This window comes from Podarcis pityusensis, assembly GCF_964106645.2.
Source record: "Podarcis pityusensis genome assembly, chromosome: 6".
Classification (NCBI taxonomy): Eukaryota; Metazoa; Chordata; class Lepidosauria; order Squamata; family Lacertidae; genus Podarcis; species Podarcis pityusensis.
In genome coordinates, this window is record NC_138030.1 from 77,390,395 (window position 1) to 77,451,342 (window position 60,948).

The following is a 60,948-nucleotide window of genomic DNA, read 5'->3' on the forward strand; positions in this document are numbered from 1 at the left end:
AAACGGGGGCTTGGGAGATCTCCTGCTCATCCTGCTTGCTTTCTTGCCCACAGCAGAGAGACACAATGGCTTGTCCTGATTTATGACAGCCGAACGAGGCATCCAAAGAGGAAGCTCCCTTTTTATAGCTTGTTTAAGGGTCGCCTTCTCTAAAGTCAACGCATGTTCCCAAGCATGAAAAAGAGAATGTGGCGGTGGTGGTGAGGAGGAGGGGACGGAGTGGGGAATATGGGAGGGAAAAAAACAAATAAAAGAATTGTGCACCATTTTCCTTTTATTGTTTGTTGCTGGTCTCTACGATGTTCCCTCAGGGCACACAAAGCTTATTTCACTGTAAGATTAGAAGACTTGCTGAGTGCAAAGATGTCTGCCTGGCAGGAAGTTGCGAGGCAGGATTTCTTCAGTCGTTCCACAGTGCCACACCAGGGATTCCTTCCTTGCCTTTGTGCTGCTTCGCTTTGGCGGCTGTGGTCTCCTCTGATGTTTCGGCACAGCGCAGAGGTGATTCATTTGGCTAGGTGGTAACCCTCAAGCTCTTAGCTCTCGGCAGTTTCTCATTAGTGTGCCAAAGTTTGCGGAAGAACTTGTGTGCTTCCTTCCGCCTATTGCTCTCTTCTGAGGAACATACAATGCCATCTTTTCATGACGCACACAGATACTTGCAATGACAGACGCAGTTACCGTATTTTTCACTCGATAACACGCACCCGACTATAACATGCATGTAGTTTTTAGAGGAGGAAAACAAGAAAAAAAATATTCTACACCAAACAGTGGATGTATGATTTTTGTGGTTCATGCTGTGGCCACAGACATGTGATCTGATGGTGAGTTTGGGGTAGCCCAATGCAAAAATCCTGAGGATCCATGTGGATCCATGTTTGTAACCACGTTTTTGCACCACTGCGGCCCCAGGCAACAGTGGGTGCGTGTTTTTTTGGTGCAAACTGTAGCCATGGACATGCTATGTGATCTGATGGTGAATTTGGGGTGACTCAGTGCAAAAATCCTGAGGATCCATGTGGATCCGTGCTTTGTAACCACGTTTTTGCACCACTGCGGCCCCAGGCAACAGTGGGTGCGTGATTTTTTTGGTGCAAACTGTAGCCATGGACATGCTATGTGATCTGATGGTGAATTTGGGGTGACTCAGTGCAAAAATCCTGAGGATCCATGTGGATCTGTGCTTTGTAACCATGTTTTAAGTGGGGAGGGAAGGAAAAGCATTCAAGGGACAAGGCCCACGCGTGGAGCAAGCTCTGCTTCTCTCCCTCCTCCCCCCCCCCCTTAGCGAGCTGAAAAACTTTGCTGGAGGAACAGAGAGCCTGCTTGCTTTAAAGGAGCCAACCGGACAGGAGCCGCTTACACGAGTGTAAGCGGCTCCTCTCCCACTTTGCTCCTTTAAAGCAAGCAGGCTCTGCTTCTCTCCCTCCTCCTCCCCCCCCCCAGCGGGCTGAAAATCTTTCCTGCTATTTCCAGCAAAGCGGGACGAGAGAGATACAGAGAGCCTGCTTGCTTTAAAGGAGCCAACCAGACAGGAGCCTCTTACACTCGTGTAAGCGGCTCCTCTCCCCTCCTGCTTTGCTCCTTTAAAGAAGCAGGCACTCTGTCCTTCTCTCCTCCCCATTCAGCGGCTCTTCTCCCGCTGGAAACCACGGAGGAAGGAAGCATTTCCTCCGTAACACGCACAGACATTTTCCCTTACTTTCTAGGAGGAAAAAAATGCGTGTAATGGAGCGAAAACTACGGTAAGCACTTTAAAGTCTCCTTGATCTCAGTGGCATGTTCTTTACTCCCCGGTTGCTACGGATGGGATTTAACAGGGCTTAATTTGGGCTAGATTGGGCCCATTTCTGCACTTTTATGCAGTGTGGTGTAGTGGTTAAGAGCAGTGGACTCGTAATCTGGTGAACCGGGTTCGATTCCCCTCTCTTCCACATGCAGTTGCTGGATGACCTTGGGCTAGTCACACTTCTCTGAAGTCTCTCAGCCCCACTCACCTCACAGAGTGTTTGTTGTGGGGGAGGAAGGGAAAGGAGAATGTTAGCCGCTTTGAGACTCCTTAGGGTAGATAAAGCGGGATATCAAATCCAAAACTCTCTAAAAGCTCCCTGGTTCCATTCCCAGCATCTTCAGCTTGGACTTGGAGAGACCCCTGTAGCTCAGTGGTGTTGCGTCCTTTCCTGGTGCAGAAGGTCAACAGAACCCACCACACCAGCCCCGTTCTTGCTGCCAACGCCGCTGGAGTGTGGAGGGTTTATGGAGCTTGCCTGCCAGCTCAGTCCTGGCCACCGGAACCTTACTGCACCCCTGCCCACCGTGCAGCGAGCAACTTGGCTGGCCAATGCTGCCCTTTGTGGGCAAATCTCTCCCCTACCAATGCTGGCCAGGCGGCTATTCAGTGAGGGGGCTGGAGATGCGGCGGTGAGGCCAGGCCAGGCTTCGGGGCCCAGACCCCTGGTGGCAGAATGGGGATCCCTGCATGGGGATGGTTGGCTCGTGCCCCCTAAAATTTGTGTGTCCGAGGCTACGGCCCCCAGACTTTCTCCCACTTTGCTCCTGCTGTAGCTGCAACCCTTGGGAGCTACTTCCAGCCAGTGTTGACAAGCTTCCGTAGTTTGGAGTTGGCTTCTATGGATCTCTCTGCCTTAACTACACAATATGTTGTGCCTGCTTAAAACGTTTTTGTTTAGGCAAGCCAACCCAGACTTGCATAAGTTTTATGAGCTTTTAACTTGATTTTAATTAGTTTTTAAATGTGTGTGTTTTTTTAAAAAATAATAATACAGTGGGGATTATGGAATAGCTCACAAAATGCTGCTCCGCTTGCCATGTTGGCATTTCTCCGTGGGTCAGAGCACTGACCTGGCACACGGACCATAATGTCCACCCCAATTGCTTATTGGGTAGCCTTCTGGCCCACAGAACTGGCCTTTAACTATTTGCATGGGTAGATCTGGAAATTATTTTAAACACCACAGACTGTTGATAAGCTAATGGCTATTAGCAACGGCAAATAAATTGGCTAGGTGTTTCGTGTTGTTTTAACAGCTTCGCCAGACAGCTGCCTTGGATTGAGACAATATTCCGTAACTCTGTTTACCAGGTTACTCTTTCAGCTTGCCATTTACTTTATGTCTGTGTCAGGAGAGCAAATTTTTATTGACTCTGATCCACGGCTCAGGGACTCAATTCCCCATTGTTATTAGAAATGCAGAAGGCTGTTCCTTTAAAAACACACACCACTGAAAGACGTATTTGTTTGGCTTGGCTTATTAATATTTGATTCCAGTTATTTTCTACTGTGACTTTGTTCGGTGCCCTGGAATGTCTGCACAAAGGACACTTTATAATGCAAATGTTGATTTGATTGAAAGTTCTCAGGGAAACCAGATGCGGGCGTTTTTTTTTTTTGTGTGTGGAATTGATTGCAGTGCCATGCGTCCTTAAGGAAAGCTACAATAGGCAAAACAATGAGAAAGGTTGTTGTTCTGGAGATTCTATCGTTGCTTTTGTTTGGGAGTTCTATCATGCGAATAGAAGCTGATTCTCATTCATCCCCCATTTCTTCCCATTGTGTGGGCCTGTTGTACCCTTCATTTATCTACTTGCCTCAGAGATTAGCTACTTCATTTTACTACAGGTGCTTCCCAGTGTCATAGCGAGGAGCAACCATAGCAAGACAACCCTAAAACAATAGGTGCTCCATTAAAAAAAAAAAAGTACTTCCTATTGAAAGGGTTTTTGAACTACCGCTGCTGTGATCTATGCAAGAAATCTCCCCGCTGCGCAAATCTTAGTAGCCCAGGTAGATTTGCAATGGTTACAATTGCCTTTTCCCAATTCCACCAGATGAAAGTATTGTTGATAGAGTGATCGGTTCACAGAATCTGCACACCTGTCATCACACCTGGTGGAAGCAAACATTCGGAAGCAACAGAAAGCAGCACAGTCAATGTACTCTTACTGAAGAAACTTTCCTGAATAAATTAATTGGTGGAACTAAAAAGTAAATAAAAATCCATGTCTTAGTCTTGAAGTTGAGAATTAGGTCTCATCACTTCAGTGTTGTTGTTTAGTCGTTTAGTTGTGTCTGACTCTTCATGACCCCATGGACCAGAGCACGCCAGGCACTCCTGTCTTCCACTGCCTCCCGCAGTTTGGTCAGACTCATGCTGGTAGCTTCGAGAACACTGTCCAACCATCTTGTCCTCTGTCGTCCCCTTCTCCTTGTGCCCTCCATCTTTCCCAACATCAGGGTCTTTTCCAGGGAGTCTTCTCTTCTCAGGAGGTGGCCAAAGTATTGGAGCCTCAGCTTCACGATCTGTCCTTCCAGTGAGCACTCAGGGCTGATTTCCTTAAGAAGGGATGTGTTTGATCTTCTTGCAGTCCATGGGACTCTCAAGAGTCTCCTCCAGCACCATAATTCAAAAGCATCAATTCTTCGGCGATCAGCCAAACTCTCCACTATGACCTGTTCATCTTGGGTGCCCTACACGGCATAGTTCATAGCTTCTCTGAGTTATTCATGTCCCTTCGCCATGGCAAGGCAGTGATCCATGAAGGGGATCACTTCAATAATGGAAGCTTAATGGAAGTTTTTCCCAACTCAAGCTCAGGCAAGAGGTTCAGTACCTGGGCTTGGGTTTTGTTGGTATTAATATTACTTCTGCATTGAGTGATCGTCCTTTCTCAGGAATGGGAAGACAATGTTGGCTTATACATAGTTGGCTTACATCAAGGTGGATCACTGCTCCATCTAGCAATTGTGGTGCTCTCCAACTGTTTGTTGGATTCCAGCATTCATCATCCCTTGCCATCGGTCAAGCTGGCTGAGGCTGATGGCAGCAGAGTCCAGTGATATCTAGTGGGCACCACATTGGCCACCCCTTCCCTACACAGACTGGCAGTGGCTCTTCATGATTTCAGACAAGCGGCCTCTCTCGGCTCTACCGGGAGATGTCAGGATTGAAGCTGGGCCTCTGCACACAAACAGACTCTCCAAATGTCCCTATTTTCCAGGGATAGTCCCGGATTTACAGACGCTGTCCCAGTTTCCAATTTGATCCTGGAAATCTCCCACCTTTCCTTAGGACATCCCCATTTTCATTGCAGAAATGTTGGAGGGTATGGAGTTATGCGACCCCTGAGCCAAGAAGGTAAGTAATTATACAACTGTTAGAAGACATCTCAAGGCAGCCCTGTATAGGGAAGGTTTTTTTAAAAAAAGGTTTAATGTATTATTATGTGTTTATATATATTGGAAGCCACCCAGAGTGGGTGGGACAATCCAGTCAGATGGGTGGGGTATAAATAATGAAATTACTATTGCTATTGCTATTACTATTGAATAAAAGGTACCCCTGCCTGTACGGGCCAGTCGTGTCCGACTCTGGGGTTGCGTGCTCATCTCGCTCTAGAGGCCGTGAGCCAGCTCCGTCTGAAGACACTTCCGGGTCACGTGGCCAGCGTGACGAAGCTGCAGCTTGGCGAGCCAGCACCAGCGCAGCACACGGAAACGCCGTTTACCTTCCCGCTATAAAGCGGTACCTATTTATCTACTTGCACTTAAGAGTGCTTTCGAACTGCTAGGTGGGCAGGAGCTGGGACCGAACGACGGGAGCTCACCCTGCCGTTGGGATTTGAACCGCCGACCATACGATCGGCAAGTCCTAGGCACTGAGGTTTTACCCACAGCGCCACCCGCGTCCCTACTATTGAATAGAATGCCCCTATTTTCATAGGATAAATGTTGGAGGGTATGTGTAAAGCAAATGCTCTACCTGCTCTAATACTGAGCTATGGCCCTTTCTGTTAAGGATTCCAGGTTAGATCTCTCCTAGATAGCTCAGTTGGTTGGAGTGTGGTGCTGATAATGCCAACGTTGTGGGTTCAATCCCCCTGCATATTCCTGCATTGCAGGGGGTTGGACTAGATGATCCTCAGGGTCCCTTCCAACTCTACAATTCTATGATTCTATATCAGACAGGTAACATCTCAGCAGAATATTAACCAGGTGTTCCATGCTTTCCTTGCACAATAGCTGAAAGCTGCCGGTTCTTGTCTCTGTCAAATTCGATGTAAACTCTATTTCTCTTCCACCTCAAAATGCAGCAATTCTCACACTGAACGGTGACAGTTACAGAAACTGTCTCGACTCCTTTTAACACAGCAATCTGAGGAGGTAAGTTTTTTCCTAGGTCAGGCTACTTTGGAATGAGTTTCTTCTCTAGGCCTGCAATGGGTCTTGTGATGTTTCTTCCCATTAGCAACTCTGCCAGGCTATGTAACTAGTAGCTATCAGCAGTGTTGACCTGTAACTTAAAAGGGCAACTATGCAGGTCACTCTTCCTCAAGATTTCCTTTGCTGTCTGTCTCCACTCTGCCTGCATGCTTGCTGAGGGTAGTGAGGGCTAGTGGTAATCTGGTGGAAATAGAGGTCCGGGACAACTGCTGTAAAATTGAGTTGCATTGTCTGTCTTTGAGTTCATCTGTTGCTCTTTAAAAGGCCACCCAACACGAAACTTCGTTCACAGTAATATCTTCTTTGAGCAAGCTGAGCGCCAGTGTCATAGGGAATGGGTAGAGGGGAAAAATGCCTTGGGGAATGATTGCTTTACTGCCTTTTTTTTTTTACTAATAGGATTAGAAACAGTTTATGGCCTGAAAATGAAATGATAAAGCATCACCAAGTTGAGAAGAAGAAGAAGAAAAAGCCCTAACTACTTACCAAATGCCCAGGTTTTACAAGCGATTTCCTGTTGAAGGTTTTTGTTAAGTTTGCCATGGTAACATGTTGTGTCATAAATAAGTGTTAATCTTTAAAGCTACTTAAGGAGGACAGGAGAGCCGCTGTAATCCTTTCCTTGCCACCACATTTCTCAATTTCCCTAACTCCTCAGGAGAGTCTTAACTTGAAGGAGGTAATGGCTGTGCTGTTAGATTCCCCAGGCAGAGCCTGCTTGCAAAGCTTCTGCAACCATTATATTACGTGGATCTGCATTAATGCCATTATGCCACAAATTGTGAGCCGCATCACCCGTAAGAAATACTATTCTTTATAAGGGAAGGGCCACGGAACCCTGCTAGAGCATCTGCTTTGCAATGCAGGAGGTTCCAGGTTAACCCCCAGCAACTGGGAGCAGAGGTGCTGAATTGTGTCCAACAGTGTGGGGGGGTGTTTCCTGCCGTGTGTGTGTCTGTGAGATGTTACACACACGCCGCCCCCCTGAGGCTGTCTCCTCCCCCTCCAAAAGGCCTGCTGAGGCACTTTGGCAGTTTCCTTTGAGATCGCCTTCCTGGAAGGTGCCCTGGCAATCGTGAAAAAGACGCTTCGCCCCATCGTGTCTCTGCCAGAGGATGTACCGTATTTTTTGCTCTATAAGACTCACTTTTTCACTCCTAAAAAGTAAGGGGAAATGAGTGTGCGTCTTAAGGAGTGAATGCAGGCTGCGCAGCTATCCCAGAAGCCAGAACAGCAAGAGGGATTGCTGCTTTCGCTGCGCAGCGATCCCTCTTGCTGTTCTGGCTTCTGGGATTCAGAATATTTCTTTTCTTGTTTTCCTCCTCCAAAAACTAGGTGTGTCTTATGGTCTGGTGCGTCTTATAGAGCAAAAAATACGGTATTAAGGCACCTTCAGTGTGCATGGTTGTCACAGAATTTTGAGGGGGCCCAGTACTCTCCTAGAAAATTGTGGGTGCTCCTTTTCTCCCCCCCCCCCAGATGGTACCCCTGACTGGGATGCCATCTGACTATGCCATCCCTCTGTTTCCCTTTCCCTCCAGTGAAATCCCCAATGGAGAATGAATCACGAGCGACAGGTTGCAAGCAAACTTTATTATAACAGATGTAAACAAGGAGATTTGGTTCTTCTTCTTCCACAGAAATGTAACAAATAGTTAGGTTATCCACGGCGCAGTGCTGTTGCTTTTTACTAAAACGTATACTGTTTCAAGTTATAGGCTGTATGCTGTTCAGGCTTCAGGTTTCTTTCTTTTACACATCTTTCATATATCAGACTTCTCCACACAAACGTCAGGAACTTAGGATTTCAACTGGGCTGTTTCCTTACAGACCCCCAAATCCTCCTTGGCCTGGGAATCACCCCTGCCCTTTCCTGTCAGAGTATTCCCTCTGAGGACCCCTTTTTCCTGTAAACACCGTGTGGGACTGAGTCCTTTCTATTTTAACAGTGTTCTGCGATCCAGAACCTTAGAGCATATGCTGAGAGTTCTCAGCTCTCCTCAGCTCTACCACCTGTCAGAAGGAACTCTCCTGACAGAATCCAACTCATAGACCAAATGAATCTCTCACACAGTCTCTCACTCCACCCCAAGTGCCTCCCTTTGAACTCTGGCCAATCAGGAGTTATTGCTAGATAACTGTAACACCCACACTTTCCAAAATGAAATTTAGAACTGTATAACAAAACTCATTAACTGTTTTATCAGAAATGAGGATTGAGTTGACTTTTTTGTGAGTTTTGATTTGTTTCTTTCTTGGGAACAAGCTCAAGAGAGTTTTTTTGGGGGAAAGCTCCCGTCGATCTAGGACTTGAACAAAAAACCCAGCATTTTTCTTCTGGGACATTCTGCAAGCACATTTAAAAAGGTATTTTTTAATAACAATGAAACCAAAAATATAATAATAATTATGGCTCACCTTAATTTGGAGTGACTGTGGCAGACTTTTCAACATCATGCCCATGTAGTACCAGCAGTGAGTTACATTGTTCATTTCAGTGGAGGGAGCCAATCTGAGCATGCTGAGGAGCATGGTATCTCCAAATATTCCCACAGTAATCAGTGTTCAACCATGCATGTGCAAATTACAACTCATCCAGTTCCCAGCTGTCCATTTTTACATTCGTCTCTTCCTCATTGCACGGTTTCACTCAGATTGCAAAAGCTGGTGTGTGGGTTAAGAACAAGTTTTAACGTGCTTTGCATTAAGTTTTCTTTTTTTTATATAATAATATTTATTGAGAATTTTAAGATTACAAAGAAACAAAGGGAAAAAAAGAAGGAAAAAACAAGTAACATTTAAACAATACGAATCAATAAAAAAAACAAGAGAAAAAAGCAAAACACATAATACATCAAAATCAAAAAACAAAAATAGACAAAAAATTTAAAAACAAATCCAATATTCCCAAATCATTAACTGTCATTACCTTGTTTCATCGACCTCCTCATACCTCCCTTTTTTGTATTCTAGTTGTTAATTATCTCAGCAAATCCTTTCCATCTTTCATAATATTCTGTCATTAAATTACCTTAATCTATTTTAACCTTATCTTACCATAAAAGGCCCTAAAACTTAAAACTTAAATGTTATTTATACCAAATTCTCTTAACCATGACATATTCTTACATAATTCTTTTTAACATTTCTGCAAAAGCCAAATAGTTTCATTCCAACATTTTTCTAATACTCTTTACTTTTACAAAATTTTCCTAAATAAATTGTTTAAAACTTTCTTCCAATCTTCATCCAACGTTTCTTTCTCCTGGTCTCGGGTTTTGTCAGTCCTTTCTATCCCATCCATCTAGTCCATCAACCTGGTAACCTTATATCTGAGGCCCTTGGATCTCTTCCATGTCCCATCCGCAGATCTTCTTCATATTTATACCTGTGCTTTACTTTGTCTACTGTTCCTTTCACTCGGGGAGACTCCAGCTTGACAATGTTTTTGTCCCTTCTCAACAGATCAGCCCCTTTTCCAAAGTCAACACTGAACTCCATATGGTATTTAAAAACATGTTTCAAAGTCCCTCCAAAGTTAAGGGCCCGCACAACCCCGGACGCCTCCCAGCCCAAAGCCAGACTTGAAAGGTCAAAACATCCCTGCATAGGGGGGGTCTATCCAACTCCCCATCTCCAAACCAAACAGAACTCTGTCTCTCCAAATCTGGCTTTCTCCAGGTTCATTCATCAAGTCCAACAACTCATGTTCCTGCTGGGCCGCAGTTCCCTCCATCTCTGCCTCACTAGGTCCAGCAACAGCCTCCTCCCTCATCTGATCTGTCAAAGCACACTCCTGAGTTAACTCCTGAGTGGGTTTTATATAAGTACCCACTGCCTGTCCAAACTTTCCGATCCCAACAGTCATCAAATCCATCTTCTCATGTAACTGTTCCAATAAAGCACTTGTCTTACAAAAGGCCAACACCAAATCCTCCGAATACATTGTTGTTGAAGGTCAGAGTCTGTTCCCACGATCTTAATCTATTGCAGCTGCAAAGCTCCCCAGTTCAAATTTAATAACAGTTTCACAAGCTCCCTCTAGGGGAAAAAACTTCTATTTGTATCCATCTCTCTCCTTTTTTTTTTTTAAAGCAGATCTAACAACAAAGTTTCCTTTTTCAGATATTTTGTCAATATTTTGTTCCTTTTAGATGCGAAGGGGAACAATGGAAGCAATATGTTTCTCTTCTTTTAACTATCTGTCAAAAACGTTTGTCTATAGTCAATGAACTTCCCGAAGACGTCTGTCCTGACACCCCACTCCCAGGTTCAGGACGGTGGAGAATTGCTTTTCTTTACTTGTCTTCTACAAGTTTAATCAGTCCAGAAAAAGTTCCCCCCTCTTCTCCTGCTTCCAAGGGGGGTTCAGTAATTTTAAATGATGAAAATTGATCCTTTACAACGATTTTCTAAGCTCTAGCTTGCCGTGTCTTTGCTTCAATCTATTTACAAAAAGCGGAAGGCAGACTTCCTGTTTAGACCTTCCCGCTTCAGTGCCAAATTAAAAGAAATTTCTTATTCCAATTTTCCGTTCTACTCACGGACAGTTATTTAAGCTCCAATTGTCCACAGGAAAAAGTCAGTGCTCTCCGGCAACAGCAATGAGGCTTCACTCCGTGAAAGAAGCGGTCGGTTCAAGGCACCGCGCCACTCACCCCACGTCGCTCCGGAACCCCGAAATCGGGTTTCCCCGCGAGTAGGGGGGGCGCAAAGGTGCCGGCCGATTCCCACGTCCACAGGCTTCTCCCGCCTGTGGTTTTTGATGGGTCTCCGCCTCGCCGTGGCGGTTCAGACCCTGTTTTCCACGGAGCGGATTCCTCCCGATCGGAGGAAATCCGCCATTGCCAGAGGCGCCAACCCGGAAGTCTTGCATTAAGTTTTCATCCATGTGTCATGTCTTATATTTTTACAGAGATAAGTAATCCCCCTACAACACACGATGACAAACATTTAAAGCCATAGCGTTGTTTCTGATTGGTATAGGCAGGGGCGACATGCCATGTTTTGCTGCTTGAGGTGCAGTGGAAATGTGTCGTGGAGCTGTACTACTGTCTCTCCTACCTGGGCTGTGTGGTGGCTGCCTCACATTGCCTCAAATGTGGGCTGGCTCTGGGATAGGGGTAGTGAATGTGCAGGCTTTCAGGTGTTGTTGAACTACAACTCTCATCTGCCCTGACAACTGACCATTGTGCTGAAGCTGATTGGAGGTAGATTCCAGCAATAGCTGAAAGGCACCATGTGGTCTACCCCTGAGTAAAGGAACGTCCTATGGATCACACCGATTCAGAACAGAAGAAGAGAATTGCAATGTTTACTGCCGTTATTCTGAGAAAACAAGTGTGAGCCTGTCCATCTCAGTTCTCAGAATGAGCACGGACATTATCTGGAAGCAATTAATTCCTGTGGTATGAAAAGCATTTGCAAAAGACAAGAAGATGAGGCTGCCATTACACATTATGTTCTTGAGAGGTGAAGCTAATTTGAGGTAAACTATGAATAGATTGTCTTTTCTATCTCTGGCGAGCCCACTCTAGAAGACAACAAAAGAAGTGGGTCACTCTGAGAATCTAAAAATATTGCACAGGGAAAGCATGGGTTTTGCAGTCAGAGCTTTTTGTTGTACTGAATTGCTTTTCATATTAGGAGGGGTTAAGAAAGTACGTTCAGGTGTAACATTAGCGTGCTAAAATAAGTAAAGGGTACGAATGGTGGAGTCCCCCAAGTACCCTTGTGGCAGTTATATGCTGAAGATGTAGTAGTTCTTTGTAGTGAAAATTAACATCTTATCAAATTTAACTGATTCAAACTACTGGGGCTGTATGCACACCATACATTTAAAGCACCCCTTCTAAAAGAATCCTAGAAACTGTAGTTCATTCTTCACAGATGTATAATTCCTAGCACCCTTAACAAACTATAGTTATCAGGGTTCTTTGTGTGGTGTGGGTGCTGTAAATTTGTGGCGTTGTATGCAGCCTAAGGGACACGGGTGGCTCTGTGGTCTAAACCACTGAGCCTAGGGCTTGCCAATCAGAAGGTTGGTGGTGAGCTCCATTGCTCGGTCCCATCTCCTGCCAACCTAGCAGTTCGAAAGCACGTCAAAGTGCAAGGAGATAAATAGATACTGCTCCAGTGGGAAGGTAAATGGCGTTTCCGTGCACTGCTCTGGTTTTACCAGAAGTGGCTTAGTCATGCTGGCCACATGACCTGGAAAAACTGTCTGCGGACAAACATCGTCTCCCTCGGCCAGTAAAGCGAGATGAGTGCCGCAACCCCAGAGTCATCCACGACTGGACTTAACTGTCAGGGGTCCTTTACCTTTACCTTTTTATGCAGCCTAAGACTGTTTAATTTTGTCTCGACTGAAAAGCTATGTGTGAGAGGGCTCAACCTGACCCTCTGAAAACTAAGGGGGCAATTTCCCTGGCACTCTGAAGCACTCCAAACCCTCTGAATGCATATAGTTGTCCTGGTCATCTGTGTTGTCCTGCTAAGTCAGATTTGGAGAACCTGTGTGACTTCCAGATGTTGTTAATCTCCAACTCCCATTGGCCCCAGTCAATGTTGGCTAATGTTATGGGATGATTACTTGGAAATGTGTACTGCTCTTACCTCTAAACCAGTGTTTCCCTAACTTAGGCCTCCGGCTGTTTTTGGACTACAACTCCCATCATCCCTAGTTAGCAGGACCAGTGGTGTCAGGCTTCAGGGAATCCTATCCCTCCAATGGTGGGATGCTAAGAAGCAGATAAACAAGAAGAGTTCTTACCAAGTAGTTTATTCAATATTCACAGAGAGCCTCTCTTAGATAATGGCATTGCTCTAAGTAAAGTCCCACCTGCTCAGTCCCTCCTATTCTATGTCATCCCTTCATTGGCTGATCTGTGCTTTCTACCTCTAAGCTTTCTGTTCTACTACTCTCAATGCACACCTGGTCCTGGGGTGGGGTCAGGAATGCTTTCTAGAGACACTGAGTCTGTCAGCTGTCTCTCCCCTGGTGCTTCTTCTTTCTGCTGTTCCTCTCCCAATATTTCCCAGCTTCTCCCCTCTGCAACCTCTGAACTATGACCTTCTGCAAACCACTGTTCTAAATCTATACTGTCTTCCTCTTCTCAGGAATGTGCAGGAAGGGGGGGGGGAGGTCCCCACCATCCCTCCTCAGTCCAGCCCCTGACAAGTGGTCAGGGACGATGGGAATTGTAATCCAAAAACAGCTGGAGACACAAGTTTGGGAAACGCTGCTCTAAACAGAGCCTATCAGAAGCTGAGCTGGGGAGGGCAGCCATTTGTATGTATCTTCCTTTCCTGCTTCTTTCCTGCTGCTTCTTGCTAAGCTGTACAACCTGGGGAATAATCCCAATTGTTTGGACATGCAGTATGCACAGATGACGGCAGTTGCCAGGGACAAACAGCAGAGAAGGTCTATTTCCTTCATGTCCAGCTTGTGAGCTTACAGAGTCAGGATTCTGGATGATGAGCCTTTGGTCTGATGCCGAAAGTCTCTTCTTATGATTCCCATCACTCTCTCCTGGGTTAAGACTGGAGGACGTCAAACCAGTGGGGATTCAGAGATGAGAAGGAGTGGCAAACCCACAGGAATGAGGGATGGATTAGCAGTCCATATTTCCTGGCAGGGGTGCTGTTAGGGACTGGGCAGAGGAGGGGGAGGAATGGTGGATACCGCCTCCTCAGCCTGAACTTTCCAGAGAAGAGGGAGACAGTATAGATTTACAACAGTGGTTTGTGGAAGGTCACAGTTCAGAGGCTGCAGAGGGGAGAAGATGGGAAATATTGGGAGAGGAGCAGGAACAAGAAGAAACACCAGGGGAGAGACAGCTGATAGACTCAGTGTCTTTAGAAAGCATCCCAGACCCTCCCTCTCCCAGAACCTGGTGAGCATTGAAAGTAGGAGAACAGAAAGCTCAGAGGCAGAAAGCACAGATCAGCCAATGAAGGGATGCTGTATAATAGGAGAGGCGGAGGGGGTGGGGCTTTACTTGGAACAACACCATTACTGGTATGCCCCATGGAGAGCCTCAAGGTCCATAAATAACAACACCCTAGTGGTCCCAGGCCCTAAGGAAGTTAGATTGGCTTCAACCAGAGCCAGGGCCTTTTCAACACTGGCTCCGGCCTGGTGGAACGCTCTGCCTCATGAGACCAGGGCCCTGCACGATCTGATTTCTTTCCGCAGGGCCTGTAAGACAGAGTTGTTCCGCCTGGCCTTTGGCTTGGAGCCAACTTGATTCCCTCCCTCCCTCTCTTTCCTTTTTCTTTTCCTTCTCCTCCTGCGACGAGGCTACATTTTAATATTTTAATGTTCCATTATTTCAATGTTGTATTTTATTTTTGTTTTTAAGTTGTAATCATTCATCTTGTTTTTATTATTGCTTGTAAGCCGCTCTGAGCCCGGCCTTGGCTGGGGAGGGCGGGGTATAAATAAAAAATTATTATTATTATTATTACTGCAAGAGAGGACCTTTTCTAAGCCTCTGTGAATATTGAATAAAAGACTTGGTAAGAACTCTTCTTGTTTATCTAATTCTTGGCTGCCCACTGTGGGAGGGATCAGATTCCCTGAAGCCTGACACGTGCCAACTTGAATAAAATATTTGAGGGGCCAGATAAGGCCTTCCCCTTGTAATTAATCACAAGATGCAGCACGCACACATACACACCATTTGAATGCCAATGCCCATTACCTTTGGGGCCTCCACCCCCTCAAATATTTTATAGGGAGGTCCCACAGCGACCTCAGCCCCAAGGAGTTGGCTCCTATGTTTCCTGCTGTCTTCTAGGCTCAATGCTGCACACCACCTGACTGAGGCAGCGGCTTGTCTTGCATGATCAGAGGATTCCCCCCCCCCCATTATTTCTAACTTTGAATCCAGGCATATAAATTAGCATATGTAGACATCTATGCAAATGAATGTCCTCTTTTGGAGTGATGCTTTCCTTCTCCTTTTCAATGATGTGTAAGTGGCTTCCTTTGTTAGGAGGGAAGGGTCCAGGTATGTTAGGCTGGATGGAAATAGTTGTCCTGTTGCCCATTCCCTGCCATGTTAACAACAGGTGATGGCAAAGGGAGGGGCACCATTTTTTGTCTCCATCTGACTTGCTGCCAGGTTTAGCGCTTCTCCCACACAAGACACAGAACGCTGGCAGTTTAAGTAAGGTAAAGGTAAAGGGACTGCTGACCGTTAGGTCCGGTCGTGACCGACTCTGGGGTTGCAGCGCTCATCTCGCTTTATTGGCCAAGGGAGCCGGCGTACAGCTTCCGGGTCATGTGGCCAGCATGACTAAGCCACTTCTGGCGAACCAGAGCAGCGCACGGAAACGCCGTTTACCTTCCCGCCGGAGTGGTACCTATTTATCTACTTGCACTTTGAGGTGCTTTCGAACTGCTAGGTTGGCAGGAGCTGGGACTGAACAACGGGAGCTCACCCCGTTGCTGGGATTCGAACTGCCAACCTTCCAATCGGCAAGCCCTAGGCTCAGTAGTTTAGACCACAGCACCACCAGTGTCCCCTTTAGGTAGTTTAAGTGTCCAGTTTAACTAGCTGAGGTTTATTTCTCAACAACAGGCTTACAGCAGTCTAAGCTTCCACAACTCATCCTTCACTGTTGGAGTCAGTTGACTTGACTGGGTTCTGACCCCTCCCAAGACCAGATATACACCACGCCCTCCCCTGCCTCCTGCTGGCCTGCCTCTGCTCTAATCGCTTGCTCTGCCTCCTACTTCTTGGCGACTCAGCCAATTGCAGCCAATTCCGCCTCCTCTGAAGGTGGAGACTCAGGTGCAGCCAATTCCTCTGTCTCTGAAGATTCCTCTCTGCTGGGCTTGTCTCTGACACTTTCATTTCTCACCCATCTCAAAATAAGCATGGCTCCCCACTTCTTAAGTTTCTCAATTGACAATGAACTTCCCTTTCATCTGAATCCAGGCTAGTGGCCTGACATTTGACAGTACAAAGTCAAGGACACAACTCCCCTCCTGTTTTTGCCTTCTTTCCTGTTTGAATTTTGCCGTTATTCAACTTCGCTGCTGCTTTTCTCAATCGAAAGCAGTTCTTTGTAGTTTACACGGCACATTCTTAAGACGTTTGCTTCTTTCAGAAAGGGAATGGTTTCCGAGGCTGGGGAAAAAGCTCTCCCGTGAGTTTGTTAAATATAACATATTAAATGACTTCACCGTGGTTAATAAAAGGAAACATGAGTGTTTTGCTTCTTAAAAAGGAATTAATGCCTCATCAATGGACACTTACAGATGATCTGTCAAAAGTGCTGCTGGTGCTGAGGTCTAAGAGTATATTCTGGCCCATAATGTGTATAGGAGGCACTTAGCTCCCTGCGATGCTGCATATTCCTGATCTAAGTGGATTAATTCCTGGAGGAATCCTAAACGCTGGATAAATGATCTCAGTGTGTGCATATTAAGTGACTTTGTTAAAATGCCATTGAGGGACTGATCTTGCTGTTTTTTATAATGCAATTGGGCATAACATGGCCAGAAACAGCAATGAAGCAATGACAGCTTATTGTCTGGCCCTATTAAACCAACATTGATTGAACAGTAATCAGAGCTAAGGCAAAACAGGGCAGGGAGGGGGTGGTACTCCTGCAATTTAATCTGAAGCTGTCAAGCAAGGAATGTTTTGAAGGTCTTGTGCATTCCACAGTTCTATGTCCTCTTTCCCCCCTGCAGGGGGAGCCCTAGAGCTGAGGAAGGGATGGAAGCTGGACGGTATTGGTCCCCCAATATGAGTCTGTGAGCGGGTAGCTCACTGGAGTTGTATCATGGTCCTTTCTCCCTACCTCTAAAGGTTATGGTCATGGGATTTCCAGCCAGAATCACAAATGCATGATTGCCAGACAGGCACATGAGGGGTTGACACTCATAGAGTTCCCGAATCAATATGGAAGGGACTGGATGAGGTCACTTCCTTAATGCCTTGACGGGACTTTCCAACATCCCAATTGCGTTTGGTGCCCATGATGATGGTTGAATTTGCAGTGGGAGTAGGCAGAAATTTAGTTCTCATTAAAAGGCAAACCTACAATTCACACTTTCCCAAACAATATGTGAACAAAAACACAGCCATCCATCGAAATCCACACTTTGTAGATACAGAGGTGGTTTTAGGGTAGTGCGATTGGTTCAGGTGCACTGGGCACTGGGCTGCAGGGGGTACCGCAACAGTGCTCTAGAACCAAATGCGAGAGGTGAGGGGGTGCATTGAAAAGGGGGCCACTGAAATTTGAGAGCCCCACATCTGTCACTGGTAGATAGATCAGTCTTAGCATGTTTTTGAAGAAAGCCCTGCCTCTTTCACCGTAAGGCTTTACTGTTGCAGGATCAGCAAGCACGTGTTTTTTTTTAAAATAAAAACCTCCTAATATCCTCATCCGTAAAAGAAACACCGCATAAATAAAAAAATAAATAAGTTTATTTTACAAACAAGAGACTCACAGTGTGTCCAGTAGTGGTCCTTCGCACAAAAAGGCAATGGGCATGAAGCAAACAACAGGGAACAATCCTGCTCTTGGGACCTGTCTGTGCAGGTGTGGCCTTCAAGGAAACAGATCCAAGCATGCTCAGAACAGATGTCCAGTGGTACCTCGGGTTAATTCGTTCCGGAGGTCCGTTCTTAACCTAAAACTGTTCTTAACCTGAAGCACCACTTTAGCTAATGGGGCCTCCTGCTGCCGCCGCGCCGCCGGAGCACGATTTCTGTTCTCATCCTGAAGCAAAGTTCTTAACCCGAGTACTATTTCTGGGTTAGCGGAGTCTGTAACCTGAAGCGTCTGTAACCCGAGGTACCACTGTATTGGCTCTTGGGTCTCCCCTACCAGTAGACCTGGTAAAGTTAGATTTAATGGCTAGATTGCCAACATGACGACAGGAGGGAAAACTTTACAACCGCAACTAAGAGTCAGTAGCTCTAAAAAGATTTTTTTAAAAAAACCAAAACAATCATATACTTTTTCTGCTTGGTGGGGACCTTCTGGCCATAGCATCACTTTTGGACGGGGATTGGCTAAGCAGTGCTGAAAACTAATGGGAGATTGGCAGAAAGGGCCTCTCTCAGTTAACTGGATGTGTGGGACAGAAAAGGAATATGACATTGAGATTTTGGAGAAAACATTAGAAAAACTTGTTGGCGTTTCGCTTGCCCTAGCAGGCCAGTCTCCACTGATCAGCTTCCACCCCAAACTTGTAAGAAGGGCATGAGCTGGCTCTGGTGACACCTGGCTTGAGAGCAGTACATGTGAAAAGGATCTAGGAGTCTTGGTTGACCACAAACTTGACATGAGCCAACAGTGTGACGTGGCAGCTAAAAAAGCCAATGCAATTCTGGGCTGCATCAATAGGAGTATAGCATCTAGATCAAGGGAAGTAATAGTGCCACTGTATTCTGCTCTGGTCAGACCTCACCTGGAGTACTGTGTCCAGTTCTGGGCACCACAGTTCAAGAAGGACACTGACAAACTGGAACGTGTCCAGAGGAGGACAACCAAAATGGTCAAAGGCCTGGAAATGATGCCTTATGAGGAACAGCTAAGGGAGCTGGGCATGTTTAGCCCGGAGAAGAGGAGGTTAAGGGGTGATATGATAGCCATGTTCAAATATATAAAAGGATGTCACATAGAGGAGGGAGAAAGGTTGTTTTCTGCTGCTCCAGAGAAGCGGACACGGAGCAATGGATCCAAACTACAAGAAGATTCCATCTAAACATTAGAAAGAACTTCCTGACAGTAAGAGCTGTTCGACAGTGGAATTTGCTGCCAAGGAGTGTGGTGGAGTCTCCTTCTTTGGAGGTCTTTAAGCAGAGGCTTGACAACCATATGTCAGGAGTGCTCTGATGGTGTTTCCTGCTTGGCAGGGGGTTGGACTCGATGGCCCTTGTGGTCTCTTCCAACTCTATGATTCTATGATTCTATGGTAACTTTAACAGAGACTGCAGGAGATTCCTTCCTCCTGTGCCGTTTCTCCCTAAACTCTCCATGGGGAAAAAATAGCTACAGCTTGTATAGACAATTTATCATATTTAACAAACAGATTTATTTATTTTTTAAAAATGATGTCAGGCAGACTGCGCTTGTGAAAAGGATATTGATAACAGGTTGTTATGTTCTTTAATAAGGTCACCCCACAAGATTTTGTCGATCACTGAAGCAGTGCAAGCCTTGATTATGATTGCCTAGGCTAACCTATGGCTACCTCTAATTTCATTTTAATTAAAGTTTACAAAGATCCACCATTTGGTATTCCCACAAGAAGTCCATGTTTCTTAAATTACCCCATGATGATAAATGTAATCAATCAATGGAGAACGTGCCCCTAGGAATTAATTGTTGTCAGCCAACGTGCTTAATGGGATATCACACTTCATTAGCTCAGCTAACTCATTAAGATAGTAAAGGGGGGGGGGGTAAGTTACTGAACAAAGTTAAAAAGACTAAAATGTCAAATTCCTCCATTTCCACAAGAGGCCTTGCTCCTGGCACTGCCGGACTGATTTTTATATGGATCTAAGAATCCCACTGACGTCGCTGGAGCCACGCCAGAATCCATGACTGCCACAGACTGCAGAATCAGGACCGCAAATTAGCATTTACACAGCATTGATTTAGGGCATTATTTATAGCAAGAGACAGAAGGCTACAGTTTTCTGCTCTTTACACTTGTGCCAAGCCACGAAACTCTCATGGGGCTGTATTGGCCATAAATCAGATAAAGTAAAAATTGCCTGTAGAGTCTTGTGCAAAGGGAGAAAATATTAGATCTCTCCAGAGCAAAGAGCAAGTACAATATTTCACAGAAAGAAAGCAATATGTTTTGTGGGCGTTATGAGCCAACGCAATCAGTAAATTGCTGAAGTAAATGGCAAAATACTATATAATTCCAGCATGAGCAGAAGAAGGTTGCATTCTCATAACGTATTTCCGAAACTATAGGATAATCCCGGTTTTGGTCTCGGAGCTGCCATTTCAGATTTCAGAAGGCAGGTAGAGTGGAAAAAGATTTCAGCAAGGGAAGGGAGAAGGCTCAGCAAGTTGAGACAAAAGTTTGAAAGAAAATTCATTGTGGTTACTTTGTTGTTAACCTAGTTTGTAGGTTACTAGGTTTGGATATTGTTTAGGGGGGTTGTTGGGGGTTCTGTTGCTGTTATTATCAGGGCTTTTTTTTCCAGAAAAGGAGGTGTTGGAACCAAAGCTGTTGAGTTCTTAAGGTGCTGTGAGTTCTGGCTGAACCCCCCCCCCCGGGTTAGTATTGCCCTAATTGTTTAAACTGTTTGAAATTCTTTTAGCTGCTTTTTAAGTTTCTAAATATCATGCGAAAGGCTGGGCTAGATGAATCCCAAACTGGAATTAAGATCGCCGGAAGAAATATCAACAACCTCAGATATGCAGATGACACAACCATAATGGCAGAAAATGAGGAGGAATTAAAGAATCTTTTAATGAGGGTGAAAGAGGAGAGCGCAAAATATGATCTGAAGCTCAACATCAAAAAAACGAAGATCATGGCCACTGGTCCCATCACCTCCTGGCAAATAGAAGGGGAATAAATGGAGACAGTGAGAGATTTTACTTTCTTGGGCTCCATGATAACTGCAGATGGTGACAGCAGTCACAAAATTAAAAGACGCCTGCTTCTTGGGAGAAAAGCAATGACAAACCTAGACAGCATCTTAAAAAGCAGAGACATCACCTTGCCAACAAAGATCCATATAGTTAAAGCCATGGTTTTCCCAGTAGTGATGTATGGAAGTGAGAGCTGGACCATAAAGAAGGCTGATTGCCGAAGAATTGATGCTTTTGAATTATGGTGCTGGAGGAGACTCTTGAGAGTCCCATGGACTGCAAGAAGATCAAACCTATCCATTCTGATGGAAATCAGCCCTGAGTGCTCACTGGAAGGACAGATCCTGAAGCTGAGGCTCCAATACTTTGGCCACCTCATGAGAAGAGAAGACTCCCTGGAAAAGACCCTGATGTTGGGAAAGATGGAGGGCACAAGGAGAAGGGGACGACAGAGGACAAGATGGTTGGACAGTGTTCTCGAAGCTACCAGCATGAGTTTGACAAAACTGCGGGAGGCAGCGGAAGACAGGAGTGCCTGGCGTGCTCTGGTCCATGGGGTCACGAAGAGTCGGACACGACTAAACGACTAAACAACAACAACAACATATGTGACTTCAGAAGCTGTAGGACAATTTCAAACAAGATGTGCTCTCCCAAGCCCACATTCCCAGCATGTTCACACTCCTGTCTCAGTGACATCTATGCAGGCTTGGTCATGTTCACAGAATGGAACATGGCAGGATCCCCAAGGCCGTGATCCAGAATTGCGTGCTGCAGAGACCTGGCTACTATCTCCGTCTTAAGGATGATGGGAGTTGTAGTCCAACAACGTTTGCATATCACTACATTGGCTATCTCTGAATGGGGGGGGGGGATATTCTTTCAGCTTCAACTTCCCAGCTCACAGTCTTAGGCAGCACTTGAGCCTATGCTATAAATATATGATTATTTTGTATCGTGGGCATCTGCGCATCACAAACGATAACACTATTATGTGAAATGAGTTATGTTATGGCACTGGTGTGGCTGCTGTGGCTGAATGTCTGGTCACCCGTGAGTAAGACTTCCCTCATCCATGATCTGATTAGGGATGATGCTGATCTGACCTGCATCACTGAGACCTGGGTGGGTGAGCATGGTGGAGTTGGTCTCACACAGTTGTGACCTCCTGGGTATTCGGTGCAGCATCAAGGCAGACTTGAAGGTGAGGAAGGGGGATTTGCTGTCATCTATAGAGATTTCATCTCTCTTTCTCCATGCACTCAGTTGGAGGGAAATCTAGAGTGTGTGTTCCTGGTGTTGGGCAATCAGGACAGATTAGGGATTCTGCTGGTTTACCACCCGCCTCACTGCCCAGTTGTCTCCTTGTCTGAGCTGACACAGCTGGTCTCGAGAACTCCCAGAAGGTTGGTTTTGGGAGAACTTGACATCCCTGCTGAGACCACTGGCTCTGGGGCAGCTTAGGACTTCATGGCTGCCATGATGACCATGGGGCTGTCCCAACATCTCACCAGCCCAAGACATGTGACAGGCTACACTCTGGACTTTGTTTTCTCAACTGGGCAGGAAGAGGGTGGTTTGAAAGTTGGGGGAGGTATTGACATCAGTTCCTTGTCATGCTCAGATCACTTTCTATTGAGATTTAGACTTTCCACACCTTTCCCCTCTGCAGAGGTAGGGGATGGTGTGCCCTCATGGAGATCTTCCTTTGCCTTGCAAGGAAGTTTCATGTCCATGCCACCTGAGTCTTTTGCTAAATGCGTCATAAGAGCATGAAGTTACTTTATGCAATTCTGGGTGGGTGGGTGGAAAAATACATAACCTGTGCCCAACACTGATATTTGCTAGAATGTGAAAACATGATTTTATTAAAAGTCATATTTAATGCGACAAGCTTGGGGGTTACTATCTGCTGTCATTAGCTGGCTTACCAACCTTTAGTGATATTTACAAATTTGGTGTTACTTTGACTTGCGGCCTTCTGGGTCATTTTACATGAGATGATTTAGAGTCCAAGTAGACAAGTCTGACGGACATGAAAATGAGTAGGAAATACTATTACCATTGAGGAAGAAGGAGCATTTGTTAATCAATCTGGGGGGGGGGGACTACACCAGACCCTCCAAATGTCCCTATTTCCCAGGGACAGATTTACAGAAGCTGTTCTGGTTTCTGGTCCCGGAATGCCCCGCTTTTCCTTAGGATGTCCCTATTTTCACTGGAGAAATCTTGGAGGGTATGGAACTATGCGACCCCAAGCCAAGGAGATAAGAAACTATACATCCTTCAGAAGACATTTGAAGGCAGCCCTGTATGGGGAAGCTTTTTAATGTTTAATTTTTTATTATATATGTTGGCAGCTGTCCAGAGTGGCTGGGGCAACCCAGTCAGATGGACAGGGTATAAATAATAATAGGCAGTGTACTACTGTTGCTGCTGCTGCTACTACTACTACTACTACTAATGGAATAGAATGTCCCTATTTTCCTTGCACAAATGTTGGAGGGACTGCTATATAGGCACTGTGATGCAGAAAGAAGATTGGCCTCCCATTCAACAAAAATTCTTCAGGCAGAGTAGTTGTTCCAGCTGGTTGAAAACAGAGAATGAACACACACACACACACACACACACACACACACACACAGTCAGTCCACCCATGAGGCAGACTGAAGCAGCTGCCTCAGGTGGTGAAATCCCATAGGGCAGTGCCAGGCACCTTGCCCAGTCCCCCCTACTATTGGTGGAACTTTCATGAGATCTCATGCAGTGGCATAGCTAATTGCTTGGGTGCCCGGGACAGTGTGCACACCCTGTGCGCATGTGCCATGCACAGGAGCAGGGCAAGCTGCTCCAGGAGCAGGTGGGGCAGGGCACACTGCTGGAATCTCAGCGCCGGAGCCACCAAGTTTTGCTCAAGCACAGTTTGAAAGCACACCAGTGCAGGTAGACAAATAGGTACCGGTGCGGTGGTTTCCGTCATGGTGTCTCATTGCACCAGAAGCGGTTTAGTCCTGCTGGCCACATGACCTGGAAAGCTGTCTGCAGACAAACGCCGGCCCTCAGCCTGAAAAGTGAGATAGCTCCGCACCTCATAGTTGCCTTGCACTGGACGTAACCATCCAGGGGTCCTTTACCTTTAGCTTACCTTTACATGTACCCACAGAACTTAGCTTTCACTGTCACCTAAAGGGGTCCTTTACCTTTAGCTTACCTTTACATGTACTCACAGAACTTAGCTTTCACTGTCATGCCTTATGAGGAACGGCTAAGGGAGCTGGGCATGTTTAGCCTGGAGAAGAGGAGGTTAAGGGGTGATATGATAGCCATGTTCAAATATATAAAAGGATGTCATATAGAGGAGGGAGAAAGGTTGTTTTCTGCTGCTCCAGAGAAGCGGACACAGAGCAATGGATCCAAACTACAAGAAAGAAGATTCCACCTAAACATTAGGAAGAACTTCCTGACAGTAAGAGCTGTTCGACAGTGGAATTTGCTGCCAAGGAGTGTGGTGGAGTCTCCTTCTTTGGAGGTCTTTAAGCAGAGGCTTGACAACCATATGTCAGGAGTGCTCTGATGGTGTTTCCTGCTTGGCAGGGGGTTGGACTCAATGGCCCTTGTGGTCTCTTCCAACTCTATGATTCTATGATTCTATGATTCCAACCATTAACTGGTCAGTTTCACGATCTTCAATACCAGAACCACATCCAGCACCGGCTTGCGGCTGCAAACTTCCAATGTGAATTACTGAGCTCTGAATTTGTGCCATCATGACCATGCATACATAGATCCAGACAGGCCAGAGCAAGATACAGGTTTCTGAAATAACCTGTTACTTAGCCTCTGCCTAATGAAATGATGTGAGGGAGATGTCTGTGATGAATGACTGCAATGGTGCAAATTCAGCATAAAGATTAAATGTGGGTGGCTTTTTTGGTCTTATAAAAACAAACTACCATCATTGCTATGGATTACAGTCGTACCTCCACTTACGTATCCCTCCGCTTAAGTAAACTTCGGGATACGTGAGCGGCAAACCCGGAAGTATATTTCTGGGTTTTTGCTGCGCGTGCATGCGCAGAAGTGCTCTACCGCTGTGTGCACTTGCACAGAAGTGAAGTGGCCCCTCCGGTTGTGGAAACCTCAGGATCCGACCAGAGCTCTGGAACAGATTCCGTCTGCAACCGGAGGTACCACTGTACAGGTTTGTTCGTGATAAATGTACTGTGTACTGAAGACGAAACAAGCTCTCCTCAGAGACTGTAATTCACAGAAATGTCACAATTCCACTTTTTGCCTTTGCTCAGCTTCTGCGGAGTTGTTTGCTTGTTTCCCCATCCTCGTAATTGGCTGTGTTCCCATTTTTTTGTCGTTTCCGATGAATCTTTCACCAATTCTTATACAGATTTTTATCACTTTGTACTTTTTCTCCTATTCTGAACTTGATGGTTTCTCATATTTCATTCTCCTGCATTTCCTTTTTGACACTTCAGATTCCTTTTGCAAGGAATTCCTTTTACGGCAGGTATTATTATTATTATTATTATTATTATTTAAAAGCCTGTTGCTGCTAGGGATGATCCGATGGACATCTTTGATGGCATTTGAGTCATTTCAAGTTGTTTTTATGTAACTCGATAGGAGTATGTTAGTCTATGAATGTATTTATATCTAGTTATATTATTAAGTAATTTAAAAACAACAACCTGGTCTATTTGAGGTTCGCTTTTGTTTTCTTGCATGCCTGTAAAAATACTGCTATTCTTGCATGCTTGTAAAAATACCACCACCCCACTTTGTTACTGAAATTATGTCAAATACATCAGAAGCATTGATCATCTGCTGAGCAACAGAATATTGAATAGGCAGTTAATATTGAATAGGCAGTTAATATTGAATAGGCAGTTTTAGATCAAGTGGTGTAAACTGTAGTCTGTACCATTGCAACTCAATGCAACAATTCCATACAATTCCAACAATTCCCTGGCTTCCTGGGAAGGTGGCTGAGGGGGTCATAGGATGCTGCAGGCCTCATATTCTGTAGAGGGACATCTGTGGGCAGAGAATTCAGTGCAGCAGAAGAAAGCGCCACCGCTATTGCTGTTCTACTGGTAATGCTCTGAGGGCAGTAGTGCCATAAGTTGGCCGTTATGGGTGGGTGGTCCGAGTGGAATCTTGGGAGGCACAGAATCCCAAGCTCCCTTATTCTGTTGACACACCCCTGAAAATGCAAAACAAACAAACAAACAAACAAACAAACAAACACAAACAAACAAACAAACAAACAAACAAACAAACAAACAAACAGCACTAGGGCAAATGAAAAGGTTGTACAGGGAGATTGAAAATCCTGGTGGAACTTCTACCCTGACCGGTGTGAGATGGCAGGATGGCAGGCTTTGGGGACTTGGCTTCCTCCCCCCCTTTGGCCGTAGCAAAGCAGGACAAAGTGAAAAGAGTTGCTTACCATTTAAAGAGTCTTTAATGATCACAGCAAAAGAACAAAGCATCCATTCTTGGAACAAAGGTGTTCTCACTTACGGTTTCCACCCCCTTCCCCCCATGTCACTTCCAAGTCTTGCAACCTGATCTCGCAACCACCATGCCTTTTGTGTAGCCACCTTATCTGCTCTACCTGACCTTGGGCTGATAGGCTGGACCCTTTCCAGTGAGAGAGTCTGTTAGCTCTCTCTCTTCCAGTTCTTCTTCACTTTGCTGTTCACAACCCAGTTCTTCCCAACTTTTGTCTTCAGAACTATGCCCCTCTGCAAACCACTGTCCAAATCTATACCGCTCCACTGCTCCTGGGTAGCTTGAGGATCCTGTTCAGGAGCAGGGGGGCGGGGAGGCTCCCACCATTCCTCATCAGAGCAGTACTCCTCAGCCTGGTCTCTGACACAGGCCTTAGGAAGCAGAATTTTCCTTGTCATGGAATCCAACCTGGTGGTTCCTGACACCTCTGATGTTTGGTTGCCCCCCACTAGGGACTGAGTTTTTAGTGTAGGAGGCCATGCCCTGGCTGCAGAGCTTTAGCATACCCTCCAACATTTCTGCAATGAAAATAGGGACGTTCTATTCCTCAACAACAACAACAAGAACAATTTTATTATTTATACCCTTTCCATATGACTGGGTTACCCCAGCCACTCTGGTTGGCTTCCAACATATATAAAAATATAATAAACACCAAACATTTTTTTAAAAAAACTTCCCTGCCTTCAGATGTCTTCTAAAATTGTATAGTTACTTATCTCCTTGGCTCAGAGGGGTGATGATGTAGCATAACTCCATGACTGATGAAAATAGGGACTTCCTACCATACCCTCCCATGGCGCTGTGGGTTAAACCACAGAGCCTAGGGCTTGCTGATCAGAAGGTCAGTGGTTTGAATCCCCGTGACGGGGTGAGCTCCCATTGCTCAGTCCCTGCTCCTGCCAACCTAGCAGTTCAAAAGCACATCAAAGCGCAAGTAGATAAATAGGTACCGCTCCAGCGGGAAGGTAAACGGCGTTTCCATGCGCTGCTCTGGTTCACCAGAAGCGGCTTAGTCATGCTGGCCACATGACCCGGAAGCTGTACGCCGGCTCCCTCGGCCAATAAAGCGAGATGAGCGCTGCAACCCCAGAGTCGGCCACGCCTGGACCTAATGGTCAGGGGTCCCTTTACCTTTACCTTTAAGGAAAAGAGGGACATTCTGAGATCAAATAAAAAACCAGGACAACTTCTGTAAATCCAGGACTGTCCCCGGAAAATAGGGACACTTGGAGGATCTGCTTTAGCAGAGACAGACTGATGTCTTCTGAAACCTGTACTATTTAGACAGGCCTTCACGATATATTTTTCTCTCTAAAACAACCCATATCTGCTGCTGTTTTAAATTGCATTTTATATATATTTATAGATTGATTTTATTGTATTTTATTTTATTTGTAAGCCACCTTGTTATGTTTCAGAAAAGAACAGATCAAACTTTGAAATAAATAAGTAGAATAAATCTTTTATCCCACTCTTAAGTTGAAGAAATAGAAGCTCCCACAGCGACTTACATATATCAGTGATCTGACTGCTCCTGCCCTCAGGCTTAAATCTAAGATGCACCACACAAAAGGAAATGGAACTGGGAGGGTGGAAGGTGGGAAAACAACCTCAGGCACTGTTAGGTACAGAGTCCTTATAGTGACCACCAGCTGGGATGGAAAGGTTTGGTGAGAAGGAGCCAAACATTGCTGTTTTTTCAGGAGAACTAATAGAAAAACCCTGCAGTCCTCACTCTCCCTCTCCTGTAGCCTGATGGCTGTGGAATCACTTGCAAGATTTTCAAGCTCCCTCCCTACAAAGGATCCTGAAGCCGGCTGCAAGCAGCTATAAAAAGAAGGAAAGCAAGATGATGTTGTTTGCTAAGCAATCTTATGCCTTAAGAGCAGGGCAGGTAACACATTCCTTATTTCTGTCAACTGCTTGTTTGTTGGGCAAAGAGGTTTTAGTGAGTGTTTCAGAACCCCCTCCCCAGTCCTGCAAAAAAACAAAAACAAAACCACCCACACAAAACCACCCCTCCTATATAATACATAAGAAATGTGTTTGTACTGAGGGAAGTGAAATCTCCCAAAGCATTTTCAGTCATCTTGGAAACTGTTGCTAATGAGTAAGGATGGATGAACCTGTTTAGTTTGGATTCTCTCCATTTTCCCAAACTGAAGTTCGCTTCACATTTCTGCACCAATCTGCGTTTGTTTTTTTTTAATATGAAAATTAAAAAGTCCTCATGAGAATCCCACATTTTCCCAAAGATCTAAATTTTGTATGCAATTTTGCCTAATATGCAGATTTTGCCAAGCAATTTCCCGTAACAGAATGCGCTTTCGCCTGTCATTTTCGTGAACAGATGCCTAAGTAAGGTACACTCTCCTCTAATGCACACATTGGGAGTTTCAAAGGATAACTGCATTTTGGTTTGTGTATTGGGGGGCTTTTTTTTGAGGGGGGGAGTGTAGATGTGTGAAGTGCTCCATTTGAATGTCTTAGGATTCCTGATAGATCATCAAGAGGTATTTGTTCCTGTTCTGATGAAGTTTTCTCTTTGGGCGAGAAAAGAAAAAGTGGGTCTGTTGGAGTTCATTTTTCACATTAATATTGAGAACTGTAAGTACAAAACTGCCAGAGGGGTCAGGAAAGCCAACAAAGTGTACTATTTTGGGCTAAGCGCAGCTCGTCTCCAGCCCTCTGCAGATCCACTGAGACACATTTTTGATCTTGAAGGAGGTTAATTACTAATTCTGTCTAATCCCTTTGCAGCAGTATCCTTATTATAATGTGAGATCCTATACTCGTGTGTCCCTTATCTAATGTGACTGGCTAATTATTAAAATCCTCCATTTTTCTCCAGCTGTTGTCTTCGCGGGTAAACAAATTGCTAAGTTCAATTGGCTTCCATTTGCACTTCATTGCTTCTTGACAGCAAGCACTCTGCAAAAACGAGCTGCCTCGGGGTGTTCAGAATCTCCACTGGCAGGAGAAACAAATTTATGCATAATTTCTCTAGATTTTTTTTAAAAAAAATACTAGCTTACTCGAAACATAGCTGTTAAGAAGTCCTTTGCACATTAAAAAAGCCTTTGTTCCTTGCAAGGAGTGATGTTGAAGGACATGCAGGTCCCACTTTCTCTGTGGTGCAGGAGTCCCGAGAGCTGGTGGAGCATGTTCTACAAATTGCCTTGCAGAAAGGCTGAGATTATAGAAAGGTCAGAACAAGGGCAAAGAGCGGAAGGAAGAACCATAGCTCAGTGGCAGAACATCTGTCTTGCATGCAGAACCTCTCAGGTTCAATCCTCAACAACTCCAGGTGCAGCTGGAAGAGGTAAAGGTAACGGACCCCTGGACGGTTAAGTCCAGTCAAACTACAGTGGTACCTCGGGTTAAGTACTTAATTCGTTCCGGAGGTCCGTACTTAACCTGAAACTGTTCTTAAGCTGAAGCACTACTTTAGCTAATGGGGCCTCCTGCCACCGCCGTGCTGCCAGAGCACAATTTCTGTTCTCATCCTGAAGCAAAGTTCTTAACCTGAAGCACTATTTCTGGGTTAGCTGAGTCTGTAACCTGAAGCATATGTAACCTGAGGTACCACTGTATGGGATTGTGGCACTTATCTCACTTTCAGGCCGAGGGAGCTGACATTTGTCCACGGAAGGCTTTCCAGGTCATGTGGCCAGCATGACTAAACTGCTTCTGGCGCAACAGAACACCGTGATGGAAGCCAGAGCACACAGAAACGCCACTTACCTTCCAGTCACAGTGGTACCTCTTTATCTACTTGCACTGGCATGCTTTTGAACTGCTAGGTTGGCAGGAGCTGGGACAGAGCAACGGGCGCTCACCCTTGTCACGAGGATTCAAACCGCCGGCCTTCTGATCAGCAAACCCAAGAGGCTCAGTGGTTTAGACCACAGCGCCACCCACGTTCTATGGCTGGAAGAAACCCTTTTGGAAACCCCAGGGAACCACTGAGCTAGATGAATCAGCAATCTGACTTGATATATGACAGCTTCCTATCTTCCTGTGAGGTGCGATTTGAAATTTGCCAAATGACCCCCTCCCCCCTTTTAAGGGACAACTAGATCAGATTTGGGTTGATGTCTCTCTGTTGCAGCATGCTGGCCATTTGGCGGGAAGTAAAAGCATGGTTGGTAAAGAGATGACATTTCTTTCTGTGGCCATATTGAATGATAACCAAAGATGTAGACAAATGTGATACATGCCTATGCAAGTTTAACAACTGCTCTTTTACCAGGTGTCAAGGGGCTGCCAACAAGCCAGGTCATCCACAGGGCAGGCACACACACGGAAGGCATGGAATGCAATTAGCTTTTTATAAGCATAAAAATAACAACAATATAGCAATGTCACTGGTCCATCTTAACTCAATGAAGGCATGGCAGAAACTGAGCTCTGGGCATGCCCTTCCCCTTCTAACCTCTCACTCTGGATCCTTCCCAAGCAGACAAAGGTTGCATTAGGGTGGGTGTGGGTGGTCTCCTTCTCTGGGTGTGTCTGGTGCATTGCTCAGCAATGTGCAGGATCCTCCTCAAGCGGGGAGTCAGAGGGGGAGGAGAGTCAGCAGGACTGATACTGTCTGTGCACATGCTGTGACTCTCAGCTTCTAATCCTGTCCTGGAAGACCTCTGTCTCCTGAACGCCCCCTTGATCACTCAAGTCTCCTGCTTGTAACAGCTCCCAGTTCATCCCTTCTGCTGACTGCTCCTCAATGTCCCACCACCAGGCTCCAGGCTTTGTGTCATCTTCCTCTGTGTGTGTGTGTGTGTGTTTTGTCTTGGGAGTAAGGCTCCCATCACTCTTCTTCATCCAACCAGTCCCTGACACCAAAGAACCTTGAGAGTTGTTGTGGCGTTCGTACGGAGCCCCTGGTCGTCTCACAGACTATTGACCCGTACACCACTAATCCGCTGCCACCAACCAGGTCCTTCCTGGTAAAATCACTTCAGTGTCAGTCAGGTTCTCAAGTAAATAAAGAAGAGTGTATTTTATTTCAGACACAAACAAACTTTTACGGCACTCCAAACATTGTTACTCTTTACTTTCTTAGTCTTATTTCCCACTCTCTATCTCTTCTACCTCTCCTCACTCAAGAACCCATTGCCCTAACTGTCTCTCTATTTCCAACTGCCTGCCAGCTGCTTCTCCAACTGCCTTTCCCAACCAGCCAAACCACTAAAACCAACCAACTACCCACCAACAACTCCCAACAACAACTAACTCAAACCTTGGGCTATGCCCTTTTATACACAGGTAGGCTCCGCTTTCTTATTGGTCTATATTTTTAACCCTATCTCTCCCCCCTGTTCAAACATTTTCTAAACGAACAGGCAAACGCCACATCTGTAATGCAGGGAAAGGGCTTAAGAGCCTTCTCAACAACTCCGCAAAATTCAAGTTCCAGAGTCCATTTAGGCCAAGGGTGGTGAAACCTTTTCAGCCTGAGGGTCTCATTCTTGTATTGGTAACCTCTTGAGGGCCATATTCTGGTAGTGCACAATGCTTTGGTTGTACATTTTTGGAGATGATTAGATGTGTGTGCTTGTGTGTGTGTGTGTGTGTGTGTGTGTGTATAGCTAAGCCTTTCGTGGAAACTTATTTTGCCATTACGAATCTACTAAGTTTCCCAGAACACAGTCTGAAAACTTCTGCCACAGGAACAGTAAGCACAAAGGTGAACATGGAAGTCCTTTGTTATATAGTCTTATGAGCCGCCAACATGAAAGCTGGCTGGCTTCTTGGATTGCTGTATTCTTGGGGCTAAGCATATGTAGCTGAAGCGAGAGCTAGGAACTTTTTCTCTCAGTTCTGTCTCGCCTTTTCCATTTTTGAACAAGCTGTCATAATAAGGGCATGGTACATGCTCAGCCTTATGTTAACAAATTTCTGGAGCTGAAATACTATTCCCTCAGGGTGGCCCGCATGCCAGCATTTGGCATATGCACAAAAAAAGCAATCGAGGAAAGGAGGACATTTCTGTGATGTGGGCCTACATTTCGAAAAGAACATGACAGCATTTCCTATGAACACAATAGAATGACATTTTTTCAAAAAAAAGCAAAGGTAGTCCAACACATTTTTCTGTTTTCACCCCTCTGCCTCGAACGCAGCATCTTTTTATTTATTTATTTTAAAACCCTGACATGATAAGTATAAGAGCCCTCTAACTTGAGCTGTCTCAGTAAGGTTTTTATTCTGAAATCTTCTATGAAATTGTGACTTGCTTTGAGGCTATTGAAACTTAGCACGCTGTGCATTGTAAGTGAAATGTGCATTTGGTTATGTATTTGGGCTGGCATCAAGAGGTTGATCCTTCAACAGGAATAATAATTTATTCATTCGACAAAATTTCTATGCCACTAAGTTGTAAATAAAATCTCTAAGCAGTTTACAAAGAAGATAAAACATGCTTTAAAATTGTCGATGAAAATCAAAGTTACAAGAATTTTTAAAGAAATCAAGACACAAATAAAATCCCTTAGTTAGAAATATACAGTATAAGCTAAAATTACATAAAATACACGACAACTTTATGTTTGGCTAGCCTAAGGTTACCAGATGTCCCTGTTTCCTGGGGACAGTCCCCAGATTTACAAATCAGTCCCCATACAAAATCCTATCATTCCTACTGAAGTTGAAAAGTGTCCCCAGAATCATTGAAAAAAATCTGGTAAACTTAGGGTAGCCTTACCAAAAAGCAGGCACCAAAAGGAATACAGCGAAGATGCCTGAGCAGGCAATTCAAGAGTGTAGGAACTGCCACACTAAAAGACTGTTTCCTTACAAGGGCAGAATGAACATTTTATGGGACTTGTCAAAACGCCAGTTTTTCAGACTGAAGTGGTCAAATGGGCATATATGGAGTAAGGTGATCCTTCAAGCAAACTGGTTCCAGGCTGTTAAAGGCTTTTGACAATGGTGATGGTGATGATACTAGCTGAAACAAATTCAGAACATTGATTTATTTTTATTTTTACATAAAGGCTGTACAGATCTGAATGTGTGTACAGTCTTCATCTTCCGCTCAGGGAGATGAAAGATAAGGTGTTGCCTTACAGTGCACCAGACTGCCGATAATTAACAACAACAACAACAATTTATTTATATGCCATCCACCTGACTGGGTTACCCCAGCCACTATGGGCGGCTTCCAAAAAATGAAAACACAGCAAGACATCAAACATTAAAAACTTCCTGATACAGGGCTGCCTTCAGATGTCTTCCAAAAGTCAGATAGTTGTTCATTTCCTTGACATCTGATGGGAGGGCGTTCCACAGGTTGGGTGCCACTACCGAGAAGGCCTGGTTCCCTGTAGCTTCACGTTTCACTGTGTGGGAACTACCAGAAGACCCTCAGAGCTGGATCTCAATGTCCAGGCTGAACGATGAGATTGGTGATGCTCCTGCAGGTATATAGGGCCAAGGGCATTTAGGGCTTTAAAGGTCAGCACCGACACTGACTTAGACTCGGAAATGTACTGGGAGCCAATGTAGATCCTTTAAGACTGGTGTCATATGGTCCTGGCAGCCACTCCCAGTCACCCATCTGGCAGCTGCATTCTGGATTACTTGTAGTTTCTAAGTTACCTTCAAAGGTAGCCCCACTTAGAGCGCATCTCAGTAGTCCAATGACTACATTGGCTGGCATTTGCTCTCCAAAATTGAACCTGTAACCTTCACTCTGCAAAACAGTAGCCCTATTAGAAAAGCAGCAGTAAAAAGCTAGGTTTAAGTCCTCTTGCCTCTTATCAACAAACAGCTGGCTGGGGTGCTTGCTGATTGTTTGACATAGCTACAAACACAGACACAATCCTGGTTGCTAGCCTGAGGCCCATGGAATATAGAATTTATAGAGTCAGACCAATGTTCCACCAAGCTGAGACTTTCTATCTGAGTGGCAGTGACTTTCCAGAATACCATCCCCAGCTGGAGAGATTACACTAGGGATCTCCTGCATGCACAGCATATGGTCCCCTCTTGTGTAGACAGGATCTCCCACTATCACTGTTGGAACTGGCCCTAGGGAAGCTCAGAACTAAGGGATTTATTTAAAAAAATAAAATAAAATAAATTCCCGAAGAAGTCTTTATAGCACAGCTTCTTTGCCAATGGTAATAACGGCACTTCAAAATGCTCGACAAGCACTACTGCAGTGAACCGTAGCAAAAGCTGTGAAAAACAGGTGAGTCTTTTGATTTATTAATTTATTTTAATCCATTTATATCCCACTTAAAAAAAATTAATTGGCTCCAAAGTGGCTAACAAATCAAGGGCGGCCATAACGATAGGACAACAATGGAAATCAATCACGCATCTGCATGCGTCAGCATAAAACTGGCAAAACCAATATAAAAAGTGCATAAATCAGGCATTGGAAAAAGTCTTCCAGAAAAGAAAAGTTTCCAAAGTCCGTCTAAAAATGAAGTCAGAGGGTTTGGTGGATTGCAGGAACCGGGGTGGGGCGCTCAGTTTGAGAGAAGAGCCACCCAGACCAGGGACAGCCTGTGTTTATGTGTGTGTATTTGTGTATATGCCACTGGTCCCATCACCTCCTGGCAAATAGAAGGGGAAGAAATGGAGGCAGTGAGAGATTTTACTTTCTTGGGCTCCATGATAACTGCAGATGGTGACAGCAGTCACGAAATTAAAAGACGCCTGCTTCTTGGGAGAAAAGCAATGACAAACCTAGACAGCATCTTAAAAAGCAGAGACATCACCTTGCCAACAAAGGTCCGTATAGTTAAAGCTATGGTTTTCCCAGTAGTGATGTATGGACGTGAGAGCTGGACCATAAAGAAGGCTGATCGCCAAAGAACTGATGCTTTTGAATTATGGTGCTGGAGGAGACTCTTGAGAGTCCCATGGACTGCAAGAAGATCAAACCTATCCATTCTTAAGGAAATCAGCCCTGAGTACTCACTGGAAGGACAGATCCTGAAGCTGAGGCTCCAGTACTTTGGCCACCTCATGAGAAGAGGAGACTCCCTGGAAAAGACACTGATGTTGGGAAAGATGGAGGGCACAAGGAGAAGGGGACGACAGAGGACGAGATGGTTGGACAGTGTTCTCAAAGCTACCAGCATGAGTTTAACCAAACTGCGGGAGGCAGCGGAAGACAGGAGTGCCTGGCGTGCTCTGGTCCATGGGGTCACGAAGAGTCGGACACGACTAAATGACTAAACAACAACAACAACATATGTGACTTCAGAAGCTGTAGGACAATTTCAAACAAGATGTGCTCTCCCAAGCCCACATTCCCAGCATGTTCACACTCCTGTCTCAGTGACATCTATGCAGGCTTGGTCATGTTCACAGAATGGAACATGGCAGGATCCCCAAGGCCGTGATCCAGAATTGCGTGCTGCAGAGACCTGGCTACTATCTCCGTCTTAAGGATGATGGGAGTTGTAGTCCAACAACGTTTGCATATCACTACATTGGCTATCTCTGGTGAGGGGTATTCTTTCAGCTTCAACTTCCCAGCTCACAGTCTTAGGCAGCACTCGAGCCTATGCTATAAATATATGATTATTTTGTATTGTGGGCATCTGCGCATCACAAACGGTAACACTATTATGTGAAATGAGTTATGTTAGAAGGTAAGTGTCCTGATTTCTAAGACCGAACTTTAAGTACAAAGACACTTACATTCAGAATGGCAAACACTCTGGTTAACGCAGCAGCTCTCATGTGTGACCAGATTACTCCGAAGGGCACTTGAAAATTGGTGCTTGTTAGTGGGACTCAAGCCTCCCATACTAAAAAGAGAAACCAGAGGAAGATCTCAGAAAGTGCAGCTCTGCCGAGAATTAATAAGAGACGGGGTGTTGTGGCCGAGTTTATTGTGTTAACAAGGTGACCTTCACAAAAGCACATCTAATTGTTAATTGCGGAGAGAAACCATACACATATATCCCCATTGAAATTAATTATGTGGTCCCCCCTCGTCGCTTGATAGTTCTGTGTCTTTGGCATCTCCACAAATAATCAATGATACGATCGGCTGATATGAATAAGTTGTGTAGAGGTTTCCAAGATTGTCACTTTTGTTATCTTTCCTTAGGGTAGGGTATTAGCTCCCCCCTTCCTACTGCATAATGATTTATTTATTTTAAAAGAAATGATTAGAGGCAAGGATCAGCAGAATAAGAGTTGGGGGAAAATATATCTGGGAAGACAGATTGCAGAATAAAATATTATCTTCTCATACAGGAGGGTTAGTCTTGGAGGAGTTGAAGATGATACAACATAGTGTGTGTGTGTGTGTGTGTGTGTGTGTGTGTGTGTGTGTGTGGAGGGATGGGGTTAGTTTCAGGTCCGTCTCTATCCTATAATAGGCTATCTTAGGGTCCAGATTAGGGGACACTATTAAAGGGCAGCTGATCCCCAGTTATTTACTTTATTATCACAACTTTGCCACTATGCGGGGAAGGTCTATTTAGATATCCTGCCTCAGGTGCCAAAACTCATTGGACCATTTCCTAGTTAGCAGTGGACATGTCTCTCTCCACCAGAAATCAGTAGTTGCTTCAGACTTTACTCCTGATTTGCTGAGTTCCTCCCGCTCCAGTTGGCACAGAGGTTTAAGGGTTATGAATCCACTAAATCGAGACTGTGGACTCATCATGCCAGGGGTGGGGGCCGGAATAACCTAGATCTGCTGCTGGGTTCCACTTCTTTCCTGCCAAGTAAGACTTCATGGAATTGTCATTTGAGGGTTTTATTAGCCCTAGTCATATACCCACCTCTTTGCTTAGACCAGCCTTTCTCAACCTGTGGGTCCCCAGATGTTGTTGGACTACAACTCCCATCACCCCTAGCTAGCAAGGCCAGAGCTCAGGGATGATGGGAGTTGTAGTCCAACAACATCTGGGGACCCACAAGTTGAGAACTGCTGGCTTAGACCAAACACAGGGGATTAGGACCATATTAGAGCCAAAATACATTAGGCATAAATAGGGAAACTCTGGACTTTCATTATCTTTCACCATTGGCCATGCTGGATGGAGATGATGGGAGTTGTAGTTCAACAACTACTGCAGGGCCACAGGTTTCCGATTCATTTTCCATTACCAAACTTAAGCTTAAATCTCCTCTACATTGCTTCCCCTGCTGTTCGCTGTCCAGGGTGCTGATTTACTATGATACTGAATCAGGAGAGAAAGATCAAGTGCTCAGATGGTCCTTCACAGAAAGAAGCTCTCCTCTGATGGGCCATTCAAGGGGTAGCAACAAGTAGGAACCAAGGCTAACCATCAAGGATTCTGGAGTGACACGTTATGGGCAAACACAGATAACCATTTGCCAATGACTAACTTCCCACAAAAAGCTATGGTTTTCCCAGTAGTGATGTATGGAAGTGAGAGCTGGACCACAAAGAAAGCTGACTGCTGAAGAATTGATGCTTTTGAATTATGGTGCTGGAGGAGACTCTTGAGAGTCCCATGGACTGCAAGAAGATCCAACCTATCCATTCTGAAGGAAATCAGCCCTGAGTGCTCACTGGAAGGACAGATCCTGAAGCTGAGGCTCCAATACTTTGGCCACCTCATGAGAAGAGAAGACTCCCTGGAAAAGACCCTGATGTTGGGAAAGATGGAGGGCACAAGGAGAAGGGGACGACAGAGGACGAGATGGTTGGACAGTGTTCTCAAAGCTACCAACATGAGTCTGACCAAACTGCGGGAGGCAATGGAAGACAGGAGTGCCTGGCGTGCTCTGGTCCATGGGGTTACGAAGAGTCGGACATGACTGAATGACTAAACAACAACTTCCCACAGTGTGTGTTGTAGCAGTTGTTAGGCCACTTGCCTGTAAGTAGAGGAATGAATTCTGCCATGTTTCATTTACACTGGTCAGAAATCGGGGTGAAGTAGTGGAGAGGTTAAAGAAATATGTTAAGGGAGGCAAGAGCAAGATATAACAGGTATTAGGACTCTTGTGTGTGTGTGTGGTTTCATAGGGCTGTCTGTTATTAAAACTTCAGGTGTCAGTGGGAGAGAAGTATACAAGGCGGAGGAAGCAACCATTGTCCTATGCTGGGACAAGAAGAGACTGTGAACATCAGTTGAGAGTGATGCACTGCTGAGCCCTTGGTTCAAGAGCACTCAGAAACCCTGGATGTAGGATAGCAGGATAGAATGCTCCCGATGGAAACAGGTCTCCCTGTTTCAGGTTGTAAATATAGTCTCACTGCTGGCTAGACCAGCCTTTCCCCAACTGGTGCCCTCCAGGTATCGCTAGACTACAACTACCATCAGCCACACAGTCAGAACAGTCAATTGCCAGGGATGATGGGAGTTGCAGTGCCCATCAGTAGGGCATGAGAGTATAAATGATAAGTAACTGTCAGGCTTCGAGAAATTCTATTCCTCCCCTGGTGGCAGCAAGAAACAGAGAAAAACAAAGAAGAGTTCTTACGAATGAGTTTATTCAATCATCACGGAGAGAGACAAAGGAATGCAGTCTGTATCCCATTAATGGCTGTGCTGGTCCCGAGGGTTAACCGTGCGGCGAGGTCCGAGTCCAATCCGAGGTCGAGGGTGCGGTATGGAGGCTGTCCGTCAAAGGTGAAGCTGGTCCAAGGCAGAGAGTCGGGTGAGGTCAGGAACTCTGGCAGAAGAGCAGGGCAGGGTGCAGGCAGGAACAGGCTACCAACAATGTTGCTCCCGCAACCTGGGACTGGGGCTGGCTGGCTTTTATCTGCCCTGAGGCATAGGGAAGCCCCAGTCCACAGGTGACTCGCCTCTCCTGGCCTGGAGGCAAGCACTCCTCCTGCGGGAACTTGGTTCCCTCTGCCTTTCTGCCCTGAGCCTCTGCAGCTCAGGAGAGGCTGGAGGGTTACCAGACCCAGAGGCAACCACAGCTTCCTCTGACAGGGCTGAGAGTGGAGCACCTGCAGGCAATGGGCCCTCCATCACCTCAGGAGCCAGAGCAGACTCAGCTGGTGCCTGCACCTGAGGATCCAGCACAGGTGAGGACCCTTCAGGCTCATGCCCCAGCCCCAGCTCAGCTGGTTCTGGAGGCGGGGAATCCTGTGCAGGCTGGGATTCCTCAGGTTCAGCCTCCGAGTCCGAATCCCAGGCCATCACAATGGTGTTGCTCCAACTGAGCTCCTCCCCCTCCCTTTCTAGCAACAGCACTTCCCCTTACGGTGGCCACCAGGGGCTATTTGTCTCTGAGTCCTTTGCTCTTGCACTCTCAGTGAACGCCGAGTTCTGGGCGGGTGTGTGTGTGTCAGAAATACTCTCCAGTGATAACATGTCAGCTGGCTGCTCTGACTCTGTCCCTGCCTTCTCTTCTCCCACACCTCCCAACTCTTCTGTTCTCCTGTCTCTGAGCTGTGACCTTCCTCAAACCACTGCTGTAATTCAGTACTGCCTTCCTCTTCTCTGCAAGCTTCAGAAGGGGAGTGGGTGATGTCCACCATTTCTCCTCAATCTCATCTCCTTCAGTCCAGGTCTGATAGTAACTTAGCATATAAAAGGTCACCTATATTCATCAGGAGAAAAAAGAAAGCCTTCGTTTGTTATTGTGATGTACATCATTTCCATTTCTCGTTCCGCAGCAGCAAATACTATACAAGGTTTGAGACGGAGGGGATGGAGCAAACTTCTAGCCCGTCCTCTAGACATCAGCCGACAAAGTCAAGCCTTTTCTTCTCATATCCGTCATATTTGCACTTCCAGAAATAGAAATGACCCCCATCACCAAAGCCTTGCTTGAACGCCTCTCTCCCCGACAACCAGCCTCTGTAATGTAATGCAATCATCTCTTACAACTGTTCTTCAACTTTCAAACAGCTTGAAGTAACAATTTCACTTAGGTGGACAGTATATATTATCAAGTGCTCCTCTTGCTGTTTGTCTCAGTGTGAATCTTCCTGTCTGAGGAGTGTGTAAAATAGAGAACAGGGGAACAGATGGGTCTTGCCATAAAAATGAAAATCCTTTTTTAAACACACACACACACACACACACACACACACCAAAATCATAGAAATGAAAAGTTTCATGAGAATGTGGAACCAAATCCTGTATAGCTCATGCTGATAATTCTCATCCCTTCATCCTGTGCAAAGTCCCACTGCTTTGTACAGCTCTTGCAAACCTGAGCGTGGAGAACATATATGAGGAAGGCTTAGAGGATCATGCTGGCATAGGAAGGGATGCGAAGAGAAGAAGGAAAAAAGTCAACAAGGAGGCAACAGGATCCTATTTGCAATTCAAATCTGATGCTGTGTTTGTAATGTCGCAGCTACAGACATCCTACATTGGCAGGGAATGAAATCTCATGAAAATGCAAATTCTTTTGACACAGTGATAGTGCTGAGACCTACCTCTATTGTAGGAAGGGAAAGAGAATGCACAATGCAATATCTCTGGTATACAAATACCAAATGTCCCATCCCTACTTGCCCCAGTAGAGCCATCTAATTTCATACCCTGCTTCCTTAAAAGAAAAAAAGAAGTCCAGGTGCCATTCTCTTCATGGAAACATAATTGTCTGCCATTATTATTATTATTATTATTATTATTATTATTATTATTATTTCTGAATTGTTTCCTCTGAGGCTTATTGCAGTGAATTGCAGTGCTATAAAATGTGGATAAAACAATGACATTTCTAAAATAAATTTCAAATCCAGTACAGATACCACCTGGGATGACAAGGCTTGTTTTAGTGCTAATTGATCCTGTTGCATTAATAATAATAATAATAATAATAATAATAATAATAATTTTTTATTTATACCCCGCCCTTTCTGGTTCAAAAACTGGGCTCAGGGCAGCTAACAACAAACTTAAAACACTTTAAAACATTTAATTATAAAAGCAGCATAAAATACAGTATAAAAACATGAATAACAATAAAATTCAAAAATCATATTCAAATTCAAAAGATAACCCCCAGGGCTACCTGGCTGAATTGGTCCTACTTAGGCCAGCGAGGAGGTCAGGGGAGAATTAGCTGTGGGGTCTCAGAGTGGGTGATCTTCATAAAAAGGGAGGGGGAGGGAAGAGAAGGGAAATAAAAGATCAGGCTGAATTCGAATTAAAGGACAGGCGGAATAGCTCTGTCTTATAGGAGGAGGTTAAATCTTGAAGGGCCCTAGTCTCATAGGACAGAGCATTCCGCCAGGTCGGAGCCATCACCGAAAAGGCCCTGGCCCTGGTGGAGGATAGTCTGACTTCCTTAGGGCCCGGGACCTCTAAACTATGATGGTTATTCATGGACCTTAAGGTCCTCTGTGGAGCATACCAGGAGAGGCGGTTCCATAGATACAAGGGCCCTAAGCCACAAAGGGCTTTAAAGGTCAAGACCAGAACCTGACCCATTAGGGGAAGCTCCTTTGTTAAATCCCTCCCATAGAGCTTGAAAACAAAATGCCAATGCCTTGTTTCATGCCTGTTTGGTCCTTGGCCAAACATCCACTTCAACCAGGCTGCTATAATGGCTCCATGGGTGTCTTAAGACCTTGGTCAGGGTTGGAGAACCTACAGCCCTCCAGTTGTTGCTGAATCTCAGCTTGCATCACCCTTGTCCGTTTCTCATGCTGCCTATGGCTGATGGGAACTGCAGGTTCCCTGTCCTTATCCAGATGTGGGTTTTAGCAGGCTGTCCTTTTAACCCACCCCCATTTTTATCTGTTGACTTTTGTTATATTATTTGCTCTGTAATGGTACATTTCTGTTTTTTGTCTCATTGAGTGCTCAGCGAAGAAAAGCAAGATACATATTTATATAAAAAAAATACATAGGTGAATGTTGCTGCTGGGAACCCATAGCAGAGCTTATACCCAGTGGTGTTGATGGTCCGATTTGCATTCAGGTCTTCCAGAGTTGTCTGTTATGCCGACTGGATTGAAAGGTCACTTCTGAGCAAATGAAAGACATTGTCTTTTTAAAAACCAGCATCCTCTGTTCTCAAGGCCTTGAGTCCCTGAAGATATTCATACTGAATGCAACACTTCCTGAATAATAAATAGCTGTGCTGTTCCCAGAGGGGGTGGGGAGGGGGGGAGAAACCAAATGGCAAAAAATTGGACTGTTTCCATGTTTTTCTCTTCTCTCTGTGATTCCAGCTGAGAGTTCTTTAAAAGATGCAGTGTACTTTCTGTCTCCCTGCTCCATTCTCCTAAATCTAATACTTGCCATCTCAGGGCCACTGCTTTCTTCTGTCTACAGGACATGTGAAGAACCTTTGACCCTCCAGATGTTGCTGAACTGCCCCAACCAATGGCCAGGGAAGATGGGTATAATAGTTTAGCAACATCTGGAGGGCCAAAGGTTCCCTACACCTGCTCTACAAGGTGCATGTTTGTTATCAAATGCAATGGAAAATTCCCTGTTGACCAAGAATAAGGTGGTGCCTGTCATCCTATCAGCATTGGGTCCTATAAGGAACAGTCTTTATCAGAGGGGCAGCTTGAAGAACATAAGAGCAGCACTCCTAGATCAAGTCAAAGGCTCATTTACTCCATTGTTGCATCCTCACAGTGGCCACCTAGATGCCTCTTATGTTCTCATGATTAAATTTTATTGAGGAACCAACTGCCAAGAACTCAATTATACTTGTACAATTTAAGGGTGATGCAGAAGAATGATGATTTAAAAACCCCCTGATCTTTGGCTTCTAGATGAAATATTTAATTTTAAGGACACAACATGTATTTCTCCACATAGTTAACAGGAACTTCAGCTGACCTCGGTGACTAAGGTCCTGACTTGTATTGCACCACACTCCATCCTGAGGAATGGCAGAGGTATGGAGAGGGGCTCAGAGCAAATCTAAGTGCTCTCTCCAATTTTGAAACAGGGCAGTATGGTCCTTGGTCTCCATCATGGCTTTGTGCTGTTATCCACCAGCTATGTACCTCTCCCAACATCCTTGGTCCAGTTTTCCTGCTTATGGCAATGTTTCAAGCCAGTCCGTGGCATTTGCTGGAACACACCAACTTTCCCTTTTCCCTTTCTATTGCCAAGCTGTGAACATCAGGGCAGTCAATGTCTAAAAATGAGCTAGCAGTACTTTGGACATCTTCCTTATACATCCATGACATGCAGGCTTGGGTCAAGCTATGGATCTCACTAGGTTCTCAATCTATCAAATTTTATGCTCATCCTCATGATTGCAAAGTCCTTATGCAAATCATCCTCTCAACTGGATGCCTTGGTAATAGTGGGTTGTAGCCACTGTTAGTTCCACTCAGAGTGGGACAACTCTGAATGGAACAAAACAGGATACAACCCACAGTCTGCTTTCCTCATTAAGAAAGTTATAGTCTCCTTTGTAGTTTCTTGATATTTACAATACGGCATCTATTTATTTTTTTAAAAGCAAACTCAAAACCAGTTTTGCTAATGTATTGTATTTATGGTAACAACTCATAATGAATGCAGAATTGTACGTGTGTTCTCTCCTAAGGCGAACTAAAATTAGAAAGAAATAAACATGCTCTCCTCTAATTTCCATTCATCTCACTTTTCTGTGAGAAGGTCCTGGTGGGTTATGTCCAGAATACCTTTTCATCACATGAAGAATACCTGCTTCATGCTTTCAATTCTTGCCACTCTTTAAAAGTTTTTGTTCCAAGAACTGTAATTTATTATGTTTTATTGTTGCATGTAGCGGGAGCAGACTTTTGTTCTTCACACTAGGGGTATGAAAAATGAAGCAGGTGATATCATGAACCCTAAAAATAGAGGACGTGACTGGATGCAGACAGGCCTTAATTTAGACAGTGTGGCTTAGAGTGAACTATGACATGTAGAAATATGGGTGGGGTGAATAGCCTGTGACCTGCCCACCTGCAGCATCTTGCAGACAAGCACCTGAAACTCAGAGTCCATAGGTAGCAATTACGGATCAGAAGCATGAGGGATGATATCATATAACTCACCAGTCAGATCTTCCTGCTCTTGCTGTCTCTTCTGATTTTATGAAACAATAATCTAACTAAAACTCAGCTGAAGCTACTGGCTGTTTTCTGAACACTTTCAGCAGTCCAAAAAACCACCTCCTTTCTCCAGCATTTATTTTTGGGGGGGAACAATTCCATTGTGAACATGTTCACTTAGTAACCTCAATGCTTCCCCCCTCCTTCTCTCAGCTGATGTCATGATACAGACATATCTGATTAGCTACTTGGTGTTATGACATCATTCCATTTGCTGTGTGATTCCTTACTGGCAAGACCAACCACGTGACTGAGCTAGAAAGCAAGAGGAAATGGTATCTGTGGCGAAATGTAATTACATGTAATTAAAGCAGCAACATGACCCCAATAGCATGAAACAGGATAAAAATATATAAATATTATTTAATATTACTAAGGCAAGCAATACACATAGAACCCCCTACACAATAAAAAAATCAGAAGCAGTACTTTTGTGTACCGGGTTGCTCAATACATGGTGACATCATCATAAGTACAATCTCTGCTGTTGTTGCTTTTGAACTGTATTTTAATGTTGCAGATTTTTAAATTTTTAATACGTCATATGGCATTGTGTTTCAAAATTGTCATAAGCTGCACGAGCACTAGAAAGGCGGGAAATAATGTTTTCACGTAAGTAAATTCAGATAAAGCCATCAAGCGCTTTTTGGGAGGACTGCAAACTGGACTCAAGGTAGCAAGGCTCTGAAGAGAATATAATGGCAGCCAATTCTGGGCTAATCTGATGAAATCTCAGGTAAAACATAACCCCCTAAATGTTCCAAAGTGCCAAGCTACAGCAAAGGACAAGGGTGCCAACTCTATGTGGCTAAGGTGTTTTAGGCCTCCCCAATATCCGTTGGGAAGGGACTGGGCCCCCTCAATGTTGAGGGGGTGGAGGAGGCTAAGTGTGGAGCTGAGCACTATGTGGCTTCTGTGGCTGGCTCCTCCTGAGCATGAGAGAGGAGGAGCTCCACGCTCGGCCCCCTCCTGATAATGCGATGTTGCGCATGCTGGGCGCATGATATCACACACACACAATGCACATTGCACATGATATCATGCATGCACATCGTGCACCAGGCCCCCTCAATCTTGGATGCAACATGTGCCTCTCATAAAGGATAAGGGCCTGCCTGGCCTTTGAATTTGGTCTCCACTGGACTCAACGGCCAACTTGCTCAAACGTTCATCACGGACTGATAAAGATGCTGTAAGCTTTGCAGAGACCTAGGAGAAAACCCAGACTGTGCACTGTGAGGAGATAGTGCCGCAAAAGCAGATGGGGAAGTAAGGAAGGACAGGGTGAACGGGGAAAACACTTTGTTTATGTACTCCAACAGATTTTAAGTGGCGTTGAAGAGGGATATGACATAGAATCAGTTAAAATTAACCGTAAAATGAGAAAAAGTAACTGAAAATGCCTGTTGAAATTAAAAAAGTCAGCAATAAGTGCTGGAATTTCAAGAGGGCAGGGGTCTGTCCAATCTCAACCAAGAGAGAGTTCCTCAGAATTGGGCCACAATCAGTGCCGGATTTATGTATAAGCTAAACAAGCTATAACTTAGGGCCCCACTCTCTTGGCCCGCCCCCAAATATACTTCTTAATTGTATTTCACTGTTAATATACTTCTTCTTAAATGTATTTCAGTTCAACAATTACTTTGATAAAATACAGGTACATATTTTGTTATGTGCAAATGGCTTTAGATACCTATTAGGTCCATAAATTCCCATATAGCATATATTCAACACAAAAAACAGCGACAATTTGTTGTTGACAAAGGACAGCTGGACATTTAAAGGGCCCCATTACCTTCAGTAGCTTAGGGCCTCATCAAACCTAAATCCAGCCCTGGCTACAATACTGAATGAATAGCTCCTGGTGGATATGAGTCATACATGAGACACGTGGGGGACCACTAACTAACAGCCAATGCTACACATGTGCAGAGGGCCTTGGATGCAATGGGACTCTCCTCTCCTCTCTTCTTCTCCCCAAGCACTCTCAAAATCTGTCCAGGGGGTCCTCCAACGCTCTGGAGCAAATCTTAAGGGTGCATGGGGGCCTGCAGAGGAGAGAAGGGGGACGTTCTGTTGTGCAAGAGAAGTTCAATTCGGTAGTGGAAAGGATACAATCTTGTGACTCTTCCAAACATCTCAGTGATTGGGCAGGGGTATAAGGAATCAGGACGTGGGTGGCGCTGTGGGTTAAACCACTGAGCTAGGACTTGCCGATCAGAAGGTCGGCGGTTCGAATCCCATCATGGGGTGAGCTCCCATTGCTCAGTGCCTGCTCCTGCCAACCTAGCAGTTCGAAAGCATGTCAGAGTGCAAGTAGATAAATAGGTACTGCTCCGGCGGGAAGGTAAACAGTGTTTCCATGCGCTGCTCTGGTTCGCCAGAAGTGGCTTAGTCATGCTGGCCACATGACCCGGAAGCTGTACACTGGCTCCCTCGGCCAATAAAGCGAGATGAGCACTGCAACCCCAGAGTCGGCCACGACTGGACCTAATGGTCGGGGTCCCTTTACCCTTTACCTTATAAGGAATCAGGCAGCCAAGATCTTGTATCCAAGTTGTTAAGGCCCTTGTAAATTAATACAACACTCTTGAACTTGCCCAGGTTTCACAAACTGGCATTGGCTGCCTCCCTCCCTCCCTCCCTCCCTCTATAACTTTCACTCCACTTTGATTTGAAATGGCCCAAGTGTAACTCTCCAGAATTGGATCTAAAACTGTTAAAGGGTGATAGAGAAAATGTGACATCGCTGCAATTGAGCGGTGATGAAAAGTACCGGGTGCTTTTTTATCTCATATTTTTTGCTTTCAACAGTAAAGTACTCCTGTTGATGTTGCCACAAACTGAAGACAATTATTCTTTAATGCCATGTATTTGCTAGACCGGGACAGGAGAAGAATTCATAGCCTATTTCACTCAATTACTGCTCCCAGCAATATTCTTACCAGGATATTGCTTTGCAGCCACTAAAGCAAACCGAAATAAGATTGGGTTGTTTGCGAGGTGGATGGTAAAGGGGAAAAAATAGTTATTAGGTGTGTGGGTGTGAGTGTGTATATATATATATATATATATATATATATATATATATAACCAAACAAACCTGTAAACGGACAACATAATGCTTTCTTTCTGAAAGGCTGCTTCACAAACTAGTTAAGCTAGAATACTTGGGTTTTACTTGATAGGTACTTCATCATAAATGTTGGCTTTAGCGTTCTTGCCATAAACATTGACTCTGCTGCTTCTGTCTGTCATAGTGCTTGTGAGATCACATTGGAAAGCTGGCATCCTGTCATGTTTTGTGACGTCTCTCTTGTGCATGTCATCTTAAGTGAACTCTGAGCAACTGGTGAACTACCCAGCTTTAATTTATTAGGACCCCTGTTTGTGCAGAAGATTGTGGTAAGTCAAGAATGGCTGGTGGTCTTTGTGGGTCAGGACAGTTAAATATAATTGATTTAATTCACACAATAATGAAAAATGTATGTATATTAATAAAGGTTTAAAATGGAAAATGGCTAAATGTGTATTGCTAACATTGGGGGTTTTCCACAATTGTTTTCCAAAGAACTCTGAGCGTCTAAATGGGTTAATGATTACCTGTTGATTGCTTTCTGTTACTCTAAACTGCGTGTAACTTTTGATCACTTGACGAGGGTATTGAGTTACAAATTCACCATCCTGAAAGGGTGGTGGCTGTCAGTCTTTCTCTGAACATGACAGAGAACAGAAAGATGTAAATGAAGCACTCCTGAAGGGAGAGTAAACAGCCTAAGGCCAATGGAATCTGGAATGCAGTCTGTGGGAAGAGATGATCCTCTGCTTCTAGGTCTGTTTGGATTATTTCATATTTTCTAAGATGCTGAGCCTGTGCTGGGTAGCACAAGACATTGTAGATATATTTTGGTTGTAGCTTTGATACTTACGTTTTGTTTTGAAAAGTTCTGCCGTCAAAAGTTTGAATAATATTTTTATGGGCCTGGACAATGAAACGTCTCAACAGCAGTTCTTTAAAATTACTTTCTTTTGAACCTAGACACTTAGAAAAATCTGAAAATCTTCAGTCATTTGAAAACTAAGAAGTTAATTTAAAAAACAAACAAACACTGAGGTGTACCTTTCATGCGGTTAATGAATATTGTTTTTCAAAATTACAAAGAAATTCCATCTTATTTTTAAAAAATCTAAACTAAAACAAGTTTTCTTGGATTTGCTGAAAACCTTTTCAGCACCTTTCTCAAATTCCTACTTTTTTCCAGTGCAGTTTTGCTGTGCATACTCAGTAAGCATAGCTCATTGATAGCTCACTGAGTATTCAATTTCAAAAGTTCTGATTATTTCTACTTTTAGTTAAGTATTTTTATTTATTTACAGCTGTACCTTGGTTCTCAAATGCCTTGGTGCTGGTACATTTTGGCTCCTGAAGCCAAATGCCCAACATGACTTCCACTTGTGTGCAGTAAACTCCTGCAGCCAGTCAGAAGCTGCGTCTTGGTTTTCGAACAGTTTCGGGAGTCAAATGGACTCCCAGAATGGATTAAGTTCAAGAACTAAAGAACCACTGTACTTGGCTATGCTCTTGATGGGGCTCCTATCCTCCAGGATTACCAGCACCAAGCTAAGCATTACGTTTCAGAGGAACCATGGGACCGTCAGGTTTATTGATTGCTAACCCCTGGGATATAGAACTGGTTCTTAAAACGCTTAATTTCAAGCTGGTTTAGGCTTGACCTGCGCTTACAGTGGAGTGAGATGGTAGAGTTGAGGTGAATCAGCAGTACCATTTCAGATTACAGGTGAAGATCAAAAACGCTGTGTTAATTAATTTTGTTCTTTCTGTTTTGCCAGGAATTTTCAATCTCAAGGTGCACTACAAAATGGCACCTCCCACCTGTATGGTATTAGCCCTCTCTTCCCATGTTAGCATTCGTTCATGTCATTCTGCTGTATGTGTAGACTTGATCCCTAGCTCAACTTGATTGTAGATTGAACGCATTTGCTGATTTGATGGGCTGCCTCCAACGATGCTACTTGAGAACATTTGTGCAATGTTAGACTCATTAAACTGCACAGAAGCAGCTTTTTATGTATTTCAAAACACAGATGTGTTTTTTTAGATTAAGAACAAATTAATCCCATTTGTTCTTAAGTACCACAGAAACCCCTGGGTAACAAGCAAACAAAAGTCTACATCTGCCACGATTTACATTAATTTCCACTGCAGAGATTGTACACATTGGCTTCTTACTGTTAAGAAAACAATACTCCCTTCTAAGATGAAAAATGCAAATAAGATTTTATCAGCATCACATGCTGACAGTGCCTGTAACATATTTGCCTGAAAAGCCTCTAGATCTCCAATGAGACTATTGCAGTTAATCATACATTAAAAATTCAATGTCCAGCCATAAAAAACAGCAGGGAATATAAAGTCTTTATAAATCCTTGTGGCTTTAAATTGAATGGTTAATGTTATAGATTCTGAAATCCAGTGGAGTGGATGGGAATGTGCCATTTGATTACAGCAGGCAGGGCTGACGATAAGGAGCTACACAAACTCAGCTCCAGTCCAACAGAGGCCCTAGTCTTTTAGCTTTTTTTTAAAAAAAAATAATAAAGCACATTTTTTACCCTGGCTTTTGACACTTGAGGTGCATGTGTTTAGGACCCAGCTAATGTTTATGGTTGTAAATGGTTTCAAATGGCTTTTAAGACTGTAACCTGCTCTGGAACCTTAAGACGAAGTCTGGGTAATCCATAAATAAATAGTCAATGAGTGGTTAAGAAAGTTAAATACATGGGGATTAACATGACAGCAAAAAATGGGAATTTATTTAAAGATAATTATGAAAAATGTTGGTCAGAAGTGAAAAAAGATTTAGAAATTTGGTCAAATTTGAAGCTTTCACTGCTAGGCCGTATTGCTGCGATAAAAATGAATGTATTGCCTAGAATGTTGTTCTTGTTTCAAACTTTGCAGATCGTGGACAAAATGGATTGTTTCAAGAGGTGGCAGAAAGATATCTCTAAATTTGTCTGGCAGGGCAAGAAGCCTAGAATAAAATTTAAAATACTAACAGATGCAAAGGAAAGAGGTGGATTTGCCCTGCCAGACCTCAAACTTTATTATGAATCAGCAGCCTTTTGCTGGTTGAAAGAATGGCTACTTCTTGAAAACACTGACATTTTGGACTTGGAAGGTTTCAATAATGTATTTGGATGGCATGCATATTTATGGTATGATAAGGTCAAAGCACATAAAGCATTTAAAAACCACATTGTCAGGAAAGTGCTATTTAATGTTTGGTTAAGATATAAGGATTTGTTAGAAAATAAAACCCCAAGGTGGCTGTCACCAATGGAAGCGAAAGCCTTGAAAAAGGTCAATATGGAGGTCAAATGGCCGAAATATTGGGAAATTTTGGAACAAGACGGAGATAGATTGAAATTGCAGAGTTTTGAAAAACTAAAAAACAAAGTGCGAGACTGGCTTCATTATTATCAGATAATGGAGGCATTTAGATTGGACAGGAAAATTGGTTTCCAGGTGGAAAGATCCAAATTAGAAACAGAATTGTTAGAACCCAAAACTAAGAATTTGTCAAGAATGTATAACTTGCTGCAGTGTATCTGAAGAAGTGTGCTTGCACACGAAAGCTCATACCAAGAACTAACTTAGTTGGTCTTAAAGGTGCTACTGGAAGGATTTTTTTTATTTTGCTGCTGAAATGGAATACTCAGGATGAAACGGTAAAATCGGCTATGATTAAATGGGCACAGGACGTTGGACATAACATTATGTTTGCTGACTGGGAACAGTTATGGACCACAGGTATGAAATTTACGGCATGTAATGCCTTAAGAGAGAATATTATGAAAATGATATACAGGTGGTACATAACCCCAGTCAAGCTTGCGAAAATCTATCACTTGCCCGATAACAAATGTTGGAAATGTAAAGAAACTGAAGGTACATTTTTTCACCTTTGGTGGACGTGCCCAAAGATTAAGGCTTTCTGGGAAATGATATATAATGAATTAAAAAAGGTATTTAAGTATACCTTCCCCAAGAAACTAGAGGCCTTTCTCCTGGGCATAGTGGGCCAAATGGTGTTAAAAAAGGATAGAACTTTCTTTATGTATGCAACAACAGCAGCAAGAATACTCATCGCAAAGTATTGGAAGACACAAGAACTTCCCACGCTGGAGGAATGGCAGATGAAACTTATGGACTATATGGAATTGGCGGAAATGACTGGCAGAATCCGTGACCAGGGAGAAGAGTCGATGGAGGAAGACTGGAAGAAATTCAAAGACTATCTTCAGAAACACTGCAAAATTAAGGAATGTTAGAATGATGTAGGATTGAAAATAAGTGGTTTCCAGCTGTACAGGTTAAAGTTAAGGATAGATTAAGATTAAAGATTAAGATTAAAGATGTTTAAAGAAATGGAAATTTGATAATAAAAGGGAAAAATTTAAAGCTATATGACATTAAGAGCAAGGATTAGGTTTAAAAAAAAGTTGAAGTTATATATTTTAACATTTTATTAAATTAAAGATTGGGATTAAAAAAGTGGAAAAGAAACTGCTGGACAAATAATGTGGATTGGAATACAAAAAAAGGAGGTATGAGGAAGTCCAGAAAATAAGTAATCTAAAATTGGATATGGAAAAGAGAGTTTGTTTTTAATTGTTATGTTTTGTTTTTATTGTTAAGTTTTGTATTGTTTTTTGTGTGTGTTGTTTTTCTTTTTTCTTTGTTTAAAACCTTAATAAAAAATTATTAAAAAAAATAAAATAAATAAATAGTCAATGAGTCCTGTCCTTCTCATCAGAATTTGGACAGGCAGTGAAAGTGGTGATCTGGGGTCTGGAGGCAGTTTTTATTTTATGATTGGACACTGCACTTGAAGCCATGAGAAAAAGAGTGGCCTAGAAGAGCTTTAAAATAAGTAAAAATCAAAACAGCAGCAACAGCAGCAGCTTAATCCAGCTATAAAAATTTGCACGAAGAGAAACAATGTGCGCTTGTATTAATCATGGCAGCTACAGTAACCATAACACACAGGAGAGAGAGAGAAATAGTGAAGACAGGGAGAGCGAAAGAGATTGTGAGGAAGCAGAAAGAGAGAGATACAAGGAGAGAGGGAGAGGAGGAGGAGGAGGAGAAAGAGAGTCGTTTTATCAGTTAGGGAGCCATTTGATTAGTTAGGAAGTTATTGTGTTAGCTTGGGGGTTAGAGAGTGTTAGAGACAAATGGGATCCTCTTTAGTGAGGGTCCTGGTTGCGCGTGGGCCCCTAAGGCACCCCCGCTGGGAGAATTCTTGCCGGGCATGGCCCAAGCCTTAACTGTTAGGCCCCAGGATCGTGTTAGGCTGTTTGGGCCAATTGGGGCGGTTGGCGCGATTCCTGGGGCCTATAAAAGCGGCAGCGCAATGTAACTGGGGGCACTTGCTTCGCTCTGCCGAACACCCACTCTCCCTCCCTAATTTTAGGGGCTGCTGCTTTGGCCTTGCTTTGGATTGGGTCGCCTGCTTTGGAGCAGGGGCTGGGTAGGATTTTTTCCCATTTGGTAGATTGGCTGTAGCCTCTTGGTTTTTGCCTACCCCCTTAGCAATCGTCACAACTTTGTAAGGTTTGGCGGTTGGGCATTGGCTTATTGAAGTGTGTGGGAGGGGAGGTGCAGCCATCACCTGCCCCTCCATGAATAAGGGTATTCCAGTAAAGGAATCTGGGGGTCTTGGATCTTGTCCGAAGTCCTCTTGAGGGGCTAGGGCCATGCCAGGACCACAGGAACCCCGGGGTGAGCTCCGGTCGGACTTCATCGATGTTGCTCCCTCGTTTGGTGTTTACCCTTCAGACTTCCAGCCAGAGTGGCAGGAGTCAGTTATAGTCTGTTGCCCATGCCTAAGCCAATACCGCTCACTTTGCTGTAATCAATAAAGTTGTGGCCTAAATTTTGCCCAATAACTTAAACTAAAGTTACGTGTCAATATGAAGTTATTTTCAGGGGAAGGGCTTGGGGGCCTCGAAGCGCAATGCCATTTTCTTAGCTAAAGATTCATTTTATTAGTTAGGGGGTTATAGCACAGTGGAGGAGTAAGTAGGGTTTCATAGTACTTTTTACTAGTGAAATTACTATCAAGAATAAGAGCTCTTTGGAACAACCCAGCCACAGTCATGGCTTGATTATTCTCAAATGGTTACGTTCAGGACCAGTTTAAATGCTTCAAGTGGCTTGCCTTTTTGTCTTGTGGCTATGATTACAAGAAGGCCGTCTCCAGGTTTCGGAGAGTCGTTTGACAGTATTTACATACTGGGTCCTACGCCGGCCCACAAGTTGCTCATGATAGCAATTTCTTGCCAAGTGGAGGTGTCAGATGCCCCAGGTTTCGTGCAGGTGCTACAACCCAGGAAACCTGCCATTTTCAGTCTCTCTCCATGTCTCTAGAGTTCAGTTCCTAACAGTTACAAAACTGTGATTTTTTAAAAAAATAGTCCTTCTGAAAATTCACCAGCATTTAAATGCAAATTTCTCATAATATTTGTGTATGGAATTTTGCCTAATATGCACATTGGTGAAAATCCATTGTCCCTCATTGATAGCATTTTTGCATATACCCTCCCCAATATATGTATTTTAGTTGGTTAAATAATTGCCTTGCAAAATTCAGAGAAGTGATGATTTCAAAGGTTTTCTCTGTTTTGGTTTGTGTATTGTTTCGGAACATGAGACTAGGTAGTTTAGGTAGTTTCACCTTTAAATGAGAACTCAGTCAACTTTCTTTCCCATCCCTATGCTCAACACAGCAAGTATCCTGTCTAAACCGTCCTGAGTTATACAAGTTGGGATGTGGTTCGGAATGGTTTCATAGCAAACCCCCCTCCACCCACCCACACATATTTATCCATTGACTGAAGGGGTTAGTTTTGTGTAGAATATCAGATCCAGAGAACCATTAATGAGTGAGCACAGTAGAAGTGGAAAGTAAAATTGCGGTGAGTGGGAAGATGACCATTCTGTACGTCTTTCTGATTGAATGTGTTTATCCTTCTGCTGTGTATTTACTTAGCAACTTCTCCTGTTCACTAGATAATGGCATGGATTTACTTTAAGCTACTCTAATATGGGTTTAACACATTCCCAGTAGTGACTCAAATTGCTTCTCAGAATATAATATAGCAATCCGGGGAGGCTATGTTGAACTGCATGGCATTGGTGCCCTTTTTTGACTCGCTTCAGTGATAGTCACTTTGCTGGGCAGTAATAACTTAAAATGGCTTGGATAATCACACGCGTTCCAGCCAGCATCAACATGACATCATAAATCTGTTGCATTTGCAGTATATAGGCTGGCCGAAGTATTTCCACTTTCTTGTGGAGTGGGGTCAGAAACTATGGAAAATGAGGCCGTCCAAATTTGGAAACTGTATGCAGTTGAGGATCTGCACAGAAGAACATAGAAGCAGCATTCTGAAGTGAGAAGGACCATATCTTAATGATACAGCCCATGATTTGTCCCCCCAACACCACCAGTTTCTGGACAGGGACAACCTGATTGCAGTACTGGTAACCTCAAGACAGGACCTCTGCTCTAAGCTCTATGTGGGGTTACCTTTAGGTCTAATCTGGAAGCTTCAGCTACTGCAGAATGCTGCAAGTTGTCTGGTGATGGGAACAGGGTACCGCCAACAAATAACATCAATGTCAAAAGGCCTGCATTGGCCTCCCATCTACCACCAAATAAGGTTCAGGGTCCTTGTATTAGTGTACAAAGCTCTGAACAACTTAGGCCCAGGATATTGCCCCTTACATCCCAAGCAAATCAGTGATGGGGGGGGGGGCACTATTTGTTGTCCGCCATGGTCCAGAAGCACGACTCGGATCACCAAGGAGTCATGTTAGTGGACCAAACTCTAGGGAACTCCTTCCCAGTAGAAACCAGGCAGGCATCTTCACTGAAAAGATTCAGATGTCAAGCTTGCAAAAATCTATCATTTGCCTGACAATAAATGTTGGAAATGTAAAGAAACTGAAGGTACATTCTTTCACCTTTGGTGGACGTGCCCAAGGATTAAGGCTTTCTGGGAGATGATTTATAATGAAATAAAAAAGGTATTTAAATATACCTTTCTGAAGAAACCAGAGGCCTTTCTTCTGGGCATTGTTGGCCAGTTGGTGCCAAAGAAGGACAGAACCTTTTTTATGTATGCTACAACAGCAGCAAGAATACTCATTGCAAAGTATTGGAAGACACAAGATCTACCCACTCTGGAAGAATGGCAGATGAAGGTGATTGACTACATGGAACTGGCGGAAATGACTGGCAGAATCCGAGACCAGGGAGAAGAGTCGGTGAAAGAAGACTGGAAGAAATTTAAAGACTATTTACAGAAATATTGTAAAATTAAGGAATCTTAGAAGGATGTTGGATAGAAACTAAGAGCTTTTTAGCTGTAATGCTTTAAGAGATATGAAAAAAGGCTTACAATTGGGCAAAAGTTTAATGGTAAGGATTTGCTGAACTAACAAACTGAACTGGAATACAAAGAAGGGAGGTATGAGGAGGTCCGGGGAAATAAGTCTAGAGAAGATAGGTTTAGAAAATTAATGTCTTTTTAACTGTTTTATTTTCTATGTTTCTTTTTTATCCTTTACTTTTTTGTTATATTTTAAAAATTTTTACTCTTTTTTCTGTATTTTGTATTTCTTTTATTTTTTGTAACTTTAATAAATATCATTTTAAAAAAACAAAACAAAACAGTTTTACTTCAGGAGGACTTGACTCCAGGAGGATTTTGCTCTAGTATTCTTATTTTCTGAAGTTTAAATCTATGTTTCAAATTCTGTACGCATTGTGTAAGCCGCATTGACAAGTGTTTCAAATTCTGTGCACGTCATGTAAGTATATTTTGTAAAAAAAGAAAAGAAATAGATAGGATTAGACAGCAGGTAATGAGAAAGTCCTCTGTCTGAGGCAATGAAGACAGCTACTAGTCACAGGATACAATACTGAAGCTAGTCCGACCTGGTTCAAGACAGCTTTCTATGTATCTTAAGTGGAGCTTGGTTGTGCAATAGCACAACCCTGATGCTTACTTCCTGGGAAGCCCAGCATTGCCTTTTCAACACAGGTGGAACTTATTTCCATGGAGTTTATAAAAGGAGACAGCAACAGAAATGAAAGGAAGCAAAGCAAAGCAGAAGGCAAAGCTTTAAGAATGTACTGGATAATCTTTTTGGGCCTTTGGTCTCTCACAGTAGTTTGCTAGTCTGGGACAGGAGCCCATGGATCCAATGAGACACACACATCTTCAGTCCAAAGGGTTGACCCTTTAAGAGAATCTAGTGGTCCACTCAAGGAGACAGAGCACAGAAGAGGTAGACTGGAGGCAGTGGCTCAAAAGTCCCAGCTTTACTTCCAGCCAGCACGGGGAGCTCTCCTTGGAGCTGTGAGAACCAACCCACCTTGGCTCATGGGCTCCTCCTTGGGACCAGAACGAAGGAGTTATCCTTGGTTTAAACTAGGGTTTGTTGGGGAAAAAACCATGTTAAGGAACCATTGTTTGATCCTGGCTATAATGAGCCACAGTTTAAACTAACTACAGTTTGTTGTAGTTAGCTGTAGCAACAAATAATGGCTAGTTTAACCCTGGAAGCACTGCTTCTGATCTGTCATGGCTGCATCAGAGGAAAGGGAAGAAGACAGTGTCCAAGGCTGCAATTCACCCAAGTGCCTTCCTATACCGCTAAATCAGACATAGGCAAACTCAGCCCTCCAGATGTTTTGGGATTACAACTCTCATCATCCCTAGCTAACAGGGCCAGTGGTCAGGGATGATGGGAATTGTAGTTTGCCTATGCCTGCACTAAATCATGTCCTTGAGAAATACAAGCTTTGTGAATTCCAGTATGAACTAATCTGATCCATAGCTCCCACACTAATATGCAATTGGAATGTAACTATTCATTAGATTTCACTCTGTGTGTGAATGGAAAGACGTGTTTTGATGGGCTGCGTAGATGTGAATGGATGGATTTGCGTGGCGAGTTCCCACCCTCCCCCAGTGGAAATAAAGACACACGACACAATTAATTAAGGTTAATGGGCTAAATAAGGCCACAACTTTATTGGTTACAGGTGATGAGAGGTATTGGCATAGGCATTGGTCCTAACCGACTATCCGGCTTCAGCCTGTTCGCTTGAAGTCTGGGAAGGGTTAACCACCAGTAGGGGGAGTCCTGCTGATGCACATCAACTAGGATCTCCCCCGGGGTCACCGCTCGGGGGCGTGCCTTAGGCCCTCACCACCATAGACTTTGGACAGGGCCACACCCCCCAGAATCCTTTATCGGACTACCTTTCAATATGCAGGGGAGGTGATGGCGCTTCCTCCCCCCTTCATCTACACAACAATACCTATACCAATGCCTAACCGCCAATACCAAGGACGTTGTGACGATTTGCTACGAGGTAGGCGAAAAACCAAGTGGCTGGTGCCAATTTGCTAAGTGGGAAAAATTCCTACCAGGCCCATTAACGGTGACCAACCAAGGTATATAGCAAGGTCAAAGACAAAACCTTAAAGGGTGGGTGGGTGGGAAACCGGAGCAGTTGGAAGCGGCAAAAGAGGGAGATCCCCGGCCGCCCCTGCGTTAAATTGGGCAGGCCACACCCCCGAGCCAGCCGATTGGCTGTCCAGGGGATGATGCGGCTGGGGATTCCCCTGATCGCTCGGGGGCTGGGCTCCAGCCGCCGTGTGCGTGGTGGGGCTGTGATGCCCATAATCCCACCTCCTCTGCAGGGCGAAAGTGGCTTTGTGTAACTGAGTTGTGTATGAGTGTGTGTGAACAAATGAAATATTTATATGGTTTTGACTCCACCTACTTTTGATCCCACCCACTTTTTGATTGGGTCACTCCCACTGTTGGCTTGCAGCCCTCAGAAAGTTACACACAAGGGAATGTGGCCTTTGGTTTGAAAAAGCTTCCTTGCCTCTGATCTCACCAGACAAACTAGACTTACAAGCCAGGATACAACATGTCAAGAGCCTGAAGCAACCTTCCACCTCTGTGCATTCTAGATTTAATCAGGTTTCACAAGCAGGTATACAAGCAATTTACCTGTAGTACATTTAAGACATGGGGTATTGTTTGTAATATGTTGTTAAATATTCTTCCCCCCCTTTACCTTTTATTTCCTTAGGCAAAACATTTATCCTGAGGTTTGCAGCTATTCTCATAAAATGAGCATCTAACATTTCACTCAGCTATGCAAACGAAGAAGGGATGAATAAACATTGCATATGAATGCAAAAGATACTTTGCATTATCACATTAGACATGGAGGAGGCATAAAACGTTCCCATAATTATTGTTGGCATCTGTGAATTTATAGGAAAGATGCAAATTGGAGGAAATGAGAAAGCACCAATAAGAGAGTCTGCTGCTTTTTATTTTTAAAAGAATTGTTGGCTATGAATTCTTTGAACGCTTAAAAAATATATCCATACCTATAGTCCTACAACTAATAGTCCCCCCTCCCACTGTGAAACAAACAAAAGGAAAGGTCTAAATTAATGAAACTATTGTGCATTTGAATTTTTACACTGCCACTGGAGAGAGGGGGGGGGGAATCATTGGCGGGCATCCCAGTATTGAAGAAATAATCATACTCAACGTTCTGAATTATTGTTAGCTAAATGCTCTGAAGGACTTTAGAGTAAATTAGAAGTTGTTAAATTAAGAGAGTCACAGTGCAAGCCAATGCATGTTTACTCAGAAGTAAGTCTTATTTAATTCAATAGGACTTACTCCTAGATTGTGGCTTCAGAAATTCTGATAGCAGCCATTTCTAGATTTGTTTTCAGTTTCCATTTTTCCAAAGGACAAGTATTCAATCGAATGGCATGGTGGGGAGGAAAGGATAATTACATTGTCAAGTTTATCCTCTAATGACAACGATGTTTAGTTCGGCCAGATAGATACCCCGGTTGTGAATATATTGGGACTATTTAATTAGTTTAGGACTGCAACCTTTAATTGGTGGGATCAGTAGATAAATCAGGTGAAGCTCTCTTGATCTTTGGGAAACAATTATCTTGGTGGAGCTGAAGAAAGGGCACACTTGTTTATTTTTTGAGGCTGTTTTGATCCTGGTAAAACAGGCTGCCAGGTGTGGATTCAAACACATTCCATGGAAAGAAAACTATAAAGTACAATAAATAACTGAGATCATTGTCCCTATGAATATCTAATGCGAATATGCCGCAGGCCACCTCAATGAAGGCTGTGGACCATTGGCAGTCTACAGACCAGTTTGGGTACCTACTGAGTTCAATGTGGTTGTCTACTAGGCTTAGGGAGTGGCAAGGAACTCTGTATGGCACTGAAACGTCCCCCTTCTAGCCACAGGAAATCTTGTTTAACAACTGTTGGGTGTTCTGAAATTTCTCTAGGCATTGACACATACAGAGAGAGAAACAAACAAACAAACACACTTACATATAAGAAGGAAGGGGATTCCCATTGCACAAGCAGGATTTCCATTGTGCAAATGGGGAGGGCATTATGGATGTCGTCCGTGATTTTCTTCCCTTACAGCCACATACATGTTTAAAAGGGAAAGCATTATATTAGTTCCTATAAATGTACTTCCCCTTGTGCATTCTAAAAAGTACTCACAGATTTACTCAAGGGTGAACCATAAGAAATGAGGTACTGTAAAAATTAATTTATTTAGAATATGTGGAAGGGATATGCTGTAGTCTATCTTCATTTTTGTCTTCCTTGAACCAAAACGAGAAAAGGAACTTCACATCACTAAAAAATATACGTGCCTTGATTTAAAAAGTTCTTGTAGAAAACTATTTGGGGGGAGAAACTATCATATTCCATTGATATAATAAAACTGTATTCAGGCTACATACATAATAAAAAGCTGGCCTTTCTTTATTTTCCAAATCAGACATTTAAACATTGTACTGGAACATTTATAATTAGTTTTTTCCCCATAGTGTGCAATTTTGTGGACTCTTGTTTTCTTTTGACATAATTTGAAGCATTCTTTAAAAATAAAAAACCGTCTGCAGTCTTGAGTCTCTGTAAAAAGACAATCAAACAGCAGCTTTAGTTTGTCAGTGGAAAAAAACCTATATATTTTGACTCTACATGTTGATACTTTGGAAACTAAGCCTCAATTACAATGATACATGTCAGAGGAAAATCCCAATACAGTCACTATTTTATCTAAAGGAAATCCATTTCTAATTAACTGGATTTTCATGCAATCTAGTCTGTCATTGCAAATTTGTTTTCCTCAATGGAAAGATGTTGCACCAGAATCCTTGTCGGTTTAAGTACATGCATATCCAGACAGAGATATTTTTCATAGTGGGCGAGAAGGATGAAGAGTAAAACTCTGCCAGAGTAAAAGTTACTCTGTTTGTATTGCTGCAATTTGGTACAAACACAGGGGGGAAAGGGTGAGGTGTGACAGTACATACAGAATTCCGTTATCGGGAGCAGATGCCTGTTCACATTACATTGGTCCTCACCTCAAGTTTTCTGTTATCGTCACAAATTGTTTTCTTGCTT

General features: G+C 44.0%; 1 long non-coding RNA gene across 1 annotated transcript; it reads left to right on the forward strand.

Annotated features, from left to right (window-relative positions):
* Positions 1-30,768: 30,768 nt before the first annotated feature.
* LOC308478796 lies at positions 30,769-59,948 on the forward strand. The gene is made up of 3 exons (XR_013987285.1): positions 30,769-31,639; positions 47,606-47,750; positions 58,559-59,948. It is a non-coding gene; the product is annotated as an uncharacterized lncRNA (long non-coding RNA).
* Positions 59,949-60,948: the final 1,000 nt, after the last annotated feature.